The sequence below is a fragment of the Argentina anserina genome, chromosome 1 (assembly GCF_933775445.1).
Source record: "Argentina anserina chromosome 1, drPotAnse1.1, whole genome shotgun sequence".
In the NCBI taxonomy this organism is placed as follows: domain Eukaryota; kingdom Viridiplantae; phylum Streptophyta; class Magnoliopsida; order Rosales; family Rosaceae; genus Argentina; species Argentina anserina.
Window position 1 is genome coordinate 21,918,261 of NC_065872.1, and position 71,878 is coordinate 21,990,138.

At 39.0% G+C, this 71,878-nt stretch overlaps 6 protein-coding genes and 1 pseudogene across 8 annotated transcripts; 4 read left to right on the top strand and 3 right to left on the bottom strand.

Moving 5' to 3' along the window:
* The first annotated feature begins 7,973 nt into the window (after positions 1-7,973).
* On the top strand, positions 7,974-21,071 carry LOC126803976 (squalene monooxygenase SE1-like; annotated as a pseudogene).
* Positions 21,072-22,996: 1,925 nt separating this feature from the next.
* On the top strand, positions 22,997-26,271 carry LOC126791885 (SNF1-related protein kinase regulatory subunit beta-1). 2 transcript variants are annotated; one of them, XM_050518386.1, is made up of 4 exons: positions 22,997-23,175; positions 24,934-25,109; positions 25,231-25,393; positions 25,801-26,271. In XM_050518386.1, the coding sequence occupies exons 1-4, from the start codon at positions 23,041-23,043 to the stop codon at positions 26,113-26,115; spliced, it is 789 nt and encodes a 262-aa protein (XP_050374343.1). In that variant the 5' UTR covers positions 22,997-23,040; the 3' UTR covers positions 26,116-26,271. The 2 variants fall into 2 exon arrangements, with proteins under 2 accessions (XP_050374343.1, XP_050374349.1); XM_050518392.1 differs by lacking the exon at positions 22,997-23,175 and adding an exon at positions 23,201-24,216.
* A 151-nt stretch (positions 26,272-26,422) lies between these two features.
* On the bottom strand, positions 26,423-31,296 carry LOC126791842 (probable protein S-acyltransferase 4). Its single transcript, XM_050518342.1, is given in 6 exon segments — positions 26,423-27,759; positions 28,425-28,643; positions 28,773-29,015; positions 29,017-29,088; positions 30,617-30,805; positions 31,138-31,296. Coding segments are annotated over 6 exon segments (1,224 nt in total). The 5' UTR covers positions 31,189-31,296; the 3' UTR covers positions 26,423-27,309.
* Positions 31,297-34,745: 3,449 nt separating this feature from the next.
* Positions 34,746-39,415, top strand: LOC126791870 (THO complex subunit 4D-like). Of its 2 annotated transcripts, XM_050518367.1 has the most exons (7): positions 34,746-34,885; positions 35,173-35,454; positions 35,737-35,880; positions 35,970-36,038; positions 36,558-36,745; positions 37,208-37,273; positions 38,828-39,415. In XM_050518367.1, exons 2-7 carry the CDS (start codon positions 35,218-35,220, stop codon positions 38,994-38,996), a joined length of 873 nt encoding a protein of 290 aa, XP_050374324.1. In that variant the 5' UTR covers positions 34,746-34,885; positions 35,173-35,217; the 3' UTR covers positions 38,997-39,415. The 2 variants fall into 2 exon arrangements, with proteins under 2 accessions (XP_050374324.1, XP_050374331.1); XM_050518374.1 differs by lacking the exon at positions 37,208-37,273.
* Positions 39,416-47,398: 7,983 nt separating this feature from the next.
* On the top strand, positions 47,399-48,387 carry LOC126791929 (protein OPI10 homolog). The gene is made up of 2 exons (XM_050518433.1): positions 47,399-48,068; positions 48,181-48,387. The coding sequence occupies exon 1, from the start codon at positions 47,499-47,501 to the stop codon at positions 48,060-48,062; it is 564 nt and encodes a 187-aa protein (XP_050374390.1). The 5' UTR covers positions 47,399-47,498; the 3' UTR covers positions 48,063-48,068; positions 48,181-48,387.
* An 8,446-nt stretch (positions 48,388-56,833) lies between these two features.
* LOC126803985 (uncharacterized) lies at positions 56,834-57,400 on the bottom strand. Its single transcript, XM_050531728.1, has one exon. The coding sequence runs from the start codon at positions 57,398-57,400 to the stop codon at positions 56,834-56,836; it is 567 nt and encodes a 188-aa protein (XP_050387685.1).
* A 4,248-nt stretch (positions 57,401-61,648) lies between these two features.
* LOC126791972 (calcium-binding protein CML24-like) lies at positions 61,649-62,709 on the bottom strand. The gene has a single exon (XM_050518483.1). It carries the CDS (start codon positions 62,658-62,660, stop codon positions 62,208-62,210), a length of 453 nt encoding a protein of 150 aa, XP_050374440.1. The 5' UTR covers positions 62,661-62,709; the 3' UTR covers positions 61,649-62,207.
* Between the last annotated feature and the right edge of the window lie 9,169 nt (positions 62,710-71,878).

The following is a 71,878-nucleotide window of genomic DNA, read 5'->3' on the forward strand; positions in this document are numbered from 1 at the left end:
TGAGAACTGAATAACTTAGAAATGTGTCGGTAAATAATAAAATCGTCGATATAATTCAAAGTATCTTTAATACCCTTCAAGTATACTTAGTATCGCTTGACAATTGAAGTTAGTTTATTTTCAGATTTTCCGAAAATTGGTCAATATGGTCAATTCCTGGTCCACCCAAGAATACTTGGTCAAATAAAAGCCAACCTTTGACTTTACTGGTCAAACTAGAAATAAGGAATCGAGTCAATTTACAATAATCGTTTTTGGTGTTAATTCTTGTGATGATATATGAATTCAGAGTTAAAGCTACGAGATTGTACAAGGTCGGAATAGTAGCAGCAGTATTAACATTTATTTGGAACTAGAATACGAGCGAGGATTCTGGACTTTAATCCAAGAAGGGTGAGCTAATCCTTGATGATAGACGAATAATGCGTGAGTGAGTAGACATGAGAGTGTATGGAGCCCGGTAATCCGATAACCCCTCGGTGTTGAAAACCGTAAACCTCTAGAGGGGCAATGCCCTGTTTTAAGATTTGGATCCAACCTATTCAATATTATTGAGGGCATTCTAGGAAATGGACACTCTCACTCATTTGTTGTTTCAACTAAGGCAGTTGGCCTCAACTTAAGAGGTGACTCATTCGCCTCATAGTCGTTAGGATCGGTCACCACTGACTTGATATTATTGATGGTCATCATGCATGTTTTGCATTGTTTTCCCGTAAATGATAACATATGCTAATTTTTATTAAATGACTTAAAGCACGTGCTCATATCTAAACTATTTAAGTTTTCATAAAATTTAGCTTACCTTATTTTCAAACCACAAATAGAGTTTGGGTGAGCGAGGGCGAAGGCCCCTACTGTGTGAGCGAGGGCGAAGCTCACCCCTACTATTGTTTCTTTGCAGGTTAAGAGCTAGCAAGGGTTTAAAAAAACGTGAAGTTGTTAGGAGTACACATTTCTCGAGACTTATTGTTTGAAGTTGTTAATTTATTAGCTCTCTTTCTCATGAATCCTATAATGTCTATGATATAAATATTGAGGTTGTATAAGTTACGTTTATTTTATTCTTTGGGTTGTCATAGTTGTATTTATTTTGGGCCGGTGACTCTTTGATCACCTTCCGTTGTTTCAAAATATTGTAAAGCTCGCATATTCTTTCCAAACGTAATTGTTCATCTGAAAACTTTCTTTCATTTTAAAGCTGTACTTGTGACCTTAGTTCGTTCTGCTGCGAAAAATTTGTACAGCCTTCTAAACTAACGAATCCTCAAGCGAACTCTATTCGTTTGTTCGCTTGTTAATCTAAAATTTTTAAATCAAATACCGTCATTTTCCCTTCCAGGATGTGACAAGTAGCAAAGTACGCAACTTCTTAAGACATGAATTTGGGTCTTTATCCGTAGTGGCAGCTTCTTAATTGATAGTAGTAGCTTGCAGTTGGCAGTTGCATGTTAGGTTCAAGGTCAGTAGTAGCAGCAAAACTTAAATTCAACAGCACAATCACATGATTGGAAAGTAAAAATGTAGTGGCAACTAAATATCCAGCGAGTATAGTAGCAGCTAATTCCAACAATGCTGTAAAAGTCATGTTCTTATTTGTGTTTTTGATACTTTTATTTTTAATAAAGGTTAATTTGCTAATTAAATTAAGACACATGGCAACAAAGAAACAAATTGTCCTTATTTGTTGAAATATGTTCTTATAAGTATAGGACAACTTAGGGTAATCTATTTGTAATTAGCATCTTAATATAGGACTTATGTGCCATTTCCTAATATAAATATTATTGATTCAATAATGTACTTTTCCAACGAGGCAACGAACAAGTCAGTGTTTGACTCATCCTTAAAAGAATACGTCAGTGTATGAGCAACAACATGCATCTACAATACCTTTCTGACAAAAAAGAGGTAAAAACCACAAATAGAAATTTTAAAAACAATACACGCAGTATGAGTCATGTACTAGGCCTAAATGTACATTAGCCCTACAGTTAAGATGATTTCATTTTCAAAAACATCACAATGCACTAGGACTAAATATCGATTAGACAATATTGGATATACTGCATGGGTTAATAGCTCATGGTCGCTGGGCCACGCAGTCAGTACATTGTTCAGTGTCACTAGGTAGTTGCGTTAGAAAATATGAGGATATTGCATATATAATTAAATATAAACTGAAATATAAAATAATTATAAAATAGAAAATAAAACTTGAAATGCTGAAAGTGAAGAACAAGATGGAAATTCAACAATAAACTCAACCAAATACCAAACGAGTGAAGTAGTCGAGGCATGTGTGTTACACACTCACACACTGTCTTTAAGACATTTACGCCGCCTCTATGTGCAAGGACTTAAGTCGCTTTGTCTCCGAGGATATAACGACTATAACAAACTACTAATAAGTATCAGACAACAATTTGGTTTACAAAAAACTCACTTCCTAAATTGATAATACAAATTAGGACCAAAAAAGTTACAAATGACAATATGATAGCAAGTTGCTACATGTCATAGGATATTTTATTTTTTACCCCTTTTTAGCCCATCACATTTAAGAGAGTAAATTTATTCTCACTGCTACATATCACATCTACATGTGCACCTGCTACTATCGACTAAGAAGCTACTGTTACTGCCGACTAGAGTTTTGCTATTTGTTACTAAGGACTATGAAACTAAGCTGCTACTATCGACTTGGAAGCTACTTGTTATTGTTGACAGGGAAGACATACGCTACAGTCGGTTGAGAATGTACATGCTACTGTCGACTATTAATCTAGCTATTACTGTAGTTTTTGGTGAGCCAATTTTGAAATTTCAAAGTTTCTCAAAAAAATATGTAATATGGTACTTAAATGAAAGCCCATAACGTAAGGAACAACTTTATTTCTTGGTCCAACTCTAAATTGCCGGTGGTTTGGCCGGAAAACTTAAAATTGCCGAAAAAAATAAAATAAAAAAGAAAAAAACTTATTAGATATAGGAGTGGCAAATTAATAAATTTCGCAAAAATAGTGGTATTTTAGACATTTTAGCATTAATCACTCAACCAGTTTTGGGTCCACTCATTTATGGGTTTGGGCTTATATCCTAATTTGTATAAGAAATATAAAAGATGAGCTTTTTAGTAACTCAAATGTTGTGTAGTACTAGTATGTAATTCTCTATAACAACTAAACAATTCTAGAAGCTACACTGCTAGCTAGTGTAATATCTCACATCGGCAAACATAAAAGGGGTGATGTTCCTTATATGTATATGCCCACCTCCATCTATAACGATATGCCCAAAGCGGACAATATCTTGTTACGATGGAGATGGTCCCAAGATGTGACAATTTGGTATCAGAGTCACTCTGTCGTGTGGTGCGAGTGTGCCGACGAGGATGTCGGACTCTTGAGAGGGGTAGATTGTAATATCCCACATTGGCCAACTGAGAGGGGGTGATGTGCCTTATATGTACATGCCCACCTCCATTTAACACGAGGCCTTTTGGGGGCTCATTGGGTTCAGAGGGATGGGAACACCGAAATTAAGAAAATTAAGCAAATTGAGCCTAGAGCAATCCCAATATGGGTGACCTATTGGAAAGTTGCTAGTGAGATCCCAGAAACAAAACTGTTTGGGCTAGAGAGGAGAGTGTCCAAAACAAACAATATCATGTTACGACAGAGCTGGTCTCATGATGTGACAGCTAGAACTCTCAACGAATCAGAGGAGTACCTCTTTCTATCACTAGAGAAGAGCTAAAAAAAACTTTGAGAGAAGAGAGGATTATGTTTTTGGGATGGCTTTAAACTGAATAAGAGGTGGTTATTCATACTGTGAGGATTGCTTACCAACAATGTGTAGAACGAGAATCTGAAAACAAATAAGAATGCATACACATATACAAATAAAATGTGATTTATTTATAATCAAGTGTGGGGTTACAATCTTTGTGAATTCCTCTGATTCTATATTCGTATATGACTTGACCTAAGGGTGACGTACTAGATCTTGAGAATTTGAGTTTGATTTGGATTTGGATTTGATGAAGAACGAACGATTTGGTAGCTTGACGATTCTTCGTGGGCTTGGAATTAGATTTGGATTTGATGAAGAACGAGCGATTTGGTAGCTTGACGATTCTTCGTGGACTTGAGTTTGGATTTGAATTTGATGAAGAACGAACGATTTGGTAGCTTGACGATTTTTCGTGGACTTGAGTTTGGATTTGGATTTGATGAAGAACGATCGATTTGGAAGCTTGATGATTCTTCGTGGACTTGAGTTTGGATTTGGATTTGTTGAAGAACGATCGATTTGGCAGCTTAATGATTATTCCTCGCCTTGAGAGATTTCGGAATTTGTCGAGAGTGATCTTGCTGAAGTGATTTTCTCTCTTCTTCTCAAGTCCCCCATCTTCATGTTGAAATGGGTATTTATAGTGTCAAGGTTTCTATCTTGTAGAATATTTTAATGACATTATAATAATAAATTTCTTTAATTGTATAATTAAATCAATATGTATTTTCTGATGAATTTAAAATTAATTATTCTCATAACTAAATTAAACAGAAAATAATTGACTTAATTATAACTGTTAAGGAATTTATTAATTTAATCAAATGTCCGATTACCATTTCGAATCGTCAATAACATTCAATTTTACGATTTAAGTCGGAATCACGTAGCTTCGATTACGATCATCCGTTTATGTGTTGACACGAGTTTTATTCGGATCCGCACTAATTTTGTTGACTTTTAGGCCACGTGTGCAATTTTGTCGGGTTCCTAGTCGATTTGATCATTTAATGAAGATGATTTACTTTATTAAATTTCATGTGTCTACAAATGCCCCCACTTCAAGTCATGCTGCAGACATGTCATCGTCACGTGACGAAGCGTAGCTTGAAATATGCACTTTAATTTGGAGAATTTGTGGAACTAACTTCCGAGGCTCCGTAAATTTTATAGCAATAATCATATTCCTTGACTCCATTATTAGATGGCTTTGCCTTACAGGACTTAGAGCTTGCAATTTCACAATTTCTTCTTCAAAGACCATCTTCTTGCCGACAAGAACAATTTCGTGGAGTTACTAGTAGATGATGATGCCCATTGTTTAATCAAAATTGGTTTCTTTTGTGTTGAAAATGTTGGAAGGTGCTTTAGAGATTCCACAATCCACTATGAGCTAACAATCACATGTTGTTCTTTAGTTTTAGCAGACAACCATTCTCCCAAGCATGTTCAAAAAGAGAAAGCCTCGTGACATCTCAATGCTTTCCTCCATCCGGAATATACAAAATTGCTTCATCCCCAAGATGCTTTCTAGCCACCGAGACCAAGTGATGAAGATATGCTTTATCACTTCCATATGAACCATATTCATTTTCAAATGGACCACCGTTTCTATAAAGAGGATCAATCTTTGGAAGTAGCCTTCCCCACCCATCTTTCAACCAATACCAATTGTGAAGAGTACTGTTGTTGATAGCCAGATGATTTTTTTTTTGGTGTTGCAACACCAATACGCTAGGGCCTGCTTGAACAATACGCACCATTCATTTCCGCAATGGCCTTTGTCCTCTCATTTTCATCGAATTCATCATCATCATCATCATCATCAGCTTGTCGAATGGTTTTATTATCTTTTCAGTTGCAGCATCTTCTTGAACATCCAATAGGGACTCCTGAATGATTCCGTAGTTGGCAGGATTGTTAGGATCATAGGCATCTTTCCACTCCACTAATCGCATAGCCATGTTGAGTTTGTGCTGCAGAATGAATTTGTCCTTGCCCTCAGCTGATTTTAGACGGTTCATCAATTCACCAATGACTCGATATTCAGCGCGAAGCCGGAAATGTTTTTGCCCAAACTTATCAATCTTAATCATCCATTTAAAAGCATCATCAAGTGTCACGGCGTATGTGAATCTCTTGAGCAATTCCTCGTACCGGTTGAACTTCCTCTGAACTCATCAAACCTTTCGATGACAACATCCGGAGTGAAGCGCTCGTCGTCGTCGTCGCTATCGGAATCGGTGGGCTCATGATAGACATACCTGGTGTCCTTGAGCTTCTGCTTCTCAAGCTTGTCGATCAAGGGTGGTGGTGCTGCCGAATAGGTTTGGGTGATTAAGTGTGGTAAGGTCCGATGGTACCCAGTGGCCTTGGGGGTTTTCTTGATTGCTTGATTGAAGAAGAGACGCGACCACGAGAGTGCTTGCGATTTACTCATTCTCACTCCCTCACTTCCAACTTGTGAGTAGTTCATCCAAGAAATGAGACCACCGCTCTCCTCCGCCGCATCAAGTCCGTGGGCGCCAGCGGCAAAAATGTGGCGATGATAAAGTCGAGCAAGGATAACATGTATGCTATTGATTCGGTGGTGACTCATGATGGGGCCAAGTTTCCATGTCTCTTCCTCAAGACTCAACCATGGAGGTAGCTATACCCAGCAGACCAACATTAGATTTCGACTTCAACAACGCTCGATCTTCGCTTTGTATAATGACTCCCTCAACTCCGAGACACTTTGGCGACTACAGCTTCTTGAGTGCTCCAACCAGTCCGTCTCGAATATCCGAGTTTTACAAAGAGTTTGATGAGTTCTCCGCGGTCAGTAGTAATTGGGAAGAAGAAGATGAAGGTGAACTTGCAGCACCACCCAAATCACCAAAAGCAGACGACTTCGCCTTTGATGTTAGTGAGGAGGTAGATAGAGTTTCTCTCTCAGCTGAAGAGCTCTTCGATGGCGGCGTTATAAGACCTATGAAGCGTCTTCCACCTCCCCAATCAACAAAGAAGATGAATATTCGCTAAGCTCTTTCGCCCAGGAGGAGGAAAGATAGAGATCAGAATGGATATGAGTTACATAATTCGACCAGAGTGGAAACTCCCCAGAAAAGATCAACTCTTTCTTCACATCAAGGAAGATGAAGAGAAAGAGTTCCCGCAACCTTGTCTTCTTTAAGCTGCAGAGCTTCAAGATCACTATCTCCTCTGAGGGTCTCAGAGTTTAACTGGACACAAGAAGAAGAAGAGCTAAAACGATAGCAAGCAGCGGCAAAGAGCGAGAGCAAGCAACTAGCCACAAAGGTTTCATTAATTTCATCTGCTACTGCTGCTCTAAATAGTTATAAGGCTTCAAGAAAATGGAGGCTGAATGGGAGTGTGACATTTGTCTCAAAGTGGAGAATAATTGGGAAGGAGAGGTCAGAACTGAAGAGAAAGGAGAAGCATGGAATAAAGGGAGTGTGACGTTTGAGAGAGAGAGAGAGAGAGAGAGAGAGAGAAGTGGAGAATAATTGGGGAGGAGAGGTCAGCCACAAACTGAAGAGAAAGGAGAAGTAGGGAATAAAGGGAGTGTGACGTTTGAGAGAGAGAGAGTGTGTGTGTGAGTGAGTGCTCTTTGTTTCTCTTGGTGGGCATCATTCGGCTCCACGGCTCAATTTGGCTCCATTCGGCTCCGCGGTTTTTTTTTAGGATCATGGTCTGATTTTGACTTTTTTTTACAGCAATTTGAGAGTCGCGGTCGATCTAGCCAGTCGACTGCTTTTGAAACACGTTGATTTCTGGCGGATGTGAATAATGTAAACGACCTAATTCCTTGACTGCTTTCATTTCATAGACTTGACAGCAGTCAACAAAAGCGTGTTAGGCTTTACGCCTCACATTCACCATGGCGGCTTTCAAGAGTTTGAAGAACGTAAACGACATATATTCAACGATGTTGAAGATGAGCAAAATGATGGCACCACCTTAACCATATATCCCTCTCTTACCAGGCCATTCACTTTTGAAGCTCCATTCTATGGCAGCTGAACTCCCGTCTTGCAGTACAGTGAATTGCCAAGTAGTCAGCTTCCAAATGCCCAGGTCAGGAAACGAGGTGCTGAGTTCGGACGTTTGTAGAACTTCGCTTGATCACGACAGCCCAAGAAATTTGACAAAATACTTTTGATCAGCGTCAGTCTATGCTTGAGTCCCTTGAGAACTTGAAGGAAGAACGACATAAGCTAGAGCAGACGTTGGATTCGCCAGATGCATACCTTTTTCTTCACGATACTAGACTTGTTGATCTAGAACAGAAGAAATGTCAAATCCGAGAGATTCCAGAATTGACTGCAACAAAGATTGAAAAGGCAAAGAAGTTGCGAGCCAGATTTGAAGAACATCGGAGCAACTTCAAGGGTCTCACCTGAATGTGATAGCTGACTTGAATGATCAGGATTTGCTCTTTTTTTTTGTTATGTGTTTTTTTATCAACTTGTAATAAGTCGATTTTGAATATTCAACTTACTATCAGTGAAATAAGAATTTGCTTTATCATTTGAGGGACAAACCCTTATTTTTATTTTGGTGTGACTGAACTTAAGATTGTTATTCTCAAGCTGCCTATGTATCCTTCTAAAGAATGAATCAAGTCACCACGTAGTTCAAGGGTTTTTTTTCTTTTGGGTGCCTTCTGCAGTTTAAGCTCATGCAGGCGTGAAGCATTTTTTTTGTCTTATGCAGTTTAGGCTCGTGCAGACTTGGAGCATATTTTGACGTTTTCAAGCATGGTACTTCTTCAAGAATTTTCCGTTAATGGGACTAATCCTCAAACCGTCTTCCGCCACAATTTTGTAAGCTCCATTGGTATATACTTCTCTGACGACGTAAGGACCATCCCACTTTGACTTGAATTTGGGGCCAGTCTTGTGTGTCATAATGATGGGTCTTCGAACAACAAGAACTAAATCATCAACTTGGAATGACCGTGGCCAAACACCTTTGTTGAAGGCGTGTGACATCCGAACTTGGTACCATTCCAGGTGTTGTTGTGCATCAAGCCTCTTCTCATCCAAAGCTTCTAATTCTTGAAGGCGCAACTTGACATTTTCCTCATTTGTGAGACCTTCTTGCAAAGCGATTCTCAATGATGGAATTTCTTTCTCTAATGGTAACACGGCTTCTACACCATAGACGAGAGAATAAGGTGTAGCATTTGTGGCTGTCTGATACGTCGTTCTATAAGCCCAGAGAGCTTCGCCCAAATTCTCATGTTAATCCTCTGCTTCTTGCTGACAGTTTTCTTCAGAATGTTACAAAGCGTTTTATTGAATGCTTCTGCCAACCCATTTTCCGGAGCGTTGTACATTGAAGAGAAGTAAAGCTTGAAGTGGAATTTCTTACTTAACTTTTATGTTACGGTATTTGAGAAATACTTGGCGTTGTCTGTGATGATGCACCGCGGTATACCATAGCGTTGTATAATGCTTCCCGTAATGAAATCCGCAACATTTTCTTTCTTTATTTCTTTAAGCGATATCGCCTCCACCCACTTTGAGAAGGAATCTGTGGCTGCCAGAATGTACATATGACCAGCCGATAATTTCGGAGTGATGGGTCCGATTGCATCCATTCCCCAGACATCGAACAGGTGCGAAGCAATTGTCGGATGCAACGGCTCAGGCGGCTGATGAATGAAGTTGGCATGAAACTGACAAGCTTGGCATTTCTGTGCATACTCCATACAATCCTTGACCATGGTGGGCCAATAATACCCTAGTCGTCTTACTTGAAAATGTAACTTCGGTCCTGACTAATGTGCTCCGCACACTCTAGAATGAACCTCTTCCATAGCTTTGACCGCTTCATCTTTTCCCAAGCATCGAAGGAGTAATCTATCAAATGACCTCCGACATAAAGTTTCTTTCTAGTAGAGGAAGCGCGGTGCTCGCCGCTTAATGCTCCACCTTTGCTTCGAATCTTCAGGAAGATTGTTGTGCTTAAGATAGTCGATAAATGGATGCCTCCAATCTTCAACATCAATGGTGTAAACTGACACTACATGAGAACTGGCACACTGGAGTGAAGGCTTTGTTGTCATGACCCACCTTTGGCAAATTGGGATGTCCAAAATTTCGTCTCCACACAATGCCAAGGTCGCCGCCAAGTTTGCCAATGCGTCTGCCATTTGATTTTCTTTCCATGGCACATGTATGCGTGTAACATTATCAAAGCCCTTCAAGAGTTGTGTGGCGAGTTGGAAATAAGGTACCAAATCTTTCTTCTTGACCTCGTAATTAGTGAGCAGTTGATCAATCACCAACTTCGAGTCTCCATACACTTCGAGACTTTGGATTTCAATTTCTAACGTTTTTTGCAATCCCATGATCTCAATGCTTGGTACTATGCGACATTGTTGGAGCACAGTTCCCCAAGAGTGAAAGAATAAGGCAATATATGTTTTTGTGGAGAGACAAAGATAACACCAGCCCCTGCCCCGTCTGCCCAAGATGAGTCAACGAAAAACAACTTCCAAGTACGGAGGACCTCTGTGAGGAAGATTTCCTCATCCATGAATTCATCTGAGATTTCCCAATCCACTGGAATAGGGTGGTCTGCCAAGAAGTCGGCCAATGCATGTCCTTTCACTACTTTAGCGGGCACATATACAATGTCGTATTAGTTCAATAGTAACGCCTACTTAGCCATGCGCCCGGTTAGAACTGGTTTAGATAATATGAACTTAACTGAATCGGCTAGCGCCACCAAGTGTTTTGTGTAAGCTTGCATGTAATGCCTCAACTTTTGAATGTCGAAGACGAGTGCAAGACAAATCTTCTCTATCGGCAGATAATTTAGCTCAGGTCCGATGAGGGTCTGACTTAAGTAGTACAAGGCTTTCTCCTTTATGGCTTCATTTCTTGCGCAAGAAGGACCCCAAGTAATCTCTCTTGAGCCGCGATGTAAAGAATAAGAGGTTTCCCGGCGATAGGTGCACCCAATACCGGAGGATTCGCCAGGTATTTCTTTATGTTCTCAAAGGCATTGTGACAAGCTTCATCCCATACAAATGGAACATCTTTCTTCATGAGTCGACTGAATGGTTGGCAACGGCCTGCCAGGTTCGATATGAACCGTCTGATGAAGGCAAGTCGTCCTTGGAGGCTTTTCAACTCGCGCAAATTTCTTGGCTCTGGCATTTCCTGGATGGCTTTAATTTTGGATGGGACTACCTCGATGCCTCGGTGCTTCACGATGAATCCAAGAAATTTTCTAAAACTGACGCCGAAGGCACACTTCAAATGATTCATTTTTAACTGGTATTTGCGTAACATGTCGAACACTCTTCGTAGATCTTGCAGGTGATCACCTCTTTTCTTTGTTTTGACAACCAAATCATCAACATAGCATTCTACATACTTGTGCAGCACGTCACCGAAAATTTTCTGCATAGCGCGTTGGTACATTGCCCCGGCATTTTTTAACCCGAATGGCATGACCTTATAGCAATAAATTCATTTGGGAGTTCGAAATGCACTGAGTTCCTCATCCTCTAAGGCCATCCTTATCTGGTTGTAACCTGATTATCCGTCCATGAATGACAAAACCTCATGCCCGGTTGTCGCATCCACCATGAGCTCTATGATTGGCAGAGGGAAATCATCTTTTGGAAATGCCTCATTTAAGTCACGAAAATCTACACAAACGCGGATTTGTTCGTTCTTCTTCTTGACAAGAACAATGTTTGTGATCCACTTGGGATACTGAACCTCTCTACTGAAGCTTGCGGCAATCAACTTATCAACTTCTGCTTTAATTTGAGGAATAAATTCTGTTCGAAAGCGTCTTTGTGTTTGCTTGGTTGGCCAAGCCTCCGGTTTGACAGCAAATCGATGAACCACTACCTTTGGATCCAGGCTAGGTATTTCTTTGTACGTCCAAGCAAAGACATCTTTGTACTCGAGCAACAGATCAAGACATTCTTTTTCTTCTTCGGAACTTAAAGACGCACTCACAAAAATAGGTGTTTTCCTACGTCGATAAGCAACTCCACAAGTGCGCATCTCATTGATTTTTGCAGTTGCATCAAGTCAGAGAGAATGAGTTGGAAAGGTAAACTCTTAAATTGTTTCAACACCTCATTTTTTTTAACAGTTGACTTGGACCTATTTCCCTTGCTTCAGGCTTCTCGTCTTCTTTGGAGCTGACTTCACAACTTGTGGCCATTGAAGTGGCATTCGGTTGTTTTGTAGGCAAATGTTCTTTTGACAAGTTCCGGCGAAGAGGCTTCCACAAATATGGAACGACTTTCATCTCAAAACGTCCTTGTCCGTTCTCCTCCCATCGTGGAGGTGATTTCTTATGACTTGGTTGGGAAATTGGTGAATTTGACATCATACATTTGTGAGTTCTTTTCCGGGTGACCAATATCCATCCTTCATCATCGGCATTAGAGGCAACTTGGGGGATAGGCATGGAAGCAGGACATTCTTTAACTTCTTTGGTCTTCTTTTGTTCGCGCGCCTCCTTTGTGAAACAAAACGGTGCTTTCATCGAGTGAAAAGGGAGTGGAACTGGCTCAAACGACCCGAATGTTACGGTAGTGCAATTGACTTCAGCAACGTCGTCAACGTCCAACTCAATCTTCCCTTGCTTGGCGAGGTTCATTATCAAATCCTTGAGAACAAAGCACTTCTCTATAGGGTGACTAACGAGGCGATGATATTTGCAGTACTTCAGATCGTTGACTCGATGTATTTGTTCTGGACGTTTGCACTCCGGAAGATCTATTACCTTGTTTTCGAGCATATCTTTTAACATGCCTGCCACATCAGAGTCTGGGAACGGGTACGTCTTTCGCTCCATCTCTTTCAACGTGCGGTTACTCCTATCGTAGGTTCGAGGTTCCACCTTATTGAACTCCTTCTTATCTCGCGTAGTCTTAACCGGTGCAGTATTGATGACCATTGATTCTTTGGAAGGCTTCTTCACAACCTTGTCAAATCTGCTTCCGAAGACTTTGTCTTTTCGTTGGTCAACCAGGGATTCATTCTTTCCCTTATGACTTGCCAAGCTTAGGTCCATGTCGTGGGATCGAGTAGCCAACTCTTCGAAAGAACGAGGCTTGATTCCTTGCAAGATGTATAGCAAATCAAAGTGCATGCCTTGGATGCACATTTCAACGGCTGACACATCTGACAGTCAGTCCTTGCAATCAAGGCTAAGCGAGTGCCATCTATTGATGTAGTCGACCGCGGGTTCATCCTTTCGTTGCTTCGTGTTAGTTAGCTCCATCATGCTCACCGTCCGCCTTGTACTATAGAATCGATTGAGGAACTCGCTCTCCATTTGGTCCCAACTATCAACATATTCCGGCTCTAAGTCTGTATACCACTCAAAGACATTTCCCTTTAACGAGCAAACAAACTGCTTGACAAGGTGATCGCCTTTTGTCCCGGCATTACTGCAAGTCTCCACAAAGTGGGCGACATGTTGCTTTGGGTTCCCTTTACCTTCAAATTTTTGGAACTTTGGTGGCTGATACCCCAGCGGCATCCCTAAGTTGTCGATCCTCTTAGTGTAAGGTTTGGAGTAAGAGAGGGAGTCACGAGAAGGACCTCCATATTGAGCCCGAATTGAGTTGGTGATGATGTCCTGCAATTTCTGGAGTGATAAGGAACTAAGCGAGTCGCCATCATTCTTGGACGTTTCTCCCTTTTCATTTACTTTGCTCCTGCCAGGCGACCCTTTGGTGGAATTCTCATCATTGTGATCTTCCAACTTGCTATAGAGCTCAGCGATTTGCACATCCTTTTCTTCAACCATTCGGGTGAGCTTTTCGACCATCTCCAACAGATTGGAGAGTTGCTCCTCGATTGTGGATGCCCCCGTCACCAAGACCTGCGCATTGTCAGAAGAGGATTCATGCGGCATAGAATGAAAGTTATCGCCATCTTCTTTGGGACTCCCATGGTATGATGCCGTGCTTGATTCATCATCAGAGAAAAGTCTTCCAGGATAGGGCCATCACCATGAACGGGTAGAAGAGATTGCTCATTTGGCTCATTCTCCTTTGACGCTTGCTTCTTCCCACTTTGAGGGGCATGCTCTATTGCTCCCAAACTCTCCAAGGTGATGACTGGTTGACGAGGCTTACTAGCAAGTGCCATAAATGTTGTAGGTTGAGCTCTAGCCACGCTTCGGGTGACAAGGGCAATCGGTTCACTCTTTGATATGGAGGATGTTTGTTTGGACTTCTTGACCGGCTCGGCTTCTCCGCTTAACCTCGCGGTTGTGGACTTGGATTTCTTCGATAGAACGGCTTGGTTGTTCTTGGAAGCCATCGCACAAACGAAAGATTTCTTCGGAGAAGGAGATGAGAGGCCAAAATGTCCCACTAGGCGTGCCAATTTGTAGAACGAGAATCTGAAAACAAACAAGAATGCAGACACGTGTATAAATAAAATGTGATTTATTTATAATCAAAAGTGGGGTTACAATCTTTGTGAACTCCTCTAATTCTATCTCCGTATATGACTTGGCCCAAGGGTGACGTGCACTTGATCTTGAGAATTTGAGTTTGATTTGAATTTGGATTTGATGAAGAACGAGCGATTTGGTAGCTTGACGATTCTTCGTGGACTTGAGTTTGGATTTGAATTTGATGAAGAACGAGCGATTTGGTAGCTTGACGATTTTTAGTGGACTTGAGTTTGGATTTTGATTTGATGAAGAACGATCGATTCGGCAGCTTGATGATTCTTCGTGGACTTGAGTTTGGATTTGGATTTGTTGAAGAACGATCAATTTGGCAGCTTGATGATCCTTCGTGGACTTGGGAGATTTCAGGATTTGTCGAGAGTGATCTTGCTGAAGTAATTTTCTCTCTTCTTCTCAAGTCCCACTCTTCATGTTGAAGGGGTATTTATAGTGTCAATGTTTCTATTTTGTAGAATATTTTAATGATACTAAAATTAAATCAATATGTATTTTCAAGGGGTGGGCACGGGACGGGATGGGACGGGACGGGGCTCATCCCACGTCCCGTCCCACTCATTTGAATCGGGACGGGATCGGGACTGGACGAGGGTTTTTAAGAATGTATCCCACTCGGGATTAATCCCGGTTGGGACGGGACGGGACGGGACAAATCCGACTTTCCTATAAAGTTAAATAAAAACCTATATTTTTTATTTTTTCATTAATAAAGTAACATTCAATAATTAAATTTAAAAAAAAAATGCATATTATGTTCAAAATATTATAATTTGCCATTATTATTTAAGTTGATATAATTTTGGCGTTATTAAGAACATAAATTTGTTTCATTTTGATACAAATATATAAGAATTTTTAAGTTTTCATTAAAGGTGGGACGGGACGGGACGAAGCGGGATATAAATTATTCGTCCCACGTCCCATCCCACTATTATGAAACGGGACGGGATCGGGACGGGATCGAGATTTCCGTTTTGTATGCCCACCCCTAGTATTTTCTGATTAATTTAAAATTAGTTATTCTCATAACTAAATTAAACAGAAAATAATTGACTTAATTATAACCGTTAAGAAATTTATTAATTTAATCAAATGTCCGATTACCATTTTGAATCGTCAATAACATTCAATTTTCCGACTTAATCACGTAGCTTCGATTACGGTCATCCGTTTATGTGCTGACACGAGTTTTATTCGGATCTGCACTAACTTTGTTGACTTTTGGGCTACGTGTACAATTTTATCGGGTTCTTGGTCGATTTAATCATTTAATGAATATAATTTATTTTATTAAATTTCATGTGTCTACACAATGAATTAGATGGTTGTTACAGAAAATCTAAAGGCATTATAACATAGGTTACATATGTTACGAGGCAATAAATCCATATCTGTTACATATGTTACAACCCATAACCAAAGGATTTCATATAAAGCATTTCCACCACTTCTTTATTCCAATGTGGTTTTGACCCTTTGAACCTTGCAATAATGAGAACTGTTTAAACCTTTCATATCATAAGTGAGTTCTCTAATAATGAGAACCGAAATATACCAGAAAAATTCATGTGTGAGGTATGTCATTGTTTGCACAAATGACAAATAGTTCAAGGACATTGTGTCTACTATTTCTGGTATATTTTCATAAGGAAAAATTCAAAGGGACAAACCTACATATCTTATGCATGTTTCAACTGTATGTATCTATCACCAAATTATATCGAGTCTTTGGTGGCCAATTTCATTCATGTGGGGAATTGTTGGAAAAATGGTCTAATAACCATTTTGAAACAAAATTTTAATTAATTAATTAAAGTGTGTTCCACTTATAATTAGTTTAAAAGAAACATGAATTTGAGTTCTACATAATAAGGACTACAAGATTATATGTTTATTTGTATAATTTGGTTAGTGGATGAATAAAAAATTGTCACTCAGAGAGCTACTTAGAATGTAGAAAGTTTGTTTGTCCCATATTGGAAAAGGAAGTGGTGACAATGCTTTATATGAATTCCTTTAGTTATGGGTTATAACATATGTAACAGATATGGATTCATTGCTTTGTAACATATGTAACCTATGTTATAATACCTTTTGATTTCATGTAACAACCATCTAATTCACTGCTGGTAAGAAATCCTCATAGTATAAATAGTCACCTCCTCTTTAGTCTAAATTCATCTCAAAAATACAATCATCTCCTCTCTCAAAGTTTCTTACCTCTTCTCCGGTGATAGAAAAATGTACTCCTCTAGTTCATTGAGAGTCTCAGCTAGCAATGCAGTTTTTAAAATTGTTTAATTGTTTTATATAGTGTGTTACAAAGTGTGTAAACGTCTTAAAGACAGTGTATGACACACGTCTTCACTACTTCACTCGTTTGGTATTTCGTTGAGCTTATTCTTGAATTTATATCTTGTTCTTAAATTTCAAATTTTATTTTCTGTTTTATAATTATTTTATAATTCAATTTATATCTCCATATTTTCTAACGGCTGCTTCCACCCGTTGGGTGAGGGTCACCGATCAATTATTGTTCATGTAGTATATATTATATAAATTTCTTTTATTGTAAATGAGAAATATATGATATAAAAATAATAATAATGCCAAACAAAAAAAAGTTGTATATAGTAATATTCTTATATTATACTCTAGATAAAAAAACACCCTCACTAACACTATTATTTATACTACGCTCCCAATCATTTTGAAAATAGTGAACCGACTACCGGCCAAAACATATGATACACATCATTTCCACACTATTCAACCTAACGATCATTGTAAATGTACGTAATTATAATATGATTTTGGATAAGATCATGAGTAGTATAATGTTGACACATGGCCCATCAACTCTATCAAATTGTGATGAAAAACGTCAATAAATAGAGGTTTGGCTTTTCATTCTATGCACACACTATCAGATTTTAACAAAGCTTCACAATTTTCTTCTCCCTAGCACTACACAATTTCTTCCCTCATTACAATGAATAGATTGTGAGATAAAATTTGACAGTTTAGTAGTGAAGTTGATGAAGTGATGATGACAACCAATGTCGTTGTGATCTTAGTTGTAGCAACCTCCGAAGATATTTCTCAGGAAATGGATGAAATAGGCAAATGTATGCTCAAAAATTACTTTGTTAAACGTTTTATTTTCAGTGATCAAGAATTTCAAACTCAGTACATGATGAGTCACAACATCTTCCAACGCATGTATGGTGATATTTGCGCTATGATCAATCATCAATGTTTTATTAAAAAATCAAACGATGCTAAACAAGTTGGACGCTTCTAGAACAAGAGATGTCTTTATGCCCTTTGTGGAAATTAGTCATGTACACAACTAGTCAAGTAACTTGATTACTCAAGTAAATTCTCATGTACCTACTCAAGTTTTTATGCACGGCTAATGTAAGTATGTAACTCATATTGTAACTACAAATTTATTGTTCATGTAACCGATTATTTGCAGGGTATAACCAGTTTTTTAATTACTCAAGCACCATATGATCATATGTCTTAACCATGTCACTAGGCCATGACCAAGTAACTGGTAATATAACAGAACATGTAACTACTCAAATACTAGCTATGTACGTAACCACCCACCTATTTGGTCAAGTAACTACTCATATAACTGAACTACGTACTTATGTAACTCGTCATGTAACTACTCAATTATTTGGTCACTACTTGTGTAATTGCTCCTGTAATTGATCAAGTAACTTAACTAGTCTATTAACTGATCATGTAACTACTTAGGTAACATGACATGTAACTACCAAAGTAACTAGCCATGTTACAGATTATATGCAATGTGTCACTGCACGACAACATTATGTGTTTGATCATGTCACTAGCTCATGTAACTGGTCTTATAAATAATCAGGTATGTAACTGGTTATATAACTACTCAAGTAATCGATCATATAACTAACCACATATATAACTAGACATGAAATTGTATTGGTAATTGTAGTAGCAACTACCAAGCTACTAGCCATGTTGTTGGTTCTAGAAATTAAACTAGAGCAGTAATTACCATGCTGTTATCAAAGCTATTAGGTAACTCTAATGATAGCTGTAGCAACATGGTACTAAACACAACACTATACTTCAATATCTTGACCAAAATACCTTGATATGAAAAGAAACAAGTCACAATATGAAACTGAAGAATGATTGACTTACTGAAATTATGACCACATATGTAAGACCAAGTAGGTTTGTGCTTGCAATTAGAAATTTAGTAAGAGAATATAAACATTTTGGACACTATTTGAATCAGAATGGAAATTGTAAATAACTAATTGACTAGGTAGACATCAGTACCATAGTAAGTGAGAAATAACTCATTGTAATATTACCACACCTTTGACACTAGCAGCATTCTTGAACGATAGGTTTTTCTACATTCACAACATCATTGAGGACTTTTATCAAACACCTTATATGCATTACTTCTCAACACATTAAACAATAACAATTTAGCAAGGCCAATGCCGAATGGGCTACGATTGAGGTACAACAATCAACACATCATATATATTCAATTTCATAACTGAACAATCAAATTTGAGATTAAAAAAATCATAAATAAACAACATGGCTTCAACATAACTGTGAATCGATGGATGTTGATGGTTGATGCGTCGATTGCCAAAACTAAGTCTCATATTGTCACCGATTTTGGGGTGATAACTCTAGAAGGGTCGAGGTTAATGTCATGTTTCCGATCTAGTACCCGAAGATATAGTATGTTGAGTCGTCATCATTCTTGACCACCGTGCTATATTCCTAAAAACTCAAGATTTAGCCTAGCTTCTTCCTCCTCCTCCTCCTCCTCTTGTTTTATGGCAAGCAGAGTCATTAGAGTCGATGTTGGATCCGTAGACCGCGAGAAAGGTGCCGGTGGCAATTTTAGCGATGATGAGAGATATGAGAAAGGTTGAAGGAGATCCCATCGGCAAGTTCGGGCCTTGGATAGTGATTTGGTCTTGGGGAGAGAGAAATCAGTTTGGTAAAAGTAAAATCATGTTATGAGTGAAATTGGGTAAAACACAAATAGAAAAGGACATAAAGGTCAAACTAAAAATTGAAAACTGTTCATTTTTATTAAGAGAAAATGGACCATTTTATCATTGACATTCTTAATAAGGGATTTTTTATCATCATAAATTGTGGTCTTTATAAACATTTCAATATACTCTTTTTAATAATTCCTTCTACTTTATGGCAACATTTTTGAAAGCTGCCTTATTTGTTACGATGTTTGTTTTAGGCTGTGTTTGGTAGAGCTTATGAGTTTTGTTGATTATAAGTGAAGCCCATCAACACATTTGGTAAATTGGCTTCTGCCTTTCAACTTCCAAAAGTCGGGGCTTTTTCAAGCTAAAAGGAGAAGTAGCTCCTACCCTCCTTTTAGAAGCCACTTCTGCTTTTTAACGCGCACACTATAACGGCGAATTAATAAACATTTCAAAATATCAATGAGTACCCTCGGTGGTTTCAACTAATTACGACCCATCACGTATCAAAGAGAAATACCATCAATTAGGGCCAAACCCACCGAAATTCGGATTATGTGCAATAGATCACATTCTCAATGACGATCTGGGTGGTGCAGTGATCGTCCTCAACCCATGGGCACCTCTGGGTTGGCTCTAATTTGTTTCAAAATTTGTTCAATTTCATTGCTATCGTGAATTATATGGTTTTTGCTTTCCTAAAATGTTAATGTTATTCTTGTACTTGATTAGGAACAATGTGAATTTGAAGAAGAAGTATTCAAGGGTTGAGCCGAGAGCAATGGGTTTGGTTGTGGTGCGTTTCTGACGGAATTGAAGGAGGAGGAGAAAAGTACCGACGTGGTCATTGTCGGTGCCGGAGTTGCCGGTGCAAATCTTGCTTACACTCTTGCCAAGGTCAGACTCTTTTCATCTCTCTTTGATTTTAGTGAGAAATATTTTGGTTCAGTGGAAGATTTGGTCATTGTTGTTGTACTGCTTTTGTGATCGCTATTCAAGCCGGTGTAATTTGACTACAACTACTATTTCTTTCATCATCATTGTTCTTGAATCAACATACCCTTGGCACAGATTTATGGATCAAAGTTGATTATTATTTGTTCTTTTGATTTGTATCTGTTGGGTAGCTCTAGTTCTGTTTTGTGTTTTGAGTTCTTGGTAACATTGCTAGCCTATCATGATCGATACTTAATAAGGCTTAAGGGGGAGTATGTGAAATACATAAGCATTTCCTGAAGTGGAGACGTTTAGATTTTAGATTTTGCTGTAGTAGCTGAGCTGTTGGTTCCATCTTTAATTTGGGCTTTTGAGTTGAACATATTTTTGCTCTTGTTTCAGGAAGGGCGTCGCGTATATGTCATGAAAGAGATTTGAGTGAGCCAGACAGAATTGTTGGTGAGCTGTTGCAGCCTGGGGGATATCTCAAGTTGATCGACTTGGGTCTTGAGGGTGAGCAATCTCCTAGCCAATAGAAACATCCTTTGTTGTGATTGTTTTATTTTGCCATATTTTCTTAGTTATTGAATGTTTTGTATTAATTGGTAGACAACGGTTTCTAATCATGAAAATCTACTTGTGGCTGCAGAATGTGCCAATGAATCCATTGATGCTCAGAAGGTGTTTGGATATGCTCTTTACAAAGATGGAAAGGATACAAAATTGACTTATCCCTTGGAAAAATACAGTTCATATGTGGCTGGGAGAAGTTTCCACAACAGGCGTTTCATCCAGAGAATACGTGAAAAGGCTGCAACTCTTTCAAAGTAAATCTCCATATACCTAGAATTATATTGCATCAGATTCCTATATATGATTCCTATATGGTTGAACATGTTTTGAGTTTCAAATTACTCATTTCTTTTTTGAAGACTGTGGTGGCTCCTCAAGTATCTTTCAGACTTCTTTTCAATCTTTTTGTTGATTTGATTAATTCAAACTTGATATGCATACTGATATTATTGATGAACTAATATAAGAACTATTTTGTATTTCAGATTCCCCCACAGCTATACAGTGCTTTTATGGTTGCAGTAGATAAAGGCTGGCTGCTAATCTGGTTCCCACTCCTGGTGCAATTTTGTTAGGCGATTCATTCAACATGAGACATCCATTTGAGCCTTGGAGGCATCTGTTCATATGGACCAATATCTCTTCTCTCTGGTCTTAACCCCCGTCCACTATACTTGTTTCTCCATTTCTTTGTTGTTGTTATATATGGCGTATGGTGCTTGATGTTTCCATTCCCTTCACCTAAACGCATATGGCTTGGTGCTAGATTGATCTTGGTATGTTAAGAACATGTTACAACTTATTGTAATTATAATTTTCTATGTTGATAACTGAGTTCTTATACAAATATTTCTTGGTTTATTATTTTCAGAGTGCATCAGGCATCATATTCCCTATTATAAAGGGCGAACGAGTTAGACATATGTTCTTTCCTGCAACTGTGCCAGCATATTACCGATATCCTGTTGTTCACTGAAGGAACTGAAACAAGCATGGGTGGAGATAAACATTGTAATCTAGATTATTTAGTTTGTGTCATGAAATCCTAATTTTATCGAAAGAGCAGCATTTGTTCCAACCAGAAAGACCTTTACAATGCTGAAACTAGGAGGGAACCAATTATGTTCTGAATTCTTTTAGGATTAGTTGTTCTGCCCAAACCGATGAAATTGTACCTGTACAAAGTCATAGTAATTACCACTGATCCACATTCTTTTTCAATCATTACTTGTTTCAACTGCAAACCAATCATTCTATGTCACCCTCGAATACCAGTTAACCAGATCCGAAGAGGAACTGAACTGAAAAACAAGAGTAGAGAATCCACCTGAAAGGTCACATGCTTCTCAACTAACCTCGACGATTTTCACATAGCCATTCATTCAACCAAATCCGAGTCACGGATATCTTAACCTTGAAGACTATGGAGAAAAGAGGGGCAAGCCAGGCTATTTGTTGGAGCATTAATCAAAAGAATGCTAATATGGTTTCCTCTATAGATAAATCAAAAGAGCACCACATTTCAAAAAAAAAAAAACAATACCAGGAGAGGAAGTTAGAGATAAACTTTATACACATACTGATATATAATAATTAATCTTGCACTTGTAATTGTACATGCTTTCCTTAATCATAGAGCTCCTTGGTATCAATCATACATTCCAGCATTGTTTTAAACTAAAATTGACCCAAAATTATCTTACATGTCCAAATTGGTCATTTAGCAAATTAAAAGCATAAGTCAATCTGAGTTTACCCAACGCTCTGTCATAGTTTTTATCACTAACAACTACTTATATAAGCCAGTTTACCAAACAGTCAGGTACTTTACTTATCAGCCACTTATTCTAAAAAATCAGCATAAGCTAACTTTTTTTACAAGCCCAGCTGCACCAATCACAGCCTTAGTACAATTATCTGTTTGTCACAGAGCTTAGGGGGGCAAAACGTAGTCGATGAACCACTCTTTTCCAACTAATATATGTTACAGCTTAGGTTAGCTCTAATTACCATTTAATCAAAACTTATATGCTGAAATTAGACTAATCATTGAAATCCAATATTTAAAAATATTAGAGAGAGAGAGAGAGAGAGAGGACCTACAAAGTTGGTGTAGACCGTAATGGATAAGTATAATATATTGTATATTAGACTAGATTAGAGTAATCTGGTGGGTTTGTGATTGTGGATTTGGAAGAGAAAAAGAGAGAAGCGATCTGGGTGGTGAATGGGAAATGCAAACGGGAGAGAAGAGGAGGAGGAGGTGGAGGAGGAGGAGGAGCAGACATCTGACGCCGTCGTCGTCAATGGCCAACTTGATATTGCCATGGAATCCCCTTTTCCCAACTTGTTCTCTCCTCAGGTTCCCTTCTTCCTTTCTCTCATCACTTTTCTTTTATACTCATGTTTCTGGAAAATTTCTTCATTCATTGACCTTGAGATTTTTAGTGAGATTTTTCAAGTCCATGGGAAACTACATGCTCTGTGTTTCCTTCTTCAAGTTTGTGTTGGGTTAAACTATATGTGAAAGCTTGGAAACAAGTTGAGATTAGGAACCTTGTTCAGAGCTGAGTTGGTAAAATATGGAGGGAAAATAGGAAAAGTTGTTCAGTTGTTCAGAGTCTCTACTCAATGAGATAAGTCTGGTATGCTATAAATGGCCAAACTATTAGATTTAAGATACGAGGGAGTGTGAGAACAGAGCCTATCTCACTCAGGGCATGACCTGAAGTGCTGCTGTTCTCAATGAGGCACTATCATGTTGGGTTGAGTTGATGGACAGAGTGACCAAAGAGAAGCATAAAATAAAAATTAAAAAGGTTATTTTGTTAGGAAATACGCTTACATGACTGAAATGTGATGCTGTTATTCAGCTAGGTGAAATGCCTATACAGTTGACATCAGATGAAAAGCTTTCACCTTACTTATATCCCCATTATTTGTATCATACAGAACTTAGGAATTAAATTGCCCCTATATTAAATTGTAGCACATGGTAGCAGAGCTATATTTTGAACACTGCCCCTGATTGTTTTTAGCGTTCTTGTTTTCATGTGCATATAGAATCAACGACCATCGTAATTTGTTTTTCTTGAGAATGCACAATTTTCATGAAGAGGTCCTGACTAGGTTGAATCGATAAAGTTCCACTGCAATTAATTATCTTTTGTTTAAAAGAAGGAAAAGATATATTTCCCCCCACAAGGAGTACTTTATCAAGGCTTATTTTGATTAATGGACTTTTATACATTAGAGAGCATGACAGCACCTCTTGTATTGGCGATTTTTACAGTTGATTGTGTTGGAACAGCAAGCTTGGAGCCTGGTAGTTGATGGGCAATCACATAGGAGAAGTTTATAATTTTAAAGAATGTTTATGGTTGGGTGGATTGTTGAGGAAGAGGTACTTAAGGATATTAATTGTAATAATAAAACATGACAGATGGATTACCATGCTTTTTTTCAAACACTTTTGGGTTTATATTTGCTGTTTTATCTGTCCTTGCACATATCTGTTGCAGAGTTGATGTTCTTGTGACACATTATTAAACTCTACAGAAGTATTCTTCAAATGGATGATATTTGAGAAAAAAATTATAAATATATATAATGCATCAAGTTTACTTGTAAATATCTTAGAGAAGCATATTATCAAAATTAGTATGACTTGAGTGAAAACAATGTGTCCTCAATGAGAGTTGTGTGGCTGGATCTGTAGTGGGAATTACCCAACTCGTATACCCGTTCACATCAAACTTTCTGTTTTTATTTTTTCTTTTATTTCTTTCACCCACTCAACCCTAAAGATAGCCATCATATGACTTCCCAAAAACCATTTTCTTCTTCCTCCCACCAGGGAACTTCAGATTTGTGATACTATACTAGGGTTTGGCCGTTTAACCAGCCACCCATGGCAGTGGCATTACAAAATATTTATGCTTAGTATTGTAAATTTATGTTGTATATTTTTCCATGCAGGCATCCCCACATTTTTTGTTGTGTAATTACCATGAAATTGATGAGATGCTTGAACTAGTATAGCCTTCATAGTATGAGGAGGTTTGTGTATCTATTAACGGCTTTCCGGATAACTTACTGGCTGTTGACTGGGCATTTCCAGGTTCCTGTAGAGACGCTTCAAGGGGGTGACAGCATTCCCGTATTTTCTGAAACGTGGACGACTGAATTTCAAGGTGGTGATTATCCTCCTGAGCAAGGAATTCCCACCATGATTACGTGGAATTATGATGGGAACAACTTGGCTGTGGAGGGTTCTTGGGACAATTGGAAATCTAGGTTCGTCATTATATTCATAAATGCTTATCTTACCAGGGGATGTATGCGAAGTCAACTTTTCTATGAATGGAAACTTGGATAATTGGTCAAATATGTTACAATTAGTTGTCTCTGCCTGCAGGAAATCACTACAGAGATGCGGTAAGGATCATTCGGTTCTTTTGGTCTTGCCATCAGGGATCTACCGGTACAAGTTCATAGTTGATGGTGAACCGAGATATATTCCAGATCTTCCATTTATAGCTGATGAAATGGGCAATGTTTGTAATCTTCTTGATGTTCATGTATGCAATTTTTATCTGATCTCTTTGGTATCATTTCCTTTAAATTTTACAGAGTAGATGCTGTGTGCTATAAAAATGTGTTGTGTGGTCATGTAGTATATAGCATTTTGAGGAGATAGAGGGAAATCAAATGGTTTCAGATGTGGGATAGGCATGTATGGCATATTCGTATAAACCTAACCTAACTTGTTTAAATTTTTGAAGTGAAAATGACACTTACACATAAGCACAAAGTCAGAAACATATTCACAAATGCAGTGCATCATTGTGTTGCTGTTATGTGTGCACCCAGTAAAAACCCCATATAATGTGATAAAACAAAACGATAAATTGTGTATGGCTGCTTGGGCGTCCTGTTTCATGCCTTATGGTATTCTTACTTGCTATTGACATTTTTGTCTTAACAGGACTATGTGCCCGAAATTTTGGAGAGTGTGGCCGAGTTCGAGGCTCCAGCCTCCCCAGACTCCAGCTATGATCAAGCATTTCCTGCTGAGGGAGATCTTTCAAAGGAACCATTAATTATCCCACCTCAGCTGCAACTGACTGTCCTTGGCACGGAGGATTCAAATGCAGATTCTCCTAAACCTCGACATGTTGTACTTAACCACCTTTTTATAGAGAAAGGATGGGCCTCACAATCGATTGTTTCTCTGGGAATGACACACAGGTTTGAGTCTAAATATGTGACTGTTGTCCTATATAAATCGCTTAAAAGGTGAATCTACCACGCTATTAACTTGCCACTGTAAAGAAAATCTTGCTTCCTTTAATCTCACACTTGTTCTGTGAAGTGTTCTGACGTTATGTTATGACACAATGCTTATGACGTTTGTTTTGAGATTTTTTGTTAATGCAATTATGCAATGTTCCGTTCCCAGCGTTATTGATAAGGAATTATGATCATGATATTTGATACCATTCCCCTTTTTTTTAATTGGAGATATATTTTGGACTTCAATGCAATATTTAAGAGGTAGTTCTATTTGTACTTTAGACTTTCCTCGCAGAACTGAAATCAGAGCTTGAAAATTCGAGGAACTCCTGTCTCTTGTTCTCTGTCTCTCAGCAAAGGAGCTAAAGTAATCAAGTTTGGTATATAAATAAAATCAGAGCAGCCATGGCTTCATTGAGCAACCATCACAGCAGCCAGTGTCAGTGAAATACAACCAAGCTCATTCTTTATAGATTTTTACTGTTGCAGCAGCTGCTACTTTCTATTGTGGAAGGAAAGTTTGTTTCGGAATAGTCTTTAAAAAGCTTTTGTGGGAAATTGTAATGGGGGTTTATTTCACTTGGCATCAAATGCTGAGTGCTATCTCAGCTTGATTTTAAGGTAAAAGCTGGTCTGTTTCCAATTCAACGTGTTCTAGATGCAGATTTCAGACCTTATAGTATGGCAATTTGCATGAAGCACAAGTTGTGCAAATGCAGCAAGAAACCTACCATGCGCGCTCCTCCAATCCACCGTGAGAAGCATGTTTCCCACCCCTATATGGAGTAGCAATTTTCACATGGTGAATTCTTTGAGCATCAACTGGTGTAACTACTGGTATAGCAATCTTGTGCAATTCCACTACTGCAAACATATGTTCATTACAAAGCATACATGACAAGATGAATTCTTTGTACATCATAGCTTACGGAACATGTATGGTACTTCATCAACTTCCTGATTTGCAGTACCGATACCCTAGTAAAGCAAAAGCATATAATGAGGTGATTATAAAGAATCTATTAGCTTCAAAGAAAAATACGTACACAAAAATGAACCAGTTGATAAACCTGAAATAAGAATGGTTCGATAACGGAACAATAACTAGGCATATCCCTTGTGATCGGAAAACATATGATCCGGTTTGATGAAAATTATTTCCAGAATCACCTTTCTCCATTGCTCCATCCATGAAAATAGTTTACTGCATAAGTGCATTCCTTGCAGTATAGTTTTGCACAGATTCTGTACTTTCATCTCTATTTATCTGAGTACTCCAATGATTCTTTTCCTTCTGGCTGAAAAGAGTCGAATGAACCAGGTTCTTGCTCGTCCCTTGATTCTTCAAATCCTCCACACAATCAGCATATTTAAGATTTCGCAACATATGTGGAATTGCAAAGCCATTTTCATCCAATATCTCAGTTCCCATTTCAATATCAATTTTCTCTTTTGAGCTCATAATACCTTCCTCAAAGTTTGGGGTTACCAATTCTACAATCCCCTGTTCATCTACCTCAATGAATGATCGAAATCTAATCATCGAAGGAGGGGCATTGGAGAAAAAAGTTTCTTTGAAGTTCCGTATAACTCCTTTGTTATATAGATTCTCCTTGATATCATAACGATACCGGAAATTCTCATACGTCGTCTGCACAAAATAAGTGAGTTAGGGGTACACTATAGCTTAAGCAGCTCAACAGCTGAAAGAGTGAAACACTCAACTTTAAACATTATAAGAAATTCATGTGCCAGTCTAAAAAAAAAAAAAAACCTTCATTTGAAGAGAGAATGACAGGCATGGTAAAAAGTGGCAGGCATGCTCATAAACACTCGCTGTTTGGCTTCATTCATATAATTATAACTTAAGAAGCAAACAATAGAACTAATTTACCATATGAATTCAGACAGAGAAATTAATAATAACGCTGTTCCTGATGTCATTATGTACTAAAGCAACCAATCATATATTCAAGTGCAATCAACGTTCATGGAGTTTCTACAATGTGTTAATGCATGACATGCAAACAATCACCCTAAACGTTCAAAATAGGTTCTCAAAGTAGTAATATTTGTCATCAAAGTGGTAACATGAGTTCTTAAAGTTTCTTAGTCACCACATGAGTCCTCGAATGATAAAATGAGTCCTCAAAGAGGTAAAGTAGTTGATGTATGACATGCATTAACACAAGCTAGCCATATCCCACAGCTCAAGCCTTAATTATAAATTATTTGTATTTTACTCAAATTTCAAAAGAAGTTGAACTAAACATAATTTGCATGTAAGTTCTACTAGATGAGACTGAGCAACCTCACCTGGTTGGTGCATATTAAGTAGGAATGGAAAATTGTAAGGCCACCCACAAACCAGACGGCAATGAAGCAGTAAACTAAAAGTAAATCTGATAGAATATCAGTTGAGATAGCTCTCCCAATATTCTCTTTCTCACTAAGGTTGACACAAGTGAAGGAGAAAACATATAGGCACAGAATGGTTGATGTTGCTATGAACATGAAGAAGAATCGATAGTTACGCTGCAAGGAAACAAATAAGAGGATTAATAGTTTCCATCAACTAAGATGAAACTTACTCCGTTTACTAAGGTCTGTCCTATTTCAAATGGGAATTTCCGTATTTATGTGCTCATTTAAGTTTGAACTTACAACTCCAATGCACTGACCAACCCATGGACAGTGATGATCAAACCGCTGAACACAATTGTTGCAGATAGAACAATGAGATGCACGGGGAGGCTGATAAAGCAAACAAGTATCACAGTACTTTACTTTTACCGAGTGACCATTAACAATGACATCTTTTATTCGTGGTAGTTTCAGATGAGGGGTTCTCCCATGAACCCACTCCATTGATGGGGTACCTACATCGAATGCTTCATCTGTATCAGGACTCAGGAGGATTTGAATTTCTAGGGATTATCCCAGGATCCCGACCAGATGTCAAGAACAATAATGTTAAATCCTGCAAATAAATGTGCTAAATCTCATAATTGTGGCAAAATACTACAAGACTGAGCAATTTTAATAATACGTATCATGTAGTTATTGTATTTATATATGTGATATGTATATTCTTCTTGTTTTTATTTTTATCTCAATAATTACATCTAGTTTCCGGTTAATTATACTATAGCTTTAATGTGTTTTATTATGTTGTATTAGAACTTCTATCACCTTTTTTAAGATGGCAGGTACTTGTTAAATTTCTGTTCTTTTCTTGCATAGCAGAGATCTCAAAAGCATTTGGCTAACGTCTGAAGCTAGCTGCATAAAACTATTGAGAATTAAACTACATTTTTTTTGTTGGAAAAAATGGTTGGAAAAACCATTTAAAACCAAATTTTAATTGATTAATTAAATTAAGTTAAACTTATAATTAATCAAAGATGAACATAGATTTGAGTTCTCCATAATGAGGGCTACAAGATCATATGTTTGTTTGTGTAATTTGGTTTGTGGGTAAATAAGAAATTGTCACTCAAAGATGGCTACTTAGAATTAGGGAAAGGTATTTGTCCCACATTGGAAAAGAGAAGTGTTGAAAAGACTTTATATAGAATCCATTGTGTATGGATTGTAAAGTGTGTAAGCCTCTTTATACCCTCTCGCGCACGCGCAGGGGGGTGCAAATCCTAGGTCGCAAGGGAAACTCGTGTATGCCCGTACGACCTGCGGACACGAATGCAACACCGAATTGAGGGTCGGAACGCAGATTCTTGCATTTCCGAAAATTCGGTTTTGACTTTTCAAATTCTCTTGACTGTTCATATATGTTATGATCTTTTGATTTATAACCGCCATCTTATTTATTGCTGATTGAAAATTCTCACAGTATAAATAGCCACCATCCTTTCATTGTAGAATAATCTCATTCGAAACACATTTCTCTCCCGCTCTCAAAGTTCTTAGTTCTTCTCTGGTGATAGATAGAGGTACCTTTTCGAGTTCGTTGAGGGTTCTAGTTAGTAGTGCAACTTTCTAGGATTGTTTAGTCGTTATATCCTGGGAGACAAGCGCCAAGCATCCTTGCACTGGTAGAGGAGACGTAAACGTTTTAAGGACAGTGTGGTATCACACACGTCTCGACTTGTTCTTCCATCACAAATCGTTCGGTGTATTTTTGTTGAATTTCTTTTTGTGTTCTTCATTTCTGATTTATATTTATTTATAATTCAGCTTATTAAATTATATATGTAATATATCATTGATTTTTACAATATTTTTTTGTGAAAAAAAAAAACATGCTTTTGTAAGGAGGAGCACATAGAGGCCAAGCAGCCTTGGAGTTCAGGTGGTGGCATATACCAACCCAACTCGACACAAAATTTAAATTCAAAGCCATCTTAGCTAACATATGAGCAGAAGAATTGGACTCTCTACTATCATGGGTGAAAAAATAGCATAAGCTAGAAGAGGAGAATATGGTAATGATATCTCAGCAGAAATTTGCATATAAACTGGACGCACAGAAAAACAAAGTACTTACTTACCAAAGCAGTAAGCAACGAGCCAACAATTAAAACAGGATACCAAATGCTGTCCTCCTTCTTTGTTACATGTTGGAGCTTAAAATAAACCTTTATACAAAATGCAGTTGCTGGGACAGCAACAAGAAACACAGACATGGTAAGAGATGCAACATCAGGACCAAATATTAATCTCCCCCCAAAGAGAAAATTCTGGCAAAACAAAAATTAAAGAAAAAAAAAACACCATGAGTGCAAACATTTATATATGTACTTAACTCATGCTCTATCTTCACCCAAAAGAATAGTCCCTGAACTTCAAAGAACATGGCTAATACCTTTGATCCAAAGAGCATACATAGAATTCATCATTTTTGATTCATCCAAAAAGCATTCATATATTTGCAGATAGACTAATATATTAATTCATATTGTCATGATGCTTAATTATATGGTTTAGTAATACATGACAAATGATTGAGTTCATGCTTATCGATCAAAATGAAATTTAAAAAAAAAAACTGTGAAGAGTGAAAAAAACTCACATTGCTTCCCTTCCAACTTTGGTATAGCCTCTTGGGTTCATTGTTTCCCATTACTTACACAGACAAAAACCCAGAAGCTCAGAATTGTTCTATTCCCCTGTCATCATTATACTTCGTTATTCCACGAAAAACCCACCAAAAAAATCAAATCTTTAATTGAGAGAGAGAGAGAGAGAGAGAGAGGGTTGTGGCCGGGTTTGGGTTTGGAATTGACAGCAGCAACCAAGATGAGCCAAACAGCTCCTCCTCCAACTCCTCCGTGTTGTGCTCACTAACAAGGTTGGTTGGTTAGTTAGTTTGTTTGTTTTTTGAGGGAGGGAGAGAGACGGATTGTACTAAGAAGAACAAGAAGGGTTGATCAAGCCATCTGTCTCTGTTATGTTTCCTTTGTAACATAAACATAACTGTCAACGATCGATGACATCCCCGGCGGATGTTCCAATCTCTCACTCTCTCTCTCACACACATTTACGTGCTCATCACCAGCCTATACGAATACATGTATTTTACAATTTCTTTCTTTTAAAACAGTATATTATGGTTTCTTTATCTTCACCTTCTTCACCTACCATAATATACGTGCTGTCACAACTTAATCTTTCAACTTGACCCAGTGAAGAAGATGAGACAGATGGAAATGTGGCATATCAAATAACAGTCAGCAAAACAAAAGAGGTCTGATGTAGAATAGATGGTAAGAAGAATTGAAGAGCAAATAGACCGACGCAAGAAATATAAGGCTACCGTTAGTGAATTTTAACGGATTAATTCTGCTGCATCAAGGTCTATGGCTATCATGACATTGCTAGAATTTACACTATTTTGATCATATGATTGGGTTTGAGTATTGTGTTATTGTAGACCGGTGAGCATCTTTTGAACTACATTGTCTCTTTTCGTTTATGTGAAGTTGACATAATTGTCGATGTCATTAAGACATAGTAGTTAGAGACATAGAGAAACTAATTTCTCTAGCTGTTACGGTCCCTACGACGAAGCAAAGCTACCCTTGTAGCCACTATCGAAACATAATATTCTCATGTGGATTTGCAGAGGAATCGTATACTCAGAGACGCATAAAGCTATTACAGATATGGTACGTCTTCCTAGCTTAAAAAGACATCACTGATCTTTAAATCGGAAACTTGGGCACACAGCCTTTGCATATACTAGTCCAGGCTAGGATTGATGTGCCGGACATAGTAGTGGCATCTATGCGTTTTGTTCTACATAGTAGTAGCTAATAGTAACAATTATTATTGTAATAGAATTAGTGATAACTCTTGTAGTTATCATATGCCTTTACAATTGTTGATGTCGAAAGTAAAGACAAGCAGAGTTGGTGAGCAATGGGCCATCACATATTGATTGGTTATAGAAAACATGCAAATGAAACAAACACAAGAAAACTTTTCTGTAACTGCAGTAGCATTTACATTGAATTTTCTGCTATAAAATTCGTCGCAGTAACAGAAGCATTTGACATTGTATAGTTTAAGATTCAAGTAGCCAAAATAGTCATATCCAAAAGTACGTGCATTAGCATACATAGAAAGCTAGTGCATTTGCGATTAGCATCTTTCTTAATTGTGTCTTATAGGATTCTCCACCAACCTTTCATCCGCTACGTACTATTTTCCGTTAATTGATCCTTCTTATATGGTGAGGGGTGTAGTATCAGCCTTATACTTCTCGCTTTCAACCTCACTTGAAGATGAGAGATATTCCACATTAGAAAAGCAACCAACAAAATACAATTTATAAGTGAGCGGATAATACTTAATTGTACATAAATTTTTTGTGATTAAAACCCAATACCTAGAGGTGGCTAAGTTTAGACAATATCGAAATTATCGGGTTTTACAGGCCCGCTTATCGGTGTTTGTTTAACATGGTAGCAAGAGTTAAGTCTCTAAATTAGAAAAATATCGGTACATTTAGTCTACGAGTCACGCTTGATCCCTGTTTAACATAGCCCACTCACTACAAAAATGGTGAAACTATTGCCTTTTAAAAGGTCTACCTATGTGTTAACTTTCTAGAGACACTAATAAGTTGATCAGTGTTTCTTGATATATATGGACCCATGAGGCCATGACTAAATGTAGGCCTCATCATTTAGCCCGCGGACCCGAAAAATCCGCGGAGGACCGCAAGCCCGACGGGCTTTTACCCGGCTCGGCCCGTGAGAAAGCCCGTTAAAGCCCGCTTCCGTGGGTAGAGGGCCGGACTTAAATTATAGGTGTGAAACCCGGCCCGGCCCGTAAAAGCCCGTCAAATAATAAAATATTATACATACATATTTTATTAGGTTTAGAATAAAACTATTGCATTATGAAACAACTATATTAAGGAAACTTCTTGGGATCAATCGACACCAGTAGATATGATCGGTATATATATTTAGTGACCCTGTAAAAATTTCATCCAATTCGGAACTCGTTTGACCGTCGGAATTTCCGGTAAACCGAAAACAACACTAATATGTCATAAGGGAAGACCCATTACCAAAATGCGAACACCAAAAGTCGTTTGCATATCTGAAATCACCTAATTTTTTTCACCGATTGTGTGTGGTCGCACCAAGGAAACCAATTTGGCAAAGCCCCGGTCAAAGAAGATTTTAATATGTCAAAACACTTTTTTCTTTGTTAACCGTAGGTACGAATGGTCAAACAATATCCAAAACGGACGAAATTTTTACGGGTTCCCTAAATATATATACCGATCACATCTACTGGTGTCGATCAACCATTTGAACTAGAGTTATTGATCGCCGAAGCGTCAACTAATGTATCATTCCCTTTATATTAGGTTTATATTAAAACTAATGCATTATGAAACGACTATATGAAAGAAACTTGTCGGGATCGATCGACACCAGCCAATGTGATTGGTATATATATTTAGTGACCCTGTAAAAATTTCATCCAATTCGGACTTCGTTTTATTGTCGGAATTTTTGGTAAATCGAAAACACCACTATTATGCCCTAAGTGAGGACCTATTACAAATATGTGAATGCTGAAAGCCGTTTGCATATATGAAATCACCTAATTTTTGTTACCTATCGTGCGCGGTTGAACTGAAGAAATCTATTTGGCAAAGCCCCGGTCAATGAGATTTTATTATATGAAAACGCCTCTTTTTTTGTTGACCGAAAATTCTGATGGTTAAACGAGGTCCGAATTGGATGAAATTTTTACACGGTCCCTAAATATATATATCGATCACATCTATTGGTGTCGATCGATAATATTTCGAAACTAGAATTTATTTGTGACTTTTGTTTTAGAATGTTTTCTAACAATTCTTTTATTGTTTCAAACCTTTAAATTAGAGTATTATATTGTTTTTCTAATACAAACCCGTAAGGCCCGGCCCGTAAAAGCCTGCAAGGCCCGTCTTAAGTGGGCGGATTTGGATATTCGTATTTTTAAAAATACCCGACTCGACCCGGTTCGTCACTTATTTAAATTTATTAAGACCCGATCCGAATCGGGCCCGTTACTAAAGAGCCGGACCGGGCCGAGCCCGCCCGTTGACGAGTCCTAACTAAATGGGTGTTATTGTAGCATAAAGGAGGGGGTTAACTAAAACGCGTATGCGAGCGAGGAGACACCTTTAATAAACAGCGGTGCGCCCTTTGAAAAGCCAAAAGCCAGTCGCATCCTGAAACCCTAAAACCTCCTCTCTCTCTCTCTCCTCTCCATTGTCATCGCAACTCTTCCGATCTAATCGTCTCCTGGTATGTTCTCTTCTCCCTCTTAACTTCTTATCGCTCATGGTCTTCTTTATTCAATCTCGTTTCAGATTTGTGGTTTTCGTTGTGAATGGAACACTCGCATGGTTTTAGGTTTTCTTAGATCTGATTTCTTGTTTGAATTTCCTTCGGTTTGATTTTATCTGCAACTGTTTCGGATTTTGATGTTAGGAAGTTGAAATTTGATCGAAGCTTGATTCGGAGCGTGTAATTGTTGGCAGGAGTTGAATTAGGGTTTGAGATTTTTGTTAATTTTGAATTTTTCATTACAGATCTAGAGCTGCAGCATTACCGTTAGAGCTGTGATTTGATTTTTGATGACAACTACTTTGGATATGTCACTCGATGATATGATTAAGAGCAAGAGGGGTAATCGCGATAGAATCAGAGACCGAGGGAGGGCTGGTCCTCGCGGCGGCGGTCGTGGTGGTGGTGGTGGTGGTTTTGGCCGTGGTTCTTTTATTGGTGGTGGTGGAAGAATGACAAGGGGTGTTCGGAGAGGGCCTCCCCCGGCAGCTATAAATGCTCGGCCGTCTGCCCATACCATTGCCAAGGCAAGCTAAAAAAAACTGTTGATGTTTTATGATATGCTTGAGAATATGATTTAAAAAACGACTGTTTAGAGAGGATCACTGTTTAGCGACTGTTGTTCAAATGGAGATGCATATTTTGGCTCATCCTCCAATCCGCTACCGTCGCCCCCCCTTGTCTGTTCTTGTGGTTTATTTGGGTTAATTTTCTGGGGGACTTTGAGGAATGGCGAATTATCTTGTTATCTATTCATAACCTGACATTTCTTTATCGCATCTGGATCTTATTCTGCATGCTTTCATCAGTCCTTCCGCAGAACCAAGCGTTTCCCGTGGCAGCCTGATTTGTTTGAAGAGAGCCTTAGAGCTGCAGGGATTTCAGGGATTGAAATCGGCACAAAATTATATGTGTCCAACTTGCACTGTGGAGTGACTAATGAGGATATAAGGGTACAACTTGAGCCATATACTTTCAACTTACGCGCTTTCAATAAAAACTTTCATGTATCGGTCTGTTGAAACATCGGGTTGCAACTCAGGAACTCTTCTCTGAGATTGGAGAGCTGAAGCGATATGCAGTTCATTTTGACAAAAATGGACGGCCAAGTGTGAGCTCTCTTGAACTCTTCCTTTCATTCTCTCTCTCTCATGTTCTTCTTTGTATGTTACTGTTTCTCTTTTCTTTATTTTTTCATGTGTTCGGATTTTTTTTACTATCAGGATTAATTATAACATGAAATTTTTTTATTGGAACAACAAGCAACATTAGGAAAATACATACTCTCGCAGCCAGACAATAGTTATTAAGTTAAATCTGAGATTAGTATCTTCAGAACATGTGATGTTTCTCATAATATAGGAATTTTGATGATTGAGTCGGATGTTGACTTAGCAGCGGTTTGGTCTTGTCAAATTCCTGATATAGTCACATACATTGTCAGCCCATTCGGGATTCTTTGTAGTTTCCGATATGTTGTGTTTTCCGTGTGCTGTAGGATTTTATGACACTGTTATTCATTTATATTTGCCGTGGTATCCCTTGGTTCATATTGTGTTACATTACTTACTAGTACTACAATGTGATACTGAAAATCAGTCAGAGAATAATTTGTCTTGTTTTATCACAGGGAACAGCTGAAGTGGTTTACACCAGAAGAAGTGACGCATTTGCTGCATTGAAACGCTATAATAATGTCCTATTGGATGGAAAGCCTATGAAGATCGAGATTGTTGGTGCTAATGAGGGGATGCCAATTACTGCTCGTGTCAATGTGACAGGAGCACAAGGAAGAAGGAAGAGGACAGTAGTAATGACGTGCGATATACACCCTTGTTTTCTATTCTGTTTTACTGCTTTCAAATTGTTTATTGGTCACATATGGCTAAATGCATACCTATTATTTTTGGTTGAAAATCATTACTAAGGATAAATTTTGTATGTACTCGACAAATTCACTGGTACATTGGAGAAATCTCTAGGCTTGGGTAGGAAGTATAATTGTGATTGGGACTATTCTCACATTTGCTTTATCTAATGTTCTTTTTAACGGTAAAAGAAAACATTTTAAATCATTTGTTAGATCCTAAAGTCAATTGATGCTTACACTAGAAATATTTTTGTTGTCTAAGGTCACCTAGATATTCCTCACTATTGTTAGCTCTGTTAAAGTGAACAATCTTTCTCTGCTATCCTTAAATTTATAACTTGTATGTGCAGCCTAAAAAAAGAGCTCTTTCATCAATATGTATACTTGACTCAGATTCGCTTTCAATGCAGGCCCAGACATGGTCATGCTGGTGGCTATGCTTCGCCTGTGGTTAATCGTGGTCCTGGCCCTTTTAGGTGAGTTCTTATCTGTTGATATTTGTTAATACAAGATTCTGTATATGAACTAAAAAATAAAAACTGTTTGTTTCCAATATGCTCGCTTGATTTACATGTTTGAAAAACCCATCTTCGGTGTTAGGTCAATGTCTCTTAGGTTTATTTGCAGATGATCCTTGACCAAATAATAGATGGATAACAATGGTTACCGAGTATGTTAAGATACGTACTTATAAATCAATAGAGTATTAATTATGAATATGTAGCATTCGACAGTAAGATTGTTGAGATATGAACACTTACAGTATATTACGGTAACAAGGACACTTGCTGTGTTTATGGTTGGATAATAATCTGGCATTCTAGCCTGCCATTACCTTAAATGCTCATCATGTCATTGAACATGGTGTGCGTTGTGAAAATATAATCTAACATACTGATTGGTAATCATAATATGCCTAATAGATTCTAAACTCTATTGAATTATCTATAAATTTTTGAAATAGCACTGCAACACTAAAATCTAAAAGCTTGTATTTGCACTCCTGTGGGCTCTTGACTTACTAACATGACCAAGAATTGAAGTGGGATTCTGATTTTCCTGTTACTGTTTGCATGGGTCAAGCTAGCATGTTCAACTAGTTATACTTGCATGTGCTTGTTTTCTGTTTTTTTTGTTACGTGCAAGTGTATTTTTTTGGTCCATGATTCTTGTTTTAATTGTATTTGGACCGTTCACGTGTGTTTCCTCTGAGCTTCTATCTGTCCAGTTGGTATTGTGAGAGGGCATTTTGAAATTAAGTGTGGCTAATAGTTGTTACTGACTTCAGTCACTAGGCATCGAGTGGTCTGGAAGAGACTAGTGTTGTATTGAATTAAGTTAGGATTGCAGTAAAAGTTGAAACGGGATTGGAAGAGGGCAAGTTGGTAAATTCTTCAGGATAAAAACTGGTGCTATACATCCTCTTTTCAAATAGAAATTAATCTAGCTCCTCCCTCCCCCCTCCCTCCCCGCCACCTCCCGCTTCTAATTTTTTGTCTTCACCAATTTTCCAGGCCATGAGACTGAGGAAGTTACACTTTAGATCATATGTATTGTGTACTTATCAACTCTTAATTACATATGCAGTACACTTAATGGTCAATGTCTTTTGTGCGTGTATTTTGTTGGCTTCTGTATGTTCGCATAATTTAGTTCGCCGTTAGTCTTCTAGCGGTTAAATGAGCTCTGTTCTGGATTCAGAACCTGAATGTAATAAGATGTTATTGGTCCTTGTTGTGTTGGACCAACTTCAGGGTAAAATAAAAATAAACTTCTGTCCTGGCCAAAGATCATCTTTTTTCTAGCAAGTCAAATAAATCATAAATCTCAGTAGATGCTTGGCATAGCCTGCTTATTATGTGCTTGATGCCAGTATTAGCTGCTGCATTTGAAAGTGTGCTTATGGCTGTTGCTGCTGGGTTCTATGGTAGGAACAGTAACGGAGGGATCAGGAATTAGTATGTCTGCATAAGTTGTATTTCAGTAGTTGCTGCATTTCAGTGTGCTTATATTTGTTACTGTGTTTATAGGAGCACTCGTGGAGGAATCAGGAATGGCCGGGGAGCTTCACGTGGTCGCGGACGTGGTCGTGGCCGCGGGCGTGGACAAGGACCTGAGAGGAAGAAACCTGTTGATAAGTCAGTTGATGACCTTGACAAGGAACTCGATAGCTATCATGCAGAAGCCATGCAAACTTAGTTAATCAAAGCTGTGGAAGTTGCTGGGATGAATCAATCATGAACAGCTATGCTATCTGTACAAAAGTGGCCATTGTAATTTTTAGGATGTTAACTGGTTCTACTCGATGTCGCGATGCTTTGCATTTTAGGCTAGCAAAATTAAGGGGAGTTGAAGGGTAGATGCTGTTGGTTGATTTTGAAACCCTTGCTTTTGTTCTGAAATTTCTTTGCTTCATGGTTGATGGATGTATTCTATTTAACTATATTGCGTGAAAATAGTGGTTTTGTTTGAGTTTTGGGCATGGGAAAAACTAGTGCCCTCTGTTGCTTTTTCTTAATGGATGAGACAATGTTCATCATGCGCAGAAGAGCCGTGAAGTTTCAGTGTGTAACTTGTATCGTCTTTGTGCAGTTTGTCAATCTCGTGTAGTTGTGTGAGCTTTTCCTTTTTTGGCTGAAATAAGTTTGAAAGTTGTATCTCCTTAATTAGAGATGTTAGGACTGGAGTCCAGGCAATGGGACTCAAATTTAGTAAAGCAGCTCGTAAAGCTTCACAGAAGCTGGCTGACAGTTTTGTAAGCCGGCCGGTGTTATGGCCAATTGGATTTCACATATGGAGGAACCGTTCTTCAAAAACTTGTCATTGTTCGTAAACCTAAAACTATTCATCTGAATCATGGCTAACATCAGTGTGGAGAATGTTTCGAAATGACAACAATCAACTGGTGTAACACATTAGGTCCGACCAAGTTGGACTCTTGAATGAAATGATTGTTTTCATGCTTTACCCACTCACGGTTACATTCTCTTTCTTAATGTCATTATATTTACCCGCTGGTATATTTTGAAATGAAGGATGCAAGAAAATATTTGACCAATATGTTTGGAAGCGTTTTCATCCTACTACTATTATCTTAAACGTTGTGACCTAGTGGAATAATGCTCAAGCTAATCAAACTCAATGCCAAAGAAAGATTCATTCAACTCAAGTTGGTTAAAGGTGAATGGTCTAGAGTTCAAAATAGATCAGTCCTTAGAAAACCCTTGAAATCTTATTCAAATTGTTAAACACAAAAATAGGGAGCTTTGCAATTTGCATAAAACTTACAGCCAGGTCCAAAATAAGCCTCCCAACAAGTTAGGAGGTTAAACTCTTTTAACTTAATAATAACTTACCTTGAACTTTCTCCGCAACATAAGTTTTAAAATACGTGATATGACCTTGCAAAAAATTTAATTATGCATTCAATTTAGTATCATCCGAACCCGTTAACATTGAAATTTTGAAGCAGACGCATATTCTATGTCCCATGATTGGGTGGGAACCTTGAAGACTAGCGTCAGATCACAAGGCCGAAACAATCACGATCAAGCTCACACAAGGACTAACGGATATTTTTCAAATAAAAAGAATTTTTCTGGAGCGCGTCACTTGAAATTTTTGATAAATATATTTAGAACAAAAATTTAACGTGAACGGTTATATTTTCAATTATCTTTTTTAATTAAAGCAATTTGGCATATGGAACTGGCAAGTTGCTAATCCATTATTTTGCCTTTGATCTATTAAACAGCTTAATTTAAGAAATTTCATGAACAAAGGGTAAAATGAGGAAAAAAACTGTAATAACCCGAATTTTCAATATAATTTCTTTTAATTTCTTAGAACTTAAGAGAATGGTAATTTGATTAAATTCACATTTTATTTCTTTTATTTTGTCGTTGTTCGAAGTAGAAATTGGTTTCGAGAGCCAAATATGTGTTATTTGATTAAGTTTATTTAACCAAAGAGATGACTTTTAATCGGTCACTCTTTCATAAAACTTCATTCACGAAAGTCGTAGAGTTCATCAATACGAGTTCGTAGATGCACGACACGCTTTAATCAGATGTCGTATGTGGAAGTTGTTAGCAACAAAAGTTTGGTTTCTGATTTTGGAATGAGTATAAAAGGAATGAGAGGATATTAGAAAATAAGAAAATCATTTTTTTCCTAAACCCAGCTCGGTTACTGTTCCCCGAGCTCGAGTACTGTTCACGCGAATTTTCCCTCTTGGTTGCCCGATCTTTCTCCGGTCATATCTCCGTCGTCCGGCGACGGAATTGAGTGAGACCAGTGGCGTTGGAACCGTCTCTTTGTCCCCTACCGATATATGTTAGTGTTTGGGAGAATTCGAGCTGTTTGAAACAAAAAAATGGAGAAACAATGTTGTTATCTCATTTTGAAGGAGTGAGGAGACCTCTCTCTTCTGGCAATCAATCAAGGTGATTCTTCTTGTGTTTTGAAGCTTGTAGGATTTTTATAATCACTCTAAAACAGTTTTACCTTTTTTGAAACACACAAGGAGAATCGACGATTTCAATTTCTACGGTCTGTGAATAGTGCATATTTTATGTTTTTCATCGATTGGACTATTTAGGCTTGGATTTAGACTTTGTTGTCAACTAGAACGTTGTTGGAAATGTTGTTGAAATTGTGGTGGTGAATTGTGGTGATCATTGACAGTGGCAATACTGCCACTGTAGGCGGTGTGTGGCGGCGTGTAGGGTAATGTTTCAGAGTAATGGTTTACTCCATGGTGACGTGCTCGTCGATACGAGCGTTTACATAGGTCATTTGCATGTTTTAGGTTAATTCTTGAGTAAGTTAGCTATTGTTAAAGGTTTGGTGATTCTAAGTTGTCTTTGGTGAAGTGGAGGGGTGCTGTGAGTATTGAAGTGGTTTTTGAGAGAGAGAGAGAGAGAGAGAGAGAGAGAGAGAGAGAGAGAGAGAGAGAGAGAGAGAGAGAGAGAGAGAGAGTTTGGGGTCAATTTAGATTAAAACTTTGTTTTTATTACTAAGTTATTTTCTTCTCACTTAGGTGCCTTGGTGATTGAAGTTGCTAAGTTTGCAAGCGGGAAATGAAGTGAGTAAAGCTCACCTTTTTCAATGTCACCTTTGGCGGTGACAAAGTTACTTATGATTGTTATTTAAGTTTAATGATTACTTTTATTTATTTCGAGATTGTGAATATATTGGCGATATATATATATATATATGTATATCTAAATGGTAAAAATGATATGCATATATTATCATTGAATATATATGGTTACGTTATATTCGTGATTTATATATTGTACAATTTCATTGGATTATATTGATTGTGGAGGATGAGACCGAAAGAGAATAAAATGTACCTCTCGGTAAATTGGAGGTTTGTGGAGGATAATTGTATAGTTGAAGTGTATGTGTGTTTTGTCTGGCCAGAAGGGAAGAAAATGTACCTTCCTGTATTATTGATGTTTGAATGCAGTAGTGTGAGTATTGGTGTGTTATGTGATAATGTAGTGAGTTTGTGAGTTGTTGGTTGAGTAGTATTGATGTTGTGCTTGTGTGGTTTCGCCGTGTTGGCATATGAGAAGTGTGAGTGTGTGTTTTTCCTTGAGTGGTGGCCTTTTTGGAAAATGAATATGAGTGTGATGTGCATTGGTGGAGGCCTTGTTGGCAATATGTTTGCGAGTGTGTGTGTGTGTGTGTTTGTTTTGCTTAGTGGTGGCCCAAGGGGCGAAAATTGATTTGTTTTGGGAATGTTTGACATTGTTGTGAGATTTCGTGATATTAGTGATGATGTGCCTGTTAGTAGGGTTCTTGATCCACCAACCTTAAAATCGTTCTAAAAATATAATTGTTTTGAAAATACGTGGACTTGATCGTCAACGGTCCATGGGTAAGTAAAAATGAAATTTTAGTAAAATGGTTTGAAAAATTGTTAGATAGGAGGAATATGTTAAATGTGAGTTTTTTTATATTATTTGTTATTTGTAGTAGTGAGGGTGTTAACATAGTCTCAGGGCTATTAACCTACTAAATCTTGATAAATATGTTTTGTTTTCAAAATATATGGACTTGATTGACTACGGTCCATGGGTAAGTAAAATATGATTTTATTGTTATGATTTTTAAAAGGATTAATGGTTAACGACTGTCACAGCCCTAAAAATTGAACAATAAAAGTTCAATTTCTGAGCCATGAAAAATTCTAAAATAATCTCAATTATTTTGAAATCGTCTTACAACAACAGTGCATCAAAACTGAGTTCAAAGTGCGACTCAGTCGACTTGAATGATACATCACCAATATAAATATGCAAGTATCATTATAATTAGATAATGTAATATCCACTTGATCCTCACCAAAAGCAAAAAGAGATCACTCAGCAATCCTCCACGTAAGCTCCTCAAGCCTGCTAATCCCCACATGTAGGACTATCTCCTACACCAGAAATTGGTGTACCGGGATTGTAAATACAAACCCGGTAAACTTTACAGCTTGTATGAGTAACCAACATTTAATATAAATCACAAAGTAAGAGAAGGTAACAATTAACATTCTTTAAAACATGTGCACTCATGAGACCCAGGTAACCCCACTAGGTTACCCCTCATGCCGTATAACGGCAGATAAACTAGAGCTCTAACTGATCGTAACCAATCACCCGGCCAAAAGCTTGGTTCCCGATTTAATTGCCATCACCAAGTCCGAAGACCAGAAAACGTTTTAACAAGACTCAACGTTAAAACCGCGTACAATATAACAATCCACTCATGTTTATATTGTACTAAAACCAAGCGATTTTTACACAACAAAATATATAAAAGGTCACACCGATGATCCATCATACTCGAATGTAAATTTTCTTCCCTTCCGGCCCCATCCGTCACAATAATTCTCCAATTTACGGGAATGTACATTTTCTTTCCTTCCGGTCTCATCCGCTATAATTAATTTAAGAACAATAAATATCACATAATTTTAAATAAAATCCTAGCATTACATAATATAGAAAACTGTATATATGTATTATATTTACCATTTTAATACACATACACGTCTCACTATATTATATCAATGTCACAGTTCACTTATTTTTTATATAAAGAAATCATTTCAGTAACTTAAATACAACTTAACATAAATACAAATCACCGCCAAGGGTAGACTTGACATAGTGAGATTTAATCACCTCAATTCCCGCTTTGCGACTTCTAAACGTCAGGTGAGGCTCGCTCACTTGCTTCACCAATCACCTAAGTAACATAAACTCCGCTTAGAAAAGCATAAACCAAGGTAGGTCTCACCAATCTAATTCTCTCTAAAAACTCCATATAACATTTGCTAACTTCCAACCCTTTCCGATAACCTCCTCACAACCTAAGTCAAGGTCTTGTCAAGCTCATACTCAAGAATTTCGACAAATTCCAAAACGAAATGAACTCAACGACTCTCTAATTATACTTCATTTGATAAAACATGGGGACTACACTAATTCTACTTACTCATAACAACACACATGCATAAACATAAATTAGAACCTCATATCCTAACTAAAATTTCATTCCAAAACATAGTGGCACTTGCTGCCGGCCAAACATACTACAAACCAAGAGTTTCCCCTCAAATCTTCAACTCTCACTATCACAACTACATTTCAAATAAGTAATACTATCAAATTCAACTGAGAGATTCGAAGTTTACCAAGCACAAACAGTTTCCCGAGTCACTCTGTCCTGAGCTTGGAATTTATGTTCAACTTCCTCCTTTGCTAGAAAAGGCTTGAGCCATCACCTTGGGTCGACATACAACTCCTACACGATGCAACTCCATCACCACCAAGCTCAGGAACAGCTGGAAACGCCGCTGAATCCCTGCCCTGAAGCAGCATCTATAAGCTTGGGTTGCTTCCCCAAACAGCCTCCAAGGCTCTTGCAGACGTGTTCCAAGGTATGAGAGTGGTCAGTTGAAGGTGGCCTCAAGCCATAGACTCGCCGACGACGGAGCTTGGAACGGCGATGAAATCGGCAGAAATTTCAGAGAGTTTATGTGGCTTCTAGGTGACGAAGGGTAGTGTGCCACCTCTACAGACAGAAGCGGCCGGTTGTGCGGTTCCAACGAGACCGACATCGGCTTGATCGACGACGAGACGAGTGTGATCGAAGGAGAAGAAAAATCAGAGCTGAGATGGGGGTCGGAGCAAATTTGCGCGGCCTCTGTTTCTAAATTCTGATTTTTATGAAATTAGGGTTTCCAAAAATGCCCTTTTATACTCTTCCAGAAATTGAAACCAAACTTCCGTTGCTAACAACTTTTACATACGGAATCCGATTATGGCGTGCCGCATGTCTACGAACTCGTATCGATGAGCTCTTTGACTTTCGTAAAGGAAGTTTTCAGAGACGAGCGACGGATTAAAAATCAACTCTTGAGCCACTAAAAATATAACATTTTTCAACCTTTAATTTTCTAAATCACTTCCATTTCATAATGACAACAAACGAGAAGGTGTAGAATGTGAATTTACTCGAATGACCGAACATAATAATTTACGAGAAATTATAAGAAATGGAACTCAAAAATTCGGGATATTACAAGGACTATGTTAAATGATTGTGATGTAGGATTCTTATTTATTAGATTTATCTGTTTGATAAGTGATTTCCTAAACTACGCTATTCTGCAGGAATCACTACTTGTTCTTGTGTGCTGTGTAATCTCCCGAACTAAATTTATGACATGGATTACACTTTTCTTATCTTATTTCTTGTGACGTAAATTTTTGAACCACGTTTTCATGCAAGATTCACTATTTGTTTTCTTCCTTGTTCTTCTTGTTTGAGTGTGTTTTATCGAGTTGAGTGTTGTGGCGTTGTGAAGTGGCGTGGTGTCGTGTCGTGTCGTTTGTTGTTGTGCCCAAGTGGTGGCCAAAGTGGCAATAGGCAGTGTCTACTATTCATGGGGCAAAGTGTTGAACTCATGATTAGTTTGTTTGTGTGGAGCATCATTCATGAGGCCAAAGTGTTGAACTCATGAATGACTCAATGGTTTTTGAGCGTCATCTAGAATGATGTTGTTGGTGTCGTGGAGTGAATGTCGTTTGAGGAGTGACATCGGGTTGCCGTAACTTCAAGAATAGCTTAGTGTGCATTGCTTGAGTGTTGTCTATATTGGGGAGTGACTTCGGGTTGTCATAACCTCAGGAGTAGAGTTGTGTGTGTGCGAAGTGGTTGCCGTAGTTGTGGAGCGGTGTTTCTTTGACTGCTTGTGATTGTTACATGTTTACTTATCTTTTGTATTTTATTGTATGTTTAAGTGATTTTTGAACTATGCTATTATGCAGGAATCACTTATCTTGTAATGTATTTTTCTTCTTGGTATACGTGAATTTTTGAACTATGCTTTCCTGCAGGATTTACTAATTGTTTTCTTGTTTAGTGGTGTGTGTTGGACCTTGAGTAAGAGGTGAAGAGAGTGTTGTAGAATGTGTAATGTGTGGTAGTGTTATTGTTGTTGAGATGATGATGTTAAGTTGAGAACTTAACTTTGATTGAGATGTGATGCATTATTTATTGTCGTTGTTGCATGATATTGTTGTTGTTTATCTGTTGAGATATTTTAGTTTACTCATACCAGCTGTGAAGCTGACCGAGTTTGTGTTTACAATCCCAGTGTACCAACCAATGATGCAGGGGGTAGTGTTGTAGGTAGTACGTAGTCACAATTAGAGACTCAAGCAGCTGTCAGCAGTTTGCTGTTTTGATTTCAGTTCTTTTAGTCTTGGTGAGACTCGAGCGGAATCCTACGACTGTATTTATTTACTGAAGTGTAAAAAGTGAGTTTGGATTCATGTTGTAATTGAGTTGTTTGTTTGAACTCAAATCGATATTTAACAGCTGTATTGTAATTTCAATTATATTGAGATTATTTTAGAGTGTTATCGTTCTAAATTTTGAAATTTTACTGTTTAGAATTTAAGGTCGCTACAAAAACACTAAATATTCTAATAGTTTTCATACGCAATAGAATTCTTCATCTTTTGTAATTTGAAATCTCCTCTTATCCAAGAAATATAGGGCCTACGTTTTGAGGAACTTGAAAAAAAAGTAACCAACTTCCACTCAAAATCCACTAAGAACGTCTCATATTTCTATTTTTTTTTCTGAAAATAAATAAATTTCTATACCCTTTTTGTTATAAAATTTAATAGATCAAAGGAAAAAAAATGAATTAGCAACTTGGTAATTCTATATGTTAAATTGCTTTAATTACTAAAGATAATAAAAAATATATATTCATTTAAATGCAATTGACATTTTTTTACCTTCTTTTCCTACCATATTGTTTGTCAACGAAAGCCGTTAGTCAGATAAAAATATACAAGTAATGGACGGAAATAAATTTGCTACCATCATTTATTTGCCCACATTATGTCAATTGTTCTAAACTCATGTCATGTGTCTAAATATGAGTTGAGAAAAGACACATGATATGAGTTTATAAAGATATGCATAAAGTGAGAAAATGAAAAGTAATAGGTAAATTTACTTCCGTAATTTGAGTAATCTTTCTCTGACCCAAAAATCTAGTGTACCGGAGGCTTCTCACGTCCCCCCTTTTACATTCACCTCTGCTTCTCTTCACCCTGACACAAAAACCCTGAAACCCTAAACTCTACTGGGCTCAAAGCAACAAGAAGAAGAAGAATGTTTGGGGTTGTATTCCCAAACCGTAGCTTCCCAATGGACATCAGCTCCTTCTCCCAAATCGACACTTTCCATTGGGTCCTCGACATGAACACCTTCGTCGGCGAGGCCTACGATCAGGTCCGTGAAATCTGCATCTTCCTCTTAAACGGCTTCCAGCTCCCCCCGGACAAGGCCCTCGCCGTTTACATCCAGTCCCCCGGCTCCGCCTTCTTCTTCTGCGGCGCCATCACCCTCGCTCGCCCCTCCGCCGTCCTCGCCCTCCCCTGGCCGGACCCCGGCGGCCAGCTCCAGCTCACCGCCGACGCCGCACCTCTCTCCGCCAAGATCGGCGTCTCCGTGGAGGACCTGGCCACGCTGCCGTCCCTGGACGTCACCGCCGGGAAGCGGATTGAGCGCCTGGCAATGAAGGTCGGGGAGAATTTATTCAATTTCATGCAGTCGTTTTGTGGAGTCGATGGGTCGAAGCTGGTGGTGCCCATGGATATATTGGACCGGTGGTTCAAGAAATTCCAGGAGAGGGCTAAGCGAGACCCCGAGTATCTCAAGGGCTTCGTTTTGTAATTCCCCGTAAGCAAATCCCTACTTCTTCTTTTTGATTCATTGTTTTTTGTTTCAGTTTAGATTTTGTGAGGGTTACGAAAATGTGGTCTCTGAAATTGGTGTGAAAAATTTTGGGCAGGAGATGCAGGTAGAGTTGTTTGATGGAAACAATGGATAGGTGTGTATGAATATGGCCACCGAATTCATTTTGTTTAGTTTGCCAGTGAGTAACCACCGAATTTGGCCAAAATGTGTATGAATTGTTGGAATCTTCTGTTTCATCTGTGTATAAACATGGCACCAGCTTTGTTAATTCTGAACTTTAACATTATGAGTTTTTTACTTATGCTGTTGAATGATATAGAAATCTTGACATAATGATTCATATTTTTCGTGACAAGAGCAAAAGTTTCATAACTTTCATTTAAAGTAGGGGAGTTCAAATACATGCCCCTACAATCAAACTGATTTAGGAAAATAGCACAGGATATAAATCATGATGCAGAGAAACAGTACCACACACACACTTGGAAATTGATTAACAAGCCAGTTCAGAATCTCTACATATGAGTATTAGGAAAGGTAGCATATTGAGCTACCTGAAGTGCTAACATATGTCTGTTGAAGTGTCGTCGATAAATTGTAACCCTTTTATCTCGTTCATTAACCTTTACCTCTGAGGTGATTAATAAATCTGGGACATTAGGATGCTGACAAGCATTCAGTTTGTGTTCTCTGATGTGGTTGCTTGGCTTGAATATACTTCCGCTTGCTTCCACTGTGAAGCTTTAATTTGCATTAGAGCTCGAAGAAGGATTAATACTTGTAATGTAGCTGTCTTCTCTGTGCCAATTCGCCTTATTGGTCTGCTATTTAAAATAGATATGGAAAGTATGATCACTCCTTTCTTCACTCTGGTTGCTGCATCCTCCAGTTAACTGTTTAGGGTGACTTTGATGGGAAAATGAGGGGGTTTGGTTGCAAGGAGGTGTGCTGTTCAGGAAATCGCTCGGGTGCTATGGATTGAAAGTCATGTTAGGAGGGATTGAGGGATGAAGAGGTAGATCTTGTTGGATAAAGTCCAATTTTGGTCTTCTCATTGGGAGAGATTGGAATGCTGTAGTGTTTTAGTCATTTTTTGTTGTCGTTTAAGGTGTCTTATATATGTATATCTTGCTAGTTTTCAAACTATTGTTTCTGTTCTTATTTAAAGTTACTTTCCTAATATGCGACCATGTTTGTTTTGGATTGTGGCTTTCAATTACTTCAAATTACCCTAGCTGTCTCTTGAGACATATCTAGAACTGGATCTTACTATCTCGTGATACAACTAACAAGGTTAACTCTTTCCTATACCTTTGTTATCCTTTTCAGTTACAATAAGTATAAATCTGTGGAGTACTAACTATTAGATTTGTTTAGGAATCGCGTCGTATGTTCTATTCCATTCAGATGAGCAGTTTTTGATATGCATGAAAAAAAAATAGGGTGAAGCTGGAAGGTTTTGTATTGAGTTTGTTATCCTCAGGATTGTACATTTGTACTGTGCGGATTTCATCATTAGACCAACTTTTCGATCGGATTTTATATTTTCACCGTCCAATCTTTATGTTATAACATATAGATCATCTCAGTAAATTCTCAGTCAATTTGGTAATTATTAAGTTACTCAAACTTGCAATTTTTTACTATAGATATAAACGGTTTAAGTTTGGCATATTTCAATTCGTCCATTAATATTTATCTTGTTGGATACTTTAACGGTTATCAAATTCACTGAAAATTTATAGAGATTATCTATATGTTATAACCTAAGATTGGACGGTAAAGATGTGAAAATTCAATCGAAAAGTTGGTTTAAAGATGAAATCAGCACAGTAAGAAACTAAGAAATGGTAAGGACCTCTTTAGCCAAGAAAATCTGATATATATATATATATATATTTATATACAGTCCCTATCTAGAGTGAAGCTTCATTCTGAAATTACAGAGTGAAGTTCCAATTTTGGCATACTTTTCGGTTAAATGTTTTCACCATAAGCGATTCAATATTTAGGTATGTTATTCAAGATTATCTCTACAAAATTTCATCCAATTTGATAATGGTTTGAACTTTCAAAATTGAGATTTACACGAACGGTTCACGTTGAACAGTTTTAATCATTCATTGATTTAATCTAATTTTAATACCTTAATGATGTCCGAATTTGATAAAACTTTGTAGACATGATCTTCAATAACATACCTAAATATTAAATCGCTTATGGTGAAAAAATTTGACCGAAAAGTGTGCCAAAATTGGAACTTCACTTTGTAATTCCAGAGTGAAACTCAGCTGGATAGGGACTGTATATATATATATTAGAAAAACGAATATTTGTGTTGTATTTGTGGGGAAATAAATCTTGCTTTGTAAATATTCTTCAACCGTCTACATGTTTACCGAATAAAGAGGTATTGGATACGAGCTGAGGAGATGGAGGATTTCAGAATGATTAAGGATGGGTTTCCACAGGCTATGTTCTGTGGTCAGCAACTTCAGGCCAAATACTTTCCTCATACCTGCTATCTCCAGGCAAAGCTTGGTTAGAAGCCCCTAAGCTATTTGGGTAGAAACCTTTATAACTTTTGGGCGGAGAAATACCCCACCCAGCTACTTCTCTTGACGACCTTCTAATTTATTACTAAGTTTCTCTTTAAAATAAGCAAAGTTCTGATATTGGAATGAAACTGAGTGGAGTGATTCTATTAGGCGTAAATATGAGGTTAAAGACGAAGAATTAAAGAGAACATTTAAGGTAGCTTGCTTACTTAGCGCTTGCGCTAAGGTAATTGCATTGCATGTACAAGCACGGGGCTCTGAACTCACCCTCAATCTCTTGCGGATGCTGACTAGTGGCTACTAGTTACATGCTACCAATTCTTCAGTGTCATACAGATGGTTGTAATCTTTCGCATAGCCTGGTACATTGGAACACTGGAAGCCAGATTAGCCCATTCTGTTGATATCACCTTCGTAACAACGCTCGTCTTTGGTCTAGATTCTAGAACGACGTACTCAATTTGAAACCTCATCTTCTGACGAGTTGTTTTGACTGGAGTTGCACCAAAAAACCCCCCAAAAAAATTCGGACATGATCCCCACGAATAGGGAGAAGATGATGATCTCATGACGCCAACGACGAAAGACTTATTGAGCGACTTGCATTGTGCCCCGGTACAGCAAGTTTCTTTCATTCATGCCTTGGTTAATTACTTAACACCCTCCTTACTGCCATGTACGGGAGCCCCAAAATATCCTAAATCTAATTGCTCCTAGTCGTTCAGGGCTTCTTGGAATTAAAGCAAGTGTACACCTCCAGGCCCTCGTGTCAAGGGCAAGGAGATCATTCAGTTTGTTTTTTTTCCTTTTTCGCATAAACTTTGCCTATAGCCCTATATTATATGCCTTTAGTTCATAGTTTATTGGCTCACTTTTTCATTCTTGTTTAAGTGAGCGCGGAATAGTCTAGGGGTTTACAGTTGTATACGCTAGTCATTTAGTTCTTAGTTGTTCTCTGTGCGCATGGCGGTGGAACGGTTAACCTTGTAAACTCCTCTTTAGTCAATGAATTATTTTTCCAATTAAAAAAAAAAAGATTAGAGGAGCAACTCCACTCCTGAACCATGTTATATTTATTATGTACTCGAAATGAAACCAGTTCACCACCGTCTCTATATATTAAAATAATTATAAAAAGTCATATTAAACTAACCTAATTATAAAAAAGTCACAAACAGTTTCAAAATCACAAAAAACTCCCTCAGTATAATTTCTTAAACCATTGCCCGAAGTTTTCACAAAAATTACCAATAATGCCACCGCCCAATTTGTTTAGCTTCCACAGATCTTAACCGTTGTTAACGTAGTGAATTGTGCTGATGCAATACGCTACACTCTTTATTGATGCGATACGCCGTGCTCCTCATTCCTTCCCTGTCACAAGTAGCACGAGTCGTCAAAGTGGAGACCACGGTGACGTGGTCTTCAACTCTCCGATGTTCAAGTCAGATTGGTAATAATTTATGCAGAGTAACAGTGGGTAGTTAAGTGCACTTACCTTACGAGGTCAATGGTTTGACCTTTTATATTTGAATGGAGGTAGATCATTCACTCATCTTCCAGTGGGATAGAGTCTGATTAAGGTGTTCTCTGGAGCCTTTTTTGGGATGCGCGTGAGGGTGCGTTCGTAGTCGGTTTGGGCCGCGGGGCGGCCCATTGCACAGCTAGTGTTGTTGGCGCACTGCTGGTATTGCGAGGTTGGGCTATTTATTAGCCTTAGTGTGCTGATAGTTGCGCTGATTATGACGGGCATAAGCCTATGCCAACAAGTCCCCCCAAGTTCCCAGTTTAGGGAGGCAATTTCTTGACATGGGAGTTAAAATTAAGCATTTCGCCATAATCAGTGGTGGGTCTCGCAGACCAACCTCGGAGTCCCCCCACTCCCCGGTTAAGGAATGCCAAGTTGCGAATGGTGTAATGAACTGTGTCGAGCCTCTTTGGGTGTTGGTTGGTCTCGGTGCGTCTGTCGTAGCGTATTAAATATTTACGCGTGGGACATCTAGCACGTTCATAATAGTGTAGTGAATCCTTACGCGTAGGACGTTTTCGAGCGCTATTGTAGTGCATCCGTCATAGTGTATTAAGTGTTTACACGTAGGACATCTAGATGCTATTTTTGAGCGCATTGCATCCGTCATAGCGTAGTAAATCTTTACGCGTAGGACGTCTTTGAACACTATCTTTGAGTGCAGTGCGTCCGTCATAGCGTAGTAAATCTTTACGCGTAGGACGTCTTTGAACACTATCTTTGAGCGCAGTGCGTTCGTCATAGCGTAGTAAATCTTTACGCGTAGGACGTCTTTGAACGCTATTTTTGAGCACAGTGCGTCCGTCATATCGTAGTAAATCTTTACGCGTAGGACGTCTTTGAACGCTATCTTTGAGCTCAGTGCGTCTGTCGTGGCGTAGTAAATCTTTACGCGTAGGACGTCTTTGAACACTATCTTTGAACAGAGTTCGTCCATCATAGTGTAGTAAATCTTTACGCGTAGGACGTCTGGGTCGAGAGAGGCGCGATTCGCGCTGTTGGCAACACGTGTCGTACATGCATTGGGTGAACGTGTCATGGACGGTTCAATTTCTGGGGGAGGTGACGTTAGCCGAGGAAGCAGTTAATGCATGCAGTTATTGCGTGCGTTATTGAAGCGTCCTCTCGGTAACTCATGCCACGCGGCGGGATCTGGGGCGATGCCCTTTGGGTCAATGACTAAGATGTGAGTAACGGTTTTCTGTATCCAGTGGTTTGGGTTTGAGTTTTCCGTCGAAATTGGTAGGTTTTGGGTCTGTTTGATCTTTGGATAAGTGTTTTCCGGCTAAGTGGGGTGTTTGTGTTGGCGGTTGTCGATGAGTTTGGCCTGAAAATGAGTTTGGTGTTCTTTGTGTTCTCCATGTTCTTCATGTTCTCCATACTCTTCCTTGCGAGGTTCTTAGGCTAGATCTAATTAACTCTCTAACTTCTAGGTTTAGGTTGTTCGTCTTTGACTGCGGTGTTTCTTGCTGCGGTGTAATGCCTATGATAAATATACTAACTGACACCAATTTCGCGCCTGCAAAGGGGAGTTGGTTTGTGTCATCATCCTCTGAATCGTGGACGAGTGAGTTGGAGGCCAATTACCTGAACTTGGTGCGGCGAAGCAGTGATGGTAATTCGCGTTATGAGGATCGCGTTGCTGTCTTTGTGAGAGTACTAGCGAATTGGGAGAGTAGCGAATCGTCGGGCACAATGGAGTCAAGACACAAGGAGGTTGGAGAAAGTGAGATGTGCCCTGTTCCGAGCCAAGACCGAGGTGTGCGCGAGCGTATTACGAGCGATTCTGGGAGTAGCACCTCAAGTCCAACACTGAGTGCAGCGCATGTGAGGCGTTGGTTAGTTGGCGGAGTACAAAGGTCGGAGGTGGAAGAACCGCAGAGGGCGGACCCCGCCGCAATACTTGGCTACGTGGAGGCGTTCAAGCTGCCGGCTACGATCGTGGCCCGGGCCATTAAGCTGGATGAGTACGGATCAATACTGCCCGAAGAATATGCGCTGGTCAGTCCCTCCGTAATACGGCTCTGGGTGGAATTGCCATTGGACCTGCGGCTGTAGTGCTTGGTGGCGAAGTTCGGCTTGGCCTTTGGGAAAGTCAGTTACAACATGTGGCGGGTTATTCTTGGCCTCTGCTCGCTCTTCCAACTGTCGGGATGTTGGTTTCCCACTGCGGCGGAGGTACTCCATTTCTTTAAGATAGACTATAACCAACGGAATGGAAATGGGGGGATTGTGCGGTTCGTTAGGCGGGACGAACGCAGTGAGTTTCAGGTCTTGGAGAATTGGCCCTCCTCGGAAGCTAACTGGCGTATTAACGGGGAAGAGTATCTCCTGGAGAAGCGCATCCCTTCGCATTTTCAAGCAATTAACTGTAGGTGTTAATTTCTTATCAAGTGCTTGTTGTAGAATAATTGTTTACTAACGTATTGTTGTCCTTTTGTTACGCAGCAGGAAGGAGGTTAGTATTGTCGGAGTGCGAAGTCGACCGTGTCAATCATGTGACGTATCTTTGGAGGTGCCAAGGTGAGATTTGATCCACGATTTGAAGGTGTTGTCGAACCCGTACTTGCTATTTGAGCAAGGACTACTCCGCTGCCATCATGAATGACAACACTACGCTCTCATTTTCCACCCTTTATTTACCTTTTTTTTTGCGTACTGATAAGTTATTGTGTGTGTAGCTATGATGCTCTCGGTAAACAGGAACTTCGAGAAATCGGAGTGTGTCTGCTACCTGAGGTTCTTACGGCCAGAAGACCCCAACGTAACTTTGGACACTGAAGGTCTAGCCGTAACCATGCTGTAGCGTGTGATGGCGAAGAAAGTGGCGGCGTCCACTAAGGCAGTGAACGCGACAGTGAAGTGGGTTGAGGATTCTGCGCAGGTCGTGGATCTGCCTGTACCGTCCCACGCGAGCTTGCCGAATGAACAAGGCTTGCCTCGTCAAAGTGATGCAGAGGGTGTAGGTCGTTAGAGGTTGGTAAGAGGAAGAAGGTTCAAAAAGCGATCACCTCTCATCGAAAAGCGAAGTCCTCTGCCACTCCAGAAGACGTGGAAGATGTGACAGTCGAAGCACCACAGCCCAAAAGGCAGAAGACTACCCAAAAGGGACCCATAACCTTCATTGAATCCCGGGTCTATGAGGATCTTTCATCCCTGGACCGTAGTCCATTGAGCCAGCTGGGCACTAGGGATTTGGAAAAGCTGGTCCTGCTAAGCCGTGCCGGGCTTAAGGGGTTACGACAACTTGAGGGGTCCGGCCTGGAAGAGCGGCGTCTACTCGCCGAAGTGACCGAACGAGTTAGCAATCATGCCACAAGAGTATTGCTTCTGGAAAACGACTTGGCCAATGGCAAAGCCAAGCTGGAGAATGCGGCAAATCTGCAGGAGGATCTCCGCCAAGAGGTCGCCCGTTGGTAGGTGGCCGAGTTGTTGGCACATCAGATAGACGCGAAGAGAGATGCGGCGCAGTCGGTCCTTATCGAGGCAGATGGACTTGCCAGATGGGCGAAAGAGGAAGCGGAGGCGGAGAAGGCCCGCGTGGCGGAGGAGGCTGCAGCCAAAGCAGTGGCCGCATTCAAAGCATCCTCGGAGATGACGAAGTACTTGGAAAGGTATTACGTCACAGCCGTTGGCGATATGATTGCGCAGTTCCAAGAACTGAGAATGCTGGATCTTGCGAACTACGAGGTTCGGCTAAGGGATAAGGGGTTGGAAGCGCCGCTGATGCCGCATGAGGTGGTCCCGCCTTTCAGACAGCCCTATTCTGCTGCGGAGGCCGAAGCGTAGGAAGAAGATGGTAAAGAAATTTCTGACTTTTCTTTCTTTTGGTTTATCTTGTGATAATGACAGGTTTGATTCTAATCCGGAGACTCCTTCTCCTACTCCTCCTTCGCAGAGCGCCATAATGCACAATTACCGCAAGACGAACCGGGGCAAGCGGTGGAATTAGATGTTGCGCGAACCAGTGATGCAGCCTTAGCGGCGCCAGCATAGAAAGCTGCGGGGGAGAAACATGATGGGAGTTATAAAGACTTGGCGTAATGGAAGAACGTCTTTTGTCCCCGAAGTGCTTCATCATTTCTCACTTTTTATTTCATTGTATTTTTCCAGTTTTTGCTTCTGTAATGGGCGTTGTGCCGTACTGATTATCTTAATAAACTGAAGCCCTTTGGGCCTTTCAAGTAATTTGTCTCCTTTGTGATTGCCATAGCAAACGTTGTGTGATTGTTGTTTTATACTTTTGGCTACGTGCTCAATACTATATTCGTTGTGCGCACAATGAAATAGTTTGTCGAAGGAATTTAATTGTCGTGGTACGCTAGTGTACTGGCGTAGTAAGGATCAATGGTTTGAAAAATTCTTCATTTCATTGATAGTCTGGCTGAAGCCGTATGTACAAACATAGCTTTGACAGTGTACCGTAAGTACTTAAAACAGTCCAAATCCCTATGTGTTGTGCTACGCGCAGACCTTTACTTGTAGTAGTACTTAAGCTGTTCCATGTTCCAATGGTGGGCTAGTCTTTCTTCGTACTTGTCCTCTAGGCAGTATGTGTTTAGTGTCACGATCTCGACGACTTTATATGGTCCGTCCCATCTCAAGCGTAACCCAGTGACCTTTGTTTGGACCTTCTTTAGGACCTAGTCGCCGAGCTGAAGTCACCTGCTCTTCACTCTAGAGTTGTAGAAGCGTGCCACGCGCTGTTTGTTTAGAATGTTGTGATGGTGTGCTGCAATGCGTTTATCAAGTTGCATATTTTCCGAGTTGGTCTCGGGGTCGAACAACGAAACCCGTTGTGTTGGCTGGATTACTTCAATGGGAAGTACTACTTCCGTGCTGTACATTAAGCAGAAAGAGGTCTCGCCCGTGGCCTCTGTTGGCGTGGTGCGGATTGCCCATAGTACGTTGTCGAGCTTCTCGGGCCAAAGCCCCTTTGCTTCATCCTGTTTTTTCCTGAGGAGGCCCTTGATTAATTTGTTAGCAGCTTCCACTTGCCCATTGGTCATGGGGTGCGCAGCAGAAGCGAACTTAAGCGTAGTCCCTGTTGCTTTACATCTTGTGATGAGGTGGTCATTATTGAACTGTGTGCCATTGTCTGTGATGATAGACTCCGGCGTACCGTGGCGGTAGAAGATGTTGCGTTGTAGAAAGTTTTGGACCTTCTTAGTTGTTATTGCGGTCAAGGGTGCGGCTTCGATCCATTTGGAGTGATAGTTGATGCACATGATGACCCACTTAAATTGGCATTTCCTGACGGGAAGTGAGCCTATTAGATCTATTCCCCAGAGGCAGTTGATCCACGGGCTGACTATGTATGATAGTGGTTCTGAGGGTTGTTGTGGTATAGGCCCATGTATTTGACATTTATGGCAAAATATGGCTAGCTCTTGTGCGTAGGTGAAAATTGTGGGCGAGTAATATCATGTCCGCAGTGTTTTTCCAGCTAGTGCGTGGCTGCCATAGTGTTTACCGCAGTCGCCACTGTGGATTTCTTGCAAGATATGTTTGCCTTCTTCAGTTGTAACGTATCTTAAATTGGCGTTCAGTAGGCCGTAGTAATAGAGTGTGCCGTTTCGCAAATGGTATCTCACTGCGCGTCTCGTTAGCTGTCTTGGCAGTGAAAGACCCGATAACTTTATTGACTACCAGTTGAAAGTTGCTGAATACGTTGATACTAGTTGCGCCAGTGCTGAGGACCAATTGTAGTCTTGCAATCAATGCTTCGTATTCCGCCACATTGTTGGAGGCAGCAAAATTGAATTTGAAAGCGTACTCTAGCTCGAGTCCCCCCGGTCCGCTCAAGATGATTCCCGCGCCACTAGACTTGGCGCAGCTGGAACCGTCTACATGTAAGTTCCATTGAGAAATTGTGGTGGGGGTTATGACATAGTCTGGTGCTATTTCCGCCGTATCTTGGGGAATGATCTCTGTTATAAAATCAGCTTTGACTTGGCCCTTTATGGCTGGTTGTGGCTTGTATTCGATGTCAAATTCTGTCAGCTCAATAGCCCACTTACTGAGTCTCCCTGAGTGTTCTCGATTCTACAGTACTTGTTTGAGGGGTTAGTTTGTAAGTACGTGGATACTGTGAGTTTGGAAGTAGTGGCGCAGTTGTCTAGCTGCCACGATAAGCGCAAGGGCTAACTGTTCAAATGCTGGGTATCTTGTCTCTGGACCGTTCATGGCTCTGCCCGCGTAGAAGACTGGCAATTCTTCAGTTTCATCTCGGCGAACTAAGGCACTGCTAACCGCGGTTGTAGATACTGTAAGGTAAAGGTATAGTGGTTCTCCTAGCTGCGGGGTTGACAATAATGGCACCGCGACTAGATAGTCTTTTAACCCCTGAAAGGCTTCTTGGTAGTCAGGTGTCCATTCGATCAGCTTGCTCTTGGAGTGTCTTAACAATTTGAAGAATGGTTCACATTTGTCGGTCAGCCACGAGATGAATCGAGATAACGCCACGAGTCTGCCTTGAAGGGCTTCCACATCCTTCTTAAGTACCGGTTGCGCCATGTCCAGAATGGCCTGTACCTTTTCCGAGTTTGCCTCTTTGCCACGTTGACTGACGATGTAGCCCAAGACTTACTTGTTGTCACGCCGAAAAAACACTTTTCTGGGTTCAATCTCATCTTTTATTTTTTGAGCACGTTGAAGATGGTTTAGAGGTTGGCTACGTGGTCCTCAGCCTTGACGCTCTTGGCCAACATGTCATCCACGTATACCTCAATCTCGCGACGGATGTGCTTATCAAACATTTGCGTGACGCAACGCACATACGTAGCCCCTGCATTCTTTAATCCGAAGGGCATGACATTATAACAATAAAGGCCTCTGTCAGTAATGAAGGTCGTAGCCTTTTGATCCGCGGGGTTCATGCGTATCTGATTGTACCGAGAGTAGGCATACATCATAAACCCTTGGGCTGGGAAGCCCTAAAAATTTAGGGTGCGTTTAGCGTTTAGAGTTCAGGAGTTAGCGATGCGCCGCTTCTTCCTTCATACCCTAATGTGACTACCGGTGTGACCCCTAGTGTGGCTATTTGTGTCCTTACCAGTGTGACTACTGGTGTGACAACATTAATGCTGATATTTAGATATTATGAATTAATTTCAGAATTGCAAAATCACATAACAGTTATAAAGATTTGTTATTTCTAGTCATTCTTCTTTTTCTTCTTGTCACAACATAGTCACACTACCATATACACGGGTAGTCACACTACTAGATACAATGACAGTCATAATGTCGTTATTGTAACAACCAGTGTGACTACAAGTGTGACTGCAAGTGTGATTTGCAGTGGACAACATTATAACTACCAATGTGGCTCCTAGTGTGACACATGGTGTAATAGTCACACTACAACTCACAATGGCAGTCACACTAACAGTTATAGGTGCAGTCACACTAACTGTCACAATGTCCATATTGTAACTACCAATGTGACTACTAGTGTGACACCTGATGTGACTACTAGTGTGACACCTGATGTGACTATATTCGATAGGTGTCGAGATAAATTTGTAAAATCCGCGAAAATTATGTTCAAATTCAAAGGAGATCGGTATGATTGTGCTCAGAATGAAGCAAATAGCTAGAATTATGGAGTTTAGGCTCTGGTTTCCCCGGAAAAGCTTGGAGCACCGCCATGGACAACGACAACCCCTTTCAAGGGTTTATGTGCCTTATACAGTGGTCGATTCGGAGTGAGTGTGATATCAAATGAAAGATAGGGGAAAAAGATCTTTCCAACGGTACCAACCACACTCAAATCCATCGCTGAACGGAAAAGTTATAGCCGTAAAAAGAAGAAAAAAAAGAGTGAGAAAGAGCAAAACAATGGAAGTTGTCGCTAGTGTCAGCATATACAATTAGTTGTTGGGAAGACTAGATCAATGTCGGGGCAGAAAAGTCGTTGGGACTGCGTGAGATCAAAGACATCGTGAATCTTCAAGGACGACCGTCGAGGCAAGGAGACGATTGGGGGATGCCGAAACAGGGTATTGTCGGTCTGCATGATGGCGGTGACGATTCCGGGTCCTAGAAAGTGTGTTGGGTTGCTCCAGTTTTAAGGAGCTACGTCGGCGTTGGATCCCCAGAACAAGGTGTCAGAATAGGGCTGCTATGGCGACGAGGAGAAGTTTGGGACAGGGAAATTTGGGCCTGCCTGAGGCGACGTTGGATGATGATGTTGACGGGAGGAGAAGATGGGTGCCCAGAAAAATTTTCTGGGTGTCCAAAGAAATTGAGATATCTGATTGTTTTTCTTTCCGACGACAACTTGTTGGTTATTGCTCAAAAGTTCCGACAAGGCCAAGAAGAAAAGGTTGTCGGTGATTGGGATTTCAGGGTTAGGATTTATTTTTCTGGTGACCTCATCGGTCAGACACTTTAGAACAAAGTTCATGATAACGTGTTCAAGGAGAAACAAAACAAATATAATAACAACGTAATGGAACAGAACGTAACTCTTTATTAATTGACAATGTGGCCTATATATAGACATTACATATGGAGTATCCCAAAGACTTAGAGACAAATATCTACATAAAGCATAATCTTCTCTAATAAGGAAACATAAATAGATTTATTAAAAAAACATAAATAGACTAAGACACATAAGGGTAGAATAATAATTCTCCCGAATTGTTTTTTTAGAAAAAACCACCACTATCTAAAAGAGATGAAAATAAAAATGAGATCGATTATAAGATAGAGACAATTGAAGACTTTTTTTCTATCAGAGTCCATTTCCATGTTGATGTCACCAACGGTACCAACCACACTTAAATCTATCGCCGAACGGAAAAGTTATGGCCGTAAAAAAAAGAAAAAAAAGAGTGAGAAAGAGAAAAACAATGGAAGTTGTCGCTAGTGTCAGCATATACAATTAGTTGTTGGGAAGTAGTATCAATGTCGAAGCAGAAAAGTCGTTGGGGTTGCGTGAGATCAAAGACATCGTGAATCTGCAAGGACAACCGTCGACGGAAGGAGACGATTGGGGGATGCCGAAATAGGGTATTGTCGGTCTGCATGATGGCGGTGACGATTCTGGGTCCTAGAAAGTGTGTTGGGTTGCTCCGGTTTTAAGGAGCTACGTCGGCATTGGATCCCCAGAGCAAGGTGTCGGAATAGGGCTGCTATGGCGACGAGGAGGAGTTTGGGACAGGGAAATCTGGGCCTGCCTGAGGCGACGTTGGATGATGATGTTGACGGGAGGAGAAGATGGGTGCCTAGAAAAATTTTCTAGGTGTCCAAAGAAATTGAGATATCTGATTGTTTTTCTTTCCGACGACAATTTGTTGGTTATTGCTCAAAAGTTCCGACAAGGCCAAGAAGAAAAGGTTGTCGGTGATTGGGATTTCAGGGTTAGGATTAATTTTTCTGGTGACCTCATCGCTCAAACACTCTAGAACAAAGTGCATGATAACGTGTTCGAGGAGAAACAAAACGAGTATAATAACAACGTAATAGAACAGAACGTAACTCCTTATTAATTGATAATGTGACATATATATAGACATTACATATGGAGTATCCCGAAGACTCAGAGACTCATATCTACATAAAGCATAATCTACTCTAATAAGGAAATATAAATAGATTTATTAAAAAAAACATAAATAGACTAAGACAAATAAGGGTAGAATAATAATTAATTCTCTCGAAATTATTTTTGTTTTTTTTAGAAAAAAAACCACCACTATCTAAAAGAGATGAAAATAAAAATGAGATCGATTATAAGATAAAGACAATTGAAGACTTTTTTTCTATCAGAGTCCATTTCCGTGTTGATGTCAGCAACGAAACCAGTTGGTCACCTCTAGTGTTAATACCAATCACGAAACTAAGTTACCAGTTGAATTCAAAGTCAAATTCAATTTTCCGGCTAGGATTGCAACCATAACCACAGAAAAAAGAAAAAACCGAAAGCAGGTAGGGTAATCGGAAAACAATTTTATACACCTGATTAATCCAGATCAACTACCTAAACATTTCACTTGCTTGATTAGCGGAACAATTGAACCACCTTTAGGGTTTCTTCATCATCTTCTTGAATTCCTCGAAGTTGACGTGGCCATCGCCGTCGGCGTCGACGGAGGCGATCATCTTGGCGCAGTCCTTACGCGAGCACTTCTGTCCCAATCGCTTGAGGACCTCGTGGAGCTCACCCGCGGAGATGCGGCCGTTCTTGTCGAGGTCGTAGAGGTCGAAAGCGTCGCGGAGATCCTTGGTGGATCCGCCGTTGAGAATCTCGGCGAACTCGTCTAGGTCAATGCGGCCGTCGCCGTCCTTGTCGAACTCGGCCATTATGGTCCTGACCTCGTCCGGCGTCGTCTCGGAGCCGAGCTCCCGGAAGATCTCCCTGAGCTCGTCGCAGCAGATCCTCCCGTCGCCGTTCTTGTCAAACTTGTCGAAGATCAGCTTCAGCTCCTCCGGCGAAGATCCGACTGCGCCGCCGCCTCTCAAGCTTCTCGACGACATCGTGCAATTAAGAGACCGGAATTCTCTGGTTCCGTGAAAACAAATAGAACCCGATCGCGCGACCTCATTTATAGAGGGGCATACACTGCGGGCCCCACTCTCACTCGTTTTCCGGTACTCAAACGCGTTAACTTGCAGAACAAAACAGCTAAGATTTGGTCTGGCTACAATCCGCTGCGGCAGCTGTGTGAGGTTAGTGGACACGTGTACGGTGTTCTGTGATTTGGCTGCGGGTGTAGAATTGATGGCGTGTTGACGCGTTGGAGAGGAATGGCGGTACAAGGAAGTTAAGAATAGGAATCCTAGAAGGGAAGGTTTTAGAAGAAACGGTTGGGTGGTTAGTTGATGGTTACTTTGGTGTGACTCTCTCTCTCTATGTGTCACTCACCTATTCCCGCGTGGAATTAATTAAAATTAAAAATTAAAATAAAAAAAATAAGATTTGGGTAGAGGAGGAAAGCGCGTAAGGCAAGGAAAACGTACAACTCAAAAAAGGTGAGTTATGCAACATGCCCACGTCGATGTAAATTATGTGTCTTGACATCAACATGAGAATAAATCGAAACTACGAGAAATCGTGTACTTTTGTCCAGCTAGGTATTTGTTTGTAAGTTTGATTCCATAGAATGAAAGTGATGTGTGTGATCAAGCTATTATTATAGACAATTGAATTTTATTAATTAAGTTGTGTACGTATTTAATGTAATCTTACCGTCAATTTCTACTATCACAAGTGGACATCGGTACCTTCTAACAAAGTTGGCCGGCGGAGTTGTTGGTTGGTCACAAATTTTCGGCATAAATGTCGATTTGCACCCCAAATTTTGCTGAAATTGTCAATTTGCACTCCGAACTTGCATTTGAGTCAATTTACCTCCTAAACTTGCTAAAAATTGCCGATTTGCACCTCATCCGTTAAATTTAATTGTTTCTATCCAATTTTGCGTCACATGTCATGCATTTAAGGGGTAGTATTGTCATTATATATTTATAATTTTCTTAAAAATAAATAAAAATATTCTTGAAAATGAGGATTATTTTGTTAATCAAATTATTTATTTACATCTTTTTTTCTACCTACTTAACCCTACTTTGAATTATATATTCAATATACCCACCCATTCAAATATAGTGTGTTGTGTATAAATATATTTTTATATGTACACATTGTTGGAGGATGAACAAAACGAGAATAATAACGACGTAATAGAACAGAACGTAACCGTTTATTGATTGATAATGAGGCCAATATATAGGCATTACATAACCACAATCCCGTAGGATTCGAAGTCCTAATCTATTACAGAGATGCGAATCTATCTCTAACAGAAAACCTAATAAGGCTAAGACACACAATGGTAGAATAGTAATTCTCTCGGAACACACATTTATTTTTAATTTTCAATGTATTTATTTATTTATATTTTTTCTAATATCTTTTAACATACCATATCACATAAAATAATAAATATATAAATCAATAACATGTTTCGAAAAAACAAACATTGTAGCAAGTGTTCCTCTTAAGTAATTTTATTAATTTATTTCATTATTCAATATGAATAAATATATAATGACAATACTACCCCTTAAATGCATGACATGTGACGCAAAATTGGATAGAAACAGTTAAATTTAACAGATGAGGTGCAAATCGGCAATTTTTACCAAGTTTAGGAGGTAAATTGACTCAAATACAAGTTCGGGGTGTAAATCGGCAATTTTTACCAAGTTTAGGAGGTAAATTGACTCAAATGCAAGTTCGGGGTGCAAATTGACAATTTCAGCCAAATTTGGAGTGCAAATTGGCATTTATGCCCAAATTTTCAGATGTAGGCCCCATATTTGTTAGACCGAGCCCATTGATCAAAGCCTCAATTGATTATCAATCAGTAACTAATTTGTTATAACTACTTTGTTACTACATGATTTTCAATATTCGGATCTCCACGGAACCATTAAATGGAATGTTCATTGGACCTTAAAATGATCACAGTCCCCGAGATAGTATATTAAATGCATTCCACAAAACAATAAACTGATTGCAGTTTACGAGACAGTAAATTAATCACAATCCACGAGACATTAAATGATTAATCACTTCTACATTAAAACTATCACACAAGAAATTCATGAGGTGATCAAATTTAATCTTATTTCAGTGTTGAGACATGTATTTTTTTCTTGAATTCTTGTTTCTATTAATATACATATTGATAACAATTTATTTATATTTATTTTTTCCTTTCGGTACAAATTCATTGCAGGAAAATAAATTTTAAATTTGGGCCCCATACTTATTAGACTGACCCCAATGATCAAAGCCATAATTAGATAGAGTAAAAGTTAGTAAAACCTCCAAAGCATAATAAGTGAGTGGAGAAAGTGAAGAACGTTCAACACTCCTCTTCCCACTACAACGTGAAGTAAGCACCAAGAAACATGGAATGAGATCCAATTATCCAATAATCATGGCTGCCAACTACTACTTGTTAGCAATCTAATTTATTTTGTTTTATCCTTTTTGAATTGATTCTGACTTAAGGGTCGGAGTGTCTTTCTATTTTGCAGATTCCTCCCCCCCATAATCGATCACCACAATTGTCTAAGGCTTATGCGCTTATCAAAGACCAAACGAGAGGGCTTTTTCTTGGGTGATCCCTCTCCCGGAACTTTTATGGTCCAACAGTGTTACAACCTGAACCATGTTTGCTTGCTTACGATTTTACCGTTATTCCTTACTCGTCTCAAGAGTCCTATTACCATTAGGAGTCTTAAAAGTTGACTTTTTATAGTGGTACTAGATCAGGAACATTCTTTTAAAATGAGGTAAAGGATGTTAAAACGAGTCCATTGACATGTATCACATTTGATTTAGATTTTGTATTCAAAAGTTATGATCAAAATATGAAAGTTTCCGATTTGGGTCGAGTATAAAAGGAGGAAACTACCCGAAATAGAAATCAAAATTTATTTCCATCTTTTTTTCTTTCCTTTTACTGTTCCTTCCTCTTCCCGAGCTCCTTCTTCCCCATCAACTTCTTTTCGCCTTATCTCCTTCATCCGGTGACGAAATCGAGTGAGACCATTGGCTTTCTCTATGGATATGAGTTGGTGTTTGGAAGAAATTCGAGATGTTTGGAGCCCTAAAAGGTAGAAAGGCTACTGTTGTCCCCTTTTGAAGTTGTGAGTAGAACTCCATACTCTGGTAACCAATCGAGATAATTCTTGTTGGGTTTTGAAACTTATGGGGCCTACAACAACCCCTTAAAACATTTTAAAGAAATTAAAAATAGGTAAGGACAATCGAATCAAATAAAATCTAGGGTTCTTGGAGATTAATTTCAGAAATTTAATTTTTGTTCGTATCTAGACTCGGAATTGGACTTTATGTTAGTTATGAACGTTGTTTGGTATGTTGTATGGATTGTGATGGTAAATTTGGTGGCCATTAGAGGTGGTCGGAGTTGGGTGGCTGGACGCCACTTCCGGCGGCGTTTGGGGCAGCTGCTGCTGTGCCGGGATTGTTTTTGAAGGCATTTTGGGTTGTATGATGGTTGAGGAAGGTGTGAGAATATTTGTGTAATTTGCGGAGGAATTTTGAGGTGAATTATGCATTTAATTGTCCAAATTAAATTGTTAAGGAGATGAGTTCTCGATTTTCAAGTAAGGAACTCTTAATATTTTGGGGAGTGTGGAGATTGTTGGTGAAGTTAGAGGATTTTTGGTTGAAGTTGGAACAATTTAAGCGAGTGAGGATGTATATATTCTTTTTGTTATTTATTCCGAGTTATTGAATTAAAATTGTAAATATGTCTCTTACACAAGCCAAGAGGATAATCGATTTGAGGAGAGTTCGGAGTCGTTGGGCTTAGGCCACGTACTGTGAGTGCACATATATTTTAAAATAATGCATGCATGATTATTGAATTTATTATTCTCTTGGGAATTGTATTTTGAGCTTACGAATATTTATTTTGAAAATGAGATTTCCAATAAATTATGTTTTTTTTTGTAGTTATTCAGAAATGGGATTTACAAAAAATTATGATTTTATTTAAATTGCGACATGTGAGACATGTTGAATTATTTTAATTTTCCCTTGTATATAATTAATTATATGATTTTATTGAGAAATCACCGGAAATGGGATTTCCGAGCACTTATGCTTTAATTAAGATATAACTTTATACTTTCTTTGAGTTAGTTTGAATATTTATTCGGAAATGAGATTTCAAGGTGATTATGCCTTATTTGAAGTACTTATTATATTCATGAATTTGGTTTGAATATTTATTTGGAAATGAGATTCATGGAATTTTCATGATGAATATTTCTTGATGCCATACTCATGAGATTATGCTACCATGTTTGTTCCACCTTATAGTGTCAATGGCTATCCCAAGTAGTGCACCCAAGCCCTTTCTGCCTGAGAGGCAATGTGATATATCTAGCAATATCACGAAAGCCCGGTACCTTCTTCGTTAATATCTTTTTTCCCGGGGGACATATTGTATAGCTTTGATATTTTCTTTAGCTCGCGGGGCTAGTCTACATACTAATATTATTTGTTATTTTATTTGGCTAGCGGGGCTAGTCTACTTTCTAATATTTTTTGGTAGTCCACTTTCTATTTATCTTTTGATTTATGTTCTCGATATTATTTCGACTAGCGGGGGCTAGTCCATTTACGTTTAATTATTGATTATTAAATGTCGTTTTAATAACACTGGCATGCATTAGATTCTTATACTTAAGGAAATTGGGAAGTATATAAAATTGTTTATTTTATTCGATACTGTTCGAGGAGGAACGAAATGAGAATAATAACAACGTAATAGAACATAACGTAACCCTTTATTAATTGATAATGTGGCATATATATAGGCATTACATAACCACACTCCCATAGGATTCAAAGTCATAATCTATGACAGAGATGCGAATCTATCTCTAACAGGAAACCTAATAAGACTAAGACACACACAAGGGTAGAATAGTAATTCTCCCGGAACACTCCCCCTTGTGTCGCATGCCTAGGTTGCATGGTGCACACATTGTTGCCTCGGTAAAAACCTTGTCAAGCAAAATAAAAACCTCTTGGGTAAAAACAAAAGCTTGATCGAAGGAAAAAAAAACACAATGGACCGTCTACATTTGATAGTATCATGTGAGGTAGACTCCCCTTGAAGTCTACAAAACAACTGCCCATGAATAGTGCCATAATCATGAAGTATAAAAAACAACGTATACAACGTTCATTACATGCTTCTCAAAAGTAGTCTTGGGCAAATCATTAATCTAGCCATACATCCTTAGATCATACATGCTATACATAGCCAAACTTAGATCTTAGGAAACACGATTGCATAACAACGCAAACAAGAGTTTGTAATGAAAAACAGATTCTCGGGTAGAATGACATTCACTCACTTAAATGGTCATAACCTCTTCGTCACAATAGGTATCAGTGAACCGTAAAATGTTTAGGAAAGTACACACCCGTGGCTTTCTAGTGACATAAAGTACACAACCTAACTGGACCGGAGCAGTTCACAATGCTCTGTCGAAGTTGATTGACTTGTAAATTTCCGGACAGAACTATCATACTTTGCTAAAATGGCCATAGCCTACTTAATATGAAGCTATGAACAAATGGTTGGTGTCTCTAGAAAGGAGACACATATAGACCTTCCAACGGTACCAAATTCACCATATTTCATTGAGTGAGCTGTCATGTAGGTCTCGTTGATGTTGACCTACGAAACCGGATATATTCTAATTAGTTACATTCAATGTGTCTTTCACAAAGGAATGGGGGAATTGACCAATGAAGGACTAATTTTGGTCTGAGACGGAATCGTACGCATCCTCGCCAGTCTTGACTGCGACACCAACACGTACGTTGATGTAGCTAGAGCTGCTGGCGGTGTTGGTGTGGATATGATTTGTGTTGGTTCACTAAGTGTAGAACTAAACCCATGTCAAAAGAGCAATGCAAGGCCAATGACAATGCATAGGTGCATAGTTGATCACATCATAACAAAAGTAATAGTGTCCCAAATCTGGCTGCATAAGCTCTCCGTGGTCTGGAGGCATTTAGTCAAGCAATTAAAGTCTTTCAGGCACTTTCATATCTGTGTCAAGATCCCTTTATAGATATTCTACGACCACTATCAAATGCTACAAATTAGTTTTCATGAACACTACTACTGATCAAGTAGCGGAAAACAATTATGTCCATAATGAGAGAATATAACTAATCGTAGTTAATACTAGGATAATGAGACAATCTTTGCGCCATAAGTCCTGCAAATATTGCATGACTTCATTTTTCTCATTACATTTTCGAACAATGACTAACATAACAAATCTAGTTCAGTCTGTATTAATTCTTTCCACTTCAGTTAACTTGCTCATCGTTGATACTTTACAACGAAATAAGAGCATAAACGAATACATCATCAATCATGGGAGAACAATCCATTAAACACGCGCGCGCTTATACGATCAATTTGAGAGATTTCTTTTGTTCTCTAACATCAATAAAAGGAGTATGTAGCGTCACACACAAACTTAGTTGATAGACATGTTCAAAGAATATCTCTTGATGATGGGCAAAATATTTGTGCTTGCGCACCTCGCTTCTTTATGGGTTTTGATTCCAGAGAATAATGGTCTCCCCCTCATTTAGTTAGCAGCCAGGACAAAAGCTATGACCCTTACTATTCAATCTTTGCATTTGCCGCCATTGTTTTGTGGTGTAATACGACGGGCGCCGACAAAACCACAGCGTACGATGGTGCCATCGCCAGCTTCTTCCCACTGTCACGGATTGTGCCAACGGTGCTAGGACCATGTCATATGAAATTCTTCCATATTTTGAGAGTTCCAACCTTACCGGCACATCACAAAATTTATGTGTGATCTCGTCACTTTCACAATATCAATAAAGTCATTGAGCATTGAATCTTTAACTTTCTGGAGGTCGATAATGCGTTTCACCTTTGCTCACTTTGAGTAGTCCATGATCTTAATGAGACATAATGCCACACCACGTTAATTCTTGGCGTTAAAAGCGGAATGGGAGCATTCAATATCTCCCCATAATGACGGGAAGTATGTCTCATCAAAGTGACCGTCTGCTAATATCGCAGGATAGAGATCCACAATTGTAGATTAGAGATAGCGGACAAGTGTTAGTGCATAATTCATAACCAACCAAAACTTAATCGTTTCGTGTAGACCCATTGAGATTACTACAATAGAGGCATATAAATAACTTAACCTAATAGGTATTAGGGAAAAAAATGTTGGGATCGGATCTAGTAACCATTTGGTACACACTAAACGCTTGGCAAGTTGTGGGTCTGAAATGAATAAATGTCGCTGCATGTAACATCATTACATATCCCCATGCAAATACCGGTAGGTTAGTAACCAAGGCCGAACCTCTTCTAGATCGTTCTGTGAATGAACATGAGGAATTATATGTTTAACGACGATTCAAGTAGACATGCAAAACGAAATCATCAAAAGTCTTGGAGATAAACTCTCCAATTGTATTCAATCGAATAGATGTGAGACGATGGGAAGGGTGGTGAGCCCTTAGTATGATGATCATAGCTAAAAATTTAGCAAATGAGGCATTCCTTGTGGAAAGCAAAGCGATGTGTGACCAACGCATCGTTGCATCAACCAATACCATAAAATACTTAGAAGGTCTGCATTCTTGGTTGAATAAGTTCACAAATGGCATCTTAAATACGTTGTAAGAATGGAATATCTTCAATTGGAGTCTTTACATGAGAAGATTGACAATAAGAGTCATCAATTAAGCAGGTTTTGTCAAGAGGCCGTGCAGGGGAGCCTGTGAGGCAGCTGCAGGGGCTGCAAGGTTGCAGGGCTGTAGGGGTTGCAGGGGCTGCCGGGCTACGGGGGCTACAGGGTCGTGCAAGGCAACTACATGGGTTGCTGCGGGGCAGGTGCAGGGGTAGGTGCGGGCAGGCAGTAGGGTTGCGTACAACCAATTTGTAGAATTTCTGACAAAGATATTCCTCTCCATTCTCAGCATAAGTATTCAGATGTAAATTATTGACATGTATGGCCTTTAAAACTTAACAAGGTACGAAGATATAAAACACAATCTCCGCACGAGATCCATAAAATAACTACCTGCATTGTAGGACAGTGTGGGTGGTTACGCAATTAGCAAGACACTCGATTTCATGGCGGGACATTTTAAAAATAAAATTAAGAGAGTCAACGACACGGGAACTTCTCTAGACCATATACCGTAGAATATTGTAAGAGGGGAGGGGATTGAAACAAAGTGCAATCCCATCGAGTGTATCACATGGCAACAAAACTACATTGTTCAACGTAAGAGTTGGAAAAACATGGTATTAGAGCAGTTGAATACCAAACAGTTAGGGTGCTAAAAACCATTCAATTGGTGCGGGTGGTCACAAATATTAAAATCGTTTGAGCTATAAAACGACTTGGAGCAAACTCGAAAGATAACTGGAAAACCATGTAAAAAAAAAAGCTAAAAAATCAAAAGAAACTTTGGCGGGAAAACGCTTCAACAAAGAATGTTGGAAAGGTATCGGAAAAACAATGACAAAACGGCGAAAAATTGCCAGAAAACTCTCTAGAAATCTGATGGCGCCGGTGACTGAAAATCAGTCGCCGGCAGCTGCAATCTGGCCAGTTAGGAGGCCAGACTTCATATCCGACAAGAATCGCCGGCCGAAACTGGGCGGTGCTGCTGGAAATGAACCGAAAGGCGGCCAAAACGGCTGGAAATGTCAGCAAAATGTTCCGGAAACGTGCCAGAAACGCCAGAGTTCATAACGATGTCAAATTTTGACATTTTGAGGTTCGTTTTGCAAATGTTAAGTGCCAAATTCACAATGTAGTATTATTGAGGTCCCATGTAACCCAAAAACGGCCAATTTAAGTCACAACAAGTTGTAAATATTGACCATTCATGCTAGGTTCATGGCAAATAAAATTCTCACGAGATCATCTTGTAAACAAGAAATACGAGAAATTTTATTGAATATGCCAATCTTTACAACAGAAACAAGCTTCCAATTCCAATAAACGACTTAAGCTAAAGTCGAGTAAGAAACATGGTAATGCCAACGTCATACTTGAAAAATGTTAAGCAAAAAAAATAGTCAAATTAGATTGACTAGTCAAATACTCATAGC

Coding starts and splice junctions, on each gene's coding strand:
- LOC126791885 (XM_050518386.1), top strand. CDS start 23,041: ATGGGAAATGCAAACGGGAGAGAAGAGGAGGAGGAGGTGGAGGAGGAG. Junction 25,110..25,230: donor TGGGACAATTGGAAATCTAG/GTTCGTCATTAT, acceptor CTCTGCCTGCAG/GAAATCACTACAGAGATGCG. Junction 25,394..25,800: donor GTAATCTTCTTGATGTTCAT/GTATGCAATTTT, acceptor TTGTCTTAACAG/GACTATGTGCCCGAAATTTT.
- LOC126791870 (XM_050518367.1), top strand. CDS start 35,218: ATGACAACTACTTTGGATATGTCACTCGATGATATGATTAAGAGCAAG. Junction 35,881..35,969: donor TGACTAATGAGGATATAAGG/GTACAACTTGAG, acceptor GTTGCAACTCAG/GAACTCTTCTCTGAGATTGG. Junction 36,746..37,207: donor AAGAGGACAGTAGTAATGAC/GTGCGATATACA, acceptor CTTTCAATGCAG/GCCCAGACATGGTCATGCTG.
- LOC126791929 (XM_050518433.1), top strand. CDS start 47,499: ATGTTTGGGGTTGTATTCCCAAACCGTAGCTTCCCAATGGACATCAGC.
- LOC126803985 (XM_050531728.1), bottom strand. CDS start 57,400: ATGTGCATCAACTATCACTCCAAATGGATCGAAGCCGCACCCTTGACC.
- LOC126791972 (XM_050518483.1), bottom strand. CDS start 62,660: ATGTCGTCGAGAAGCTTGAGAGGCGGCGGCGCAGTCGGATCTTCGCCG.